Source organism: Chlamydotis macqueenii, chromosome 5, assembly GCF_036417535.1.
Source record: "Chlamydotis macqueenii isolate bChlMac1 chromosome 5, bChlMac1.mat, whole genome shotgun sequence".
NCBI lineage: Eukaryota > Metazoa > Chordata > Aves > Otidiformes > Otididae > Chlamydotis > Chlamydotis macqueenii.
Window position 1 is genome coordinate 48045771 of NC_141560.1, and position 72089 is coordinate 48117859.

Here is a 72089-nt window from a genome sequence, read left to right on the forward strand (position 1 = left end):
TTTATTTTTGATTATAATTTGATGAGGAAAATGTCAACAAAATTAAGTCAAATCAAGATACTTTCCTCAGGAGGAAAAGACACACATCATAGAGTTATTTTTATTACTGTTTTCTGTAGCAAGAAGGTGAATCTTTCTCTTCTGGGAAATCTCACATATAATGTTTTGCTAGCCAAATAACTCCTCTGTGGCATTTAGTAGCAATGATATTTAGGAACATGCAAACTTTGTCCAAAGACAGACTGTAGCTAGCACCTTACGCTACTATAGCTAGCATCTACTCCTAATCAGTTGATGTGCTAATTAGGAGTACTAGCAGAAATTTAGTAGAAAGAAAGACTGCATTAATTCCCACCACTTCTACTGAACAGCCTGCCATCTTTTTATTCCCACAGGCGGTGTTTATAAAAGAAAACACAACAGTGTTAATATTTCTAAAAGTCCTTTAACTGTCAGCGCATCTGAAGGCAGTCTCTCCATCTGCTCCTATTGATTCATCTTTAAGTTTCTGTTGCTCCAGTATTTCTGTGTACATTCTTTTAAGTAACAATAATACATGGGAACATGAGTTAGAGAACAGATGTTATGTTATTTGTTACTTAAATGGCAAAGGTAAAATTCTGCCTCACTTCACCCTGCTTTGTCTTAAGTACCACTGCCATCTTTAACAATGCTATAGAGTAAAGCCATGTAAAATATCCTCATTGAATCTTAAATGTTATATAAGTGATGTGAAATTTAAAAAACAATGTGTAAATTCACAACAGTTCGCAGGCACTGAAGGAGGTTGTACAGATGACAAATTTTCTCCTGCTATTTAACTCACAGACCTGAATTTCAGAATACCTAAATACCAGAATACCCCAACTCTCTCAGCCTGTCCTTGCAGGATAGGTGCTCCAGGCCTCTTATCATCTTTGTGGCCTTCCTCTGGACCGTCTCCAACTGGTCCGTGTCGTTCTTATGTTGGACGCTCCAGAGTTGGACACAGTACTCCAGGTGGGGTCTCACCAGGGCAGAGTAGAGGGGGAGAATCACCTCCCTTGACCTGCTGGCCATGCTTCTTTTTCACGCAGTCTAGAATGCAGTTGGCTTTCTGGGCTGCAAGCGTGCATTGTTGGCTCGTGTTGAGCTTCTCATCCACCAGTACCCCCAAGTCCTTCTCAGAGCTGTAAGATGTCTATCACAATTGAGATGCAGTCATGCCAAATACTCCAAGTCTTATTTTAGGACACTTATCCTAAAACTTTGTGAACTAAAAAAAATCTAATAGTACTGACCAGATCACAGGCAATACCACTTTAGCTGTAGGAGGGAACATAGTTTCTTCCCTAAAGAAACATTTGCTTACTGTCATAAAACATCTGCCTAAGGTCTTAATACTGAGACAACCCTTGAGTGAAAAAAAAAAAAAAATGGAATGAAAGTGGAAAGTCAGTTCTAGGGAGGAAAAAAATGGGTTTCTATGATCCAGCAGAAGACACTGAGATGTGAAATTTATTTGCCTTTTTGGTTCATTTCTGCAAATGAATTGCAGGATTCATTTAATGAAGCCTTTCTGAAACTTGAAGATTTAGCAGAGACTTATACTAATAAAGGAAAAAAACAAAAAACAACCACACAATCCTTTCTCCTACCATAATGGTGTCCTGTTATTAACCTTCTTTCCTAAGATGCCACTTTACTGGATGAAAGTACATACAGGAAAAACGAAGCCTAGCAACGTATAGTGCACAAAGTGACTTTACTGGATTATTCATAGAACTGATGATTCAATTAAGAGAACAGTTTTCTTTCTTAGGTGTGAAAAGCCATTCAAGTCGAAAGGGAACCTTAAAAATAGTAATGGATGCAATTACATTTGGAATATGTCAGATAATCATGTCATTTTTCAATAATGAATTAATTAGTGTAGTAATATTTTTCATACACACAGTGTAATTGCTTTCCTCTGAGGATCTCAGAATGATACAAACGGTACGTAATTAGGCCTCTAAACACCCATTTGAGGCAATCATTGTCTTTCTCTACTCATAGGAAACTGAGGTACCAAGAGATGAAGTGATATTTCTGCTAATACACATTGAGTTAAAGGAAAATAAAAGTATGTTTGTTTGGTTTTTTTTCATGTTAGAACAAAAGATATTTTCATTTGTAATGTTTAATTAAAAAGGGAAAAACATAAGAATTCGATCTCCATCGTAGAATAGACAATCCATCTCTTCTATTAAAAAAGAAAAGAGACTATTGAACTCTCTATAAGAAAGATAACTTTTAGGCTTCAAACAAACTTCATAAGTTGAACTAAATGGAATAATCACAGAAGTCAGCTCTATTCTTAGCAGAAGTCCCTAAGCACTTTCCTGCATCTACAAAATTTATTAATCTAATAATTTCTGATGACCATTTGATTCTTTGCACAGAAAGAGAACTTTTTTTCTTAAGGGGAAAAGGCTATTATTTGTGTGATTTGTTTCTTTCTCCTGTTAACTTGGCATATATCTGAATACTGATGACCTTGTGTCACAGATGGTGTGATGCACTTCACTTTTAAGAAAAGCAACAATATACTTTATTAATAAAACCAATGATTTAACAAAGTTTGATGGCAAATGGTAAAAGTGACACAGGTTTAACAAGATTCGATAGCAGGGTACACTTGATTACTTACTGCATAGAGGACAGGGTCAGACAAAACCATAAGAAAGGCCCTCCGTTGAGTCATAAGATTCAGAAAGGACTCCCTTGCTTTCCAAACTCCTTGTCAGAGGAGTCTAGATGAGGCTGGATCCAATCCTAGCCCCAGGCTTGACCAATGGTTTATGTCTAAAGGATTATATGTGCACAATCAATCCTTTATATCACTTAGCTAAGATTCCAAAGTTTCAGGGCTCTTATTCCCAATTCACTTACAAAGTATCTGTTGCAGCAGGGATTACCTTGGGGAGTAACTTTGAAAGGCATCCCTACTCAAGGGGAGATCCCGATGTGCAACCCGTGCAGGAGACCTTAAAGGGTTCTTGGGCTGCTCACTGTTTGTAGAGCAAGATAATTCACTAATAGTCATATTTGCATATCAACTGCAGTTGTTAGCTTCTCCCAAATTTGGCATCAATTGGACATTGACTAGCACTGGGGTTAGATGGGCACATTACCATAAATTAGGCCTTGGCTATTGTGCTGTTATCAGTCTCTCCCAAATCTACTTTAAGCCAGATGCCACCATAGGGACCAGAGGCATCCATCAGGGCTGCCACCGGCAGTTATCACTTGAGCAGGGTTATGTGAAGAGGTCAGGTTGAGGGCATCTTGCAAATACAGCTTACTAATTTTAATATGATGAAAACCAAAATTTAAAAGTGTCTATCATAGGACTGACGATCAGGTACCTGAGGGGCAAATATCCTTTAGTCATAAAATAGATGCATTTTATGCCAATTATAGGAAGTACATTGTATCTACTTGATATTACTAATAACATCCAATAAGTCAATTTTGAATTACAGTTTCTCACACATCTAGTAAATTTACCCACTCATGAATTAGTAAGGTAATCATGCAGTGGTAGAAAAAAAACCTGAAAGCTGGGAACACAATCAATGTTTTGCAGGATGACTAATTAAGACAACTTATTTCCTAATTAGCAAGGAGATTCTCCTTGGCTAATGTCCCTGCCTAACATATTATTCCAGTTTGATTTTTGTTAGCTCTTCACAGAGATCAGCAATTCTCAAAGGATTTCAGTTCTCCTACTTCAGACTTGTGTTATTCTTTGTATTTTACTTGAGTGTGACCTCCGGGACTGCTATGGTAAATATATCTATACAAAATAGATATCATAGATTTTTAATAGTAATTGGATTCTACTATGTATTTCTTTATAAGAAGAGACCTACAATAACAATGCACACAAAATTCTTAGCTATGCAATCGAAGTAAGTGTAGTAGCATAACAAAGACTACAAATAGATTCCTTTAAGCAAAACACCTATATATAAGTGCTAAATTTTAGGTATATTGATGTGTAACGAATCTGAAAAGGTATGTAGGTTCTCCTGCCTGAGAATTTCAATTATGTTAAATGCTCTAGTGTTTATTAGCTCTATTCTAAGACTTATTTTTGCTTGAGGAAAACATAAATGGTAGGAGAGCTGGGTGTTTTAAAGTACCTTCAACATTTAAGTTTTGCAGAATCTCAAAAAGTAGAGGTTATGGCCTTCTGTGTCAAACATTTCCCCCATCATTCAAAATGGCATTGAAAATGGCAATTAAAATACAAGTAGCACTTACATAGAGGAAATTCATAGCATCTAGGCAGCCCTAGTATTTTTCCAGCTATGCCAATTAATAGTATGTTACACAAACTCATATGACAATAAGTGACACTTTAATGCAATGTTTTATGTATATGGTTAGCAGTTTTATTCATCATAGTTTATAACTAGCTATTTATTTTTTCCACAGAAAATAAATCCAAATGTGTCTTCAGCTATTTTTAAGATTTTCTATTTATCACAAATAATTTTCAGTTTAAATGACCAGGAGAATTGAAGTAGTCCATAATATTGTTAGCCCATTCAACAGCTTATTTACACAACTGTGCTTCCCCTCCTCCAGCAACTTTAGTTTAAAGCCCTCTTTACCTGCTTGCCAAGCCTTTGGGCAAAGACACTCTTCCCTTTCTCTGTCAGATGGACCCCATCAGCCCCCAGTACACCAGGCTTCTCAAAGTGAGTCCCATGGTCTAAGTAGCTGAACCTCTGTCTGTGGCACCACTTCTGTAGCCATTTGTTGATTTGGTGGAATGGTGTTCTCCTGAACTTATAATTTCATTGCTCAATTCTAAATAAATAATAGAAAAAAAGAAACTAAAATATATAGTTTTTATTTTTACTTATCATATTTTAAAAGATCTGTGTTTTCCTCCACAATTTTATTAAACTATCAGTACAACAGAAGATAGCAGAAGGAATTTTAAAATAAGAATTACTATAAATAAAATGTTTGCTATAAAATATTACTGGTTTTATGGGCTTGACTGCTTTCCAGTGATACAAGTCTATGCACCACAGTGAACCATGCTGATGATCAGTAAAGGACAGGAATGTCTAATCACCACAGGGGGAACATCTTATGCAGAACTCTTCCATCTCTGATACTTCCAGTTCTGATTCTCAAGGGAACTTTTATAAAATACTCCCAAAAGACAGAATCATAGAATGGTTTGGGTTGGAAGGAACCTTTAAAGGTCATCTATTCCAAGCCCCCCTGTGAGGACCAGGGACATCTCCAACCAGATCAGGTTGCTTAGAGTCCCGTCCAACCTGGACTTGAACACTTCCAGGGATGGGGCATCTACCATCTCTCTGGGCAACCTATTCCAGTGCTTCACTGCTATCATTGTAAAAAATTTCTTCCTTATATCCAGTCTGAATCTGCCTCCTCCTGTTTTAAAACCATTATCCCTTGTTTGCATGTATCTGAGATTCAGTTGTGTCTTGAAGTATTTTTACTCGAAGTATTAATTTTTATGAAGTATTTTTAGATTTATCTAGATACATGTATTCCTGAGAGATAGCTATTATTATTCAGTCATATTGTTACATTGCATCCATCATCATCTCATGTACAATGTCAGTCTGTAATTCATGGTCTTTAAGATTCGGTAGCTGCATACCTCCTTCTACAGAGCTTTGTTAAATGACTGCTATACAACCTTGTCTAGCAGAGACTGACAATACTTGTTTTTTTCCTAGATGCCCATACCTAAATTACATTGTGCTCTTCTTTTTAGACGACTTGATTATTCCTTAATACAGTATAGATAGAATTCTACTATAATATGTTAGGCTGTATGGAAGGAGAAGGAGAATGAAAGGATATGACTGAAAAAAAAAAAGGAAGTAATAAAATAATGAAAATGTGAATAAAAGTATAAAAAAGGATAATAAAAAGCTGATTAGCCTCTGCTATCAGGAATGAGAGATCATAATCATATTACCACTGATGTTTTCATGAAGCCAGCTACAATTTCCAGACAAATCATTCCATCTTTCATAGATTAAAATAATATTTTAGATTGAATGGTGTTGGCTTATTACAATATCATACAATGTGGAAATACTTAGAGTAGAAAAAGCAGACAGATGGTTCAGTAAATTAATCTATAAGCAGCAGCAGAGCATAAGGTTAGTTGCTGACATTGACTGAATGTTGTGGAAAGTGGTAGAAAGGTGACAGTATTAATTAGTAGCAACCATATGAAGGTGAAAAAGGATAATGTAAAAGGGGATGAGATGGATTAGTAATGTGTCATTTAAAGAGAGGCTGGAATTTCATGTTTGAGATTTATAACTGTACTTAAACTCCCTCACAATTTTGTAATGTTTTGATTGCAAGCTCTGTAAAGTATTTTTGATATCAGCATGAAAATAGAAACACATCTCCAGTGTTGATCTACATTCTTGACTCCACTTTCAAACTCAGCCTCCTTTTGAGACTGCCCTGATTTTTTTCACCAGTTGTAATCATAATGCAGTGAAATACATAATATTGTTTAGAAAATAGGTCATACGACATTACAAGGCACTTTAATTGTTCTGAGACATTACCCTTTTCTTCCAAAGGGGAATTACTAGGCGATTTACAGTGTTTACATTTGCAATGTATTTTTAGGCAATATATTAGTAGAAACTTGGAATTGCGGGTGCTCCAAAAACTGCACTGTTATATTTGTGGAAACTGTATTCTGTATTCCAAGCTAGGCTACATTCTTAACTTTTTACCTCTGGAAGTCAAAACATCATTGCTCTTTAAACTCTGACATTATTACAGCTATAAAAATGACATTAGCTATTTTTCATATATTTCAAACAAGATAATCCAAGTTCACTGACTTTTCTGGAGCTGTATAAATTCATGCTAGCTGAAGACCAGACATAGAATGGTTTTAATTTATTTCACTGTTGTTTCTGTCTTGTTTATTGACGTCGTCTACCTGGACTTTTGCAAAGCATTTGACACTCTCCTGCACAACATCCTCGTCTCTAATCTGGAGAGACGTGGATTGGACAGATGGAATACTTGGTGAATAAGGAATTGTCTGGATGGTCGCACTCAAAGAGTTGTGGTTAATGGCTCAATGTTCAAGTGGAGACCAGTGAAGAGTAGTGTTCCTCAGTGGTCAGTATTGGGACCGACCCTGTTCAACATCTTTGTCAGCCACATGGACAGTGGGATTGAGTGCATTCTCACCAGGTTCATTAAGGACACCAAGCTGTGTGGTGCTGTGGACATGCTGGAGGGAAGGGATGCCATCCAGAGGGACCTTGGCAGGCTTGAGTGGTGGGCCAGTCCAAACCTCATGAAGTTCAACAAAGCCAGGTGTAAGGCCCTGCATATGAGTTGGGGCAATCTCAAGCACAAATACAGGCTGGATGGAGACTGGATTGAGAGAAGTCTTGAGGAGAAGGACTTGAGGGTGCTGGTTGATGAGAAGTTCAACATGAGCCAACAATGCACGCTTAGAGCGCAGAGAGCCAACTGCATCCTGGGTTGCGTCAAAAGAAGCGTGGCCAGCAGGTCAAGGAAGGTGATTTTTCCTTTTACTCTGGTCTTGTGAGACCCCACCTGGAGTACTGCATCCAGCTCTAGAGCCCCCAACATAAGAAGGACGTGGACCTGTTGGAAAGCCTCCAGAGGAGGGCTGCAAAGATGATCAGAGGGCTGGAGCACCCCTCCTGTGAGGACAGGCTGAGAGTTTATGCTGTTCAGCCTGGAGAAGAGCAAGCTCCAGGGAGATCTTATTGCAGCCTTCCAGTACCTAAAGGGGGCTTATAACAAAGACAGGGATAAACTCTTCAGCAGGGCTTGTTGTGACAGGATGAAGGGTAATGGTTTTAAAATAGAGGGAGGTAGATTCAGATTTGATATATAAGGAGAAATTTTTTTACGAGCGTGATGGAACACTGGAACAGAGAGGTGGTAGATGCCCCATCCCCGGAAACATTCAAAGCCAGGCTGGATGGAGCTCAGAGCAACCTGATCTAGTGGAAGGTATTCCTGTTCCTTGCACAGGGGTTGGGCTACATGACCTTTGAAGGTCCCTTCCAACCCAAACTATTCTATGAGTCTATGAACTTACTTAACCTGATTTTGAAAAAATCAGTATCCTGCAGGTACTGAGTATTGCTTTCAGTTGAAGTTCTGCAATTTAAGCTCTTCTGAGCTTAAAAAAAAAAAAAAAACCCGAAACACAGCATGACAATGCAAGGTATTATTTCAATATATAATTTTAAAAAATCTTTCAAATTTGTGATGGTCTTTTGTTCTACAATAACCCCTATATAGAGATCAGAAATACATGATACAGTGGTACATCCATGGTATATTTCCATTATAGAAAGGAACCAGTGTACATATGCATCTGTGTTATTCACTTATTTTTTTATTCCTAACCAATATGTTTTTTTCCAAATGTATTTTGATAATGCAGAAACATAAATCACCCCTTTTACCTGCTTTAGATTTACCTACCCTGTAGGAAAAGTAATCAAGCTTGATACAGCTACACTCGTGACAAATACTTAAACCATTAACTTCATGCTAAATTGGAAACCTGTTATTAATAACTAATCTTGTGTGTTACTCTCCTGCTGAAATATGTATCTTAGATCTAGATTCACAGCTGATGAGATACCTAAGAAGAGTTACTGTAGGAAGACATTCTGGATAAATGGTCTTTTTTTTTCTATTTGGTTGGAGGTTTATTGGTTGTTTTTTAAAATTGAAGTATTACACTGCAAATTTTAGGTTCATTGTTACCGGATATGGTGATCATTGCAGTAATTTCATAATAATTTCTACATGTTTTTCCTAGTTTTGCTCTGAGTTTATAAAAAGAGTTATTCACACAAACCAACTGATAGAGATGGTGTGGTTGTGGAGAAAGCCTTCTATAACATACTTGTGCATTGAATTGAGATATTTGCAATAATACTGGTCTCAGTGAACTTAAAATTAAGAGCCCTTTACTCTATCTCTTTTAAATAGGCTGCCTGACAGCCTGGAATGATTTTTAAATGAATTTTCATATTATTTTGAATGTAAAAAGAAAAGAGAGAGGCTACTTGAAGCAAGAGTATCAATGATTATTTTGTGACTCTTCATAATGGATTCTTCATTGAATTAAGTAAGTTAAACTTTAGAGAAATATTTTTTAACCAGTTACTTGGAGTGCATGAAGAAGGCTAGTGAAACTTTGCTTACTTATAATAATGTATTTCAAAATACCTAGTGGTTAAATTACTATTTAAATGCAGCCTTGAGTCATTCTGTCTCAGTAGAGAATGACTTTGCCTGTGACTTGAGTCTACAGTTGATGAATAAAGCATAGCATGTATGTGAAGGTTTGTAGTGCTACAAGTCAACTGGGAGATTCAATCTTGCTTTGATAAAAACATTTTGCGTTGCAAAAGTGCTGGAATGAGAACCCTGGATGTGGAGCCTTAATTTTATTAATTTAATTTCATTTGAAAGGGGATGTGAATTTTCATCCACTTGTGCTGCCTCTGTCCTAAGCTCCACAAAATAAACTCCTGGGAAGACAGGGTTATAAGAACAAAAGTACAAATTTAATTCTATGGAGATGTTTTGTTGCCTTCAATATATAAGTTCTCTTGCTATTGTTCAGCAAAGATTCTCTGATTAAAACACTATTGGGGCTGAAGTGAAAGTAACAAAAATCCTTAATTTTATGTATTTTCATACACCTGTAAAGATTTAAAACAAACTGAACTCCAACACTCTAGACTTCCTAATAGCTTCGCTAATTCTATAGTATAGTGAAATTTCAGATGTCTTGAATAATCCCAGACAAGGTCACAAAGAAAACCTGGCCCTGTTGCACAAGGACAAAGGCTGTCCATTGGGTACACAATCTATATAGAACTCTGAAGATATATGAAGCATAGATAAAAGTGGAAAGTTTCACTAGTGCAAAATAATATGGTAGTAACTTATGGTCACTGCCAGACTGCGCTTGGAACCACTGAATACTCTTCTAAGTAATTTTTTCCAGTCTAATGGTGACAATTTTGCATTGTTTCCGCTTAGTAGATTAAAAAAGAAAAAAGTCAAATATCTTAGCAAATAATATATTTGACAGAATTCTTTGACTAATGTCAGAAACAGTTTAATCTGAATGGGAAACAAGATCCCTTGAGTTCTCTCTCCTGACAGAGATCTACCTTAAGTGCTCCTCTTTGAAGGTTTAGCTGCATTCAAAGACATCTATTTAAACTAGAAGAAACTATTAAAAGTATTTTCTTACTCATATTTACCGAGTCATTAAAAGTTACATTTGTTAGGAAGTTTAAGAATATAATTCTCTTCTGCTTCAATCGTACTACACCTCACTGTCTTTTATTAGCTTATGAGTTGAGTGTATATATTTACATATAAAGGGTCTAAAGAGACCCTTCAAGATCCCTTCCAACTCAAACCATTCTGATTTGCAAGTTACTCATTGGCCCATTTCTGTTTCCATACCAAGTCTTTCAAGTTAAAAAGATCTTTTCTTTAAAGAATAGAAGCAAGAAAGTAATCTCCCATCCTCTTCTGAGAGCTGTAGAGCCCAAGAATGACCATAAGAAAGCAAATACTTAGATCTTTTTCTGTTTTCTGCTCTTTTATTGGTAAATGATCGTGTCACAAAAAAAAAAGAAAATAAAACTATGTTTAGTTCTGTTTATACGTGATAGAGATTTTAATGTAAAAATAGTGTTTGAAAAGACGAAAGCATTTGACACTAGCTCATCAATGATTTAAAATTTTCAATGTATTTGTTCATTTTTATTAGCTGGCACTTCCCTTTAATTCTGTGCTCTTAAATCCAACTTTAAAGCCTCAGAAGAATTTGGCATGGTCCATGGATCAGACAGACATGAGAGGAATCAATTTGCAGCAGAAGCTAAAGAGTGAGTATTTAGGAGATGAGAAGGGAGGGAGATGATGGACTTTGGCACGTGTTCCACCAAAAAAATGTTTGATGTTGAAACTCAGGTCCTGAAATGGTATATGATAGTGAAAAATGTCATTTATAAAAGAAGGAATCGAAGGCATAGTAATGATTGGATGCTGATAATCAGCCTATAGAATAAATAATACACCATGGCTCTGAAAAAAAAAAATATACTTCCCAATGCTAGCATATTTTTCATCACATAGTGATTGTTAAACCTCTTAAAAGTGAGACTGGTTGCAATAAATAAGTAAATATGTCAAAGCTTATGTTTATCTTTATCTGTTTCCAGCTTTTTTTTTGTTTAGAAAAAAATACTGAATTTAATGTTTTAAAGTGAACTTTAAACTGTTCTACCTTTTTCATAGCTGTTAAATTTCAGGTAGCATAAAGGAGCTGGAAACAAACATCCCTGAGTCTCACAAAGACAGCAGGAAAAATAATGGCATTTTCTGGCCTGAGACACAGCCAAGTTCTGCAGGGCTAGGAGTGGGCATAAAAAGCTATCCCTGGGCCTGTGAATGCCAACACCAACAGCTACCTGTGTATTTCTGTAAAGGAGTCGTGCTGACTTTCAGTGCACTGTGTTTGTAGACATTTCACAACTGTTAGTCCTATTAAACCATTGCCTCTCAATTATGAGAAAGAGTAAAGAGCTGTGTGATGGTTTAGCCCAAATCACCACACAGTTTCTCGCTCACCCTCCCCAGTGGGATGGGGGAGAGAACTGGGAAGGAAGGAAAACTCGTGGGTTGAGATGAAGACAATTTACTAAAATAACAGGGGAAAAATACAATAATAACAGAATATAAGGATATTAAAATATACAAAATGAACAATGTATATTTTCTCACCACCCAATGTCCCAGTGACCAATACAGCCCGTCCTGAGCAGCCATCATGGAAACAAAACCAAGCGGCAAGCAAAGGAGCAAAAGGGAGCCAGCAAGGTAGAGGGAACAATGCCAGCAAATGAGGGAGAAAGATGGATGCCAGGAAGGCAGATACCTGCCCTGGCCAGCCCCTACTTATATACTGAGCATGAGGTTTATGGCATGGAATACTCTCTGTGGCCAGTTTGGGTCAATTATTCTATCCGTCTTTCTCCCAGCTTCCTGCATCTGTAAATTAGCAAGACTTGGAAAGCAGGACGGTGTCCTTGGTCTCATTCACAACAGCTCCTATCATCAGAGTGTTTATCAACATTCTTCACACACTAAATCCAAAACACACCAGCTACTGAGAGGAAAATTAACTCTGTCCCTGCCAAAACCAGGACAAGCTGATTGTGGCCAAGATCTGTAGACCCTAATTTGTGTGTGCTTACATAATTGTCATCTACCTGAGCTACTGATTTATCTGAAAGGAGTTACTGTTGTGCATAATACACACCAACACAGATTAAAATGAGTGAAATAGTTCTCAAGTTAATGTTAGTCTATAATTGAAACTCTGTTTCAAGATTAATGCTATTCTTTCAATGATGTTTTACAACATTTTAAAAGCTTTTTTACATGACCCTCATTGAGAACTAATGCATCTTTTTCCTTCCCCTCCCCCCCCCGCCCAAATCACACCTGTGGAAGGAATTAGATATTGCTTATATTATTGCTGAAAATCTTTTATAAATTCATTCCTTTACATGGTTGTAGTTAGTAATGTTTACCTCATAAAACAAGCACTTTGAATCCTCTGAGGACTAATCTGCCCATAAATATACAAATTCCCCAAGCCTAATGTGCATACAGTTCTCTGTACACTAAGATACTGTGTGGTATAAATATGTCTTAATAAGATCTGTATTTTCTAATTCTAAAAATTGTTTATAACCTCGAGTCTCAAAACTCTATGTGACTTTACAGACATAATCCTTACAGATAAAACTTACCTTTGTTTTTCTCCTTTCATCTTGCTTCAAAATACTCTAGCTTTTAAAAATGGCCTTCAGGTTCTTGTTTAAATGGAAGAAGACACAGTCACACAGATGTACATGCGTGCATGCATACACATACTCACTTTGATTTTTCATGGACTGTCCTCAAGTATCTGATTTGCTGAAGCCCTTAAGGTTATTTCAAAAGTTCATTGAACACATTCCAAAGATCAAAAGATCTCGAATCTGAATATTGTTGTTTTCCACTTACACTTTTTTTCAAGGAAGAGGAAGTGTTCTGTAATAAAATCAGTGTCAGTACAAGTGCTCACAAGCTGTTTCAAGGTCAGCTAGTCATCTCTAGCCTACCTGTTCTTTATCAGTAAACATATTCCTCCTTTTTTTTTTTACCTGGAAAATCTATGAACAAGGTATATATTTTTTTCTTCATTCAGTTTGGCATAAGCATGGTTATATTAAAATAATATATAAAAGAATGTGAGGAATCTAGTTCATTATTTATTAGCATAACTGAATCTGTGGGCTTTGAATACTATATTTTAGAAAAATATCTAATCCATTAGTTGCAGACTACGCATGTTTTTACATTGTCAATATTTTGATAAATTATTATACTTTTAAATAATTATTTTGAATACTTGGTTCAATTTACTAGGTTATTATTCAGTTTTCTCACTAGGTATTCTTTTTCCTATTATTTGGTATGAGGAGGCACATGAAGAATTTACTTGTTCATTGTGCCTTCAGGTGGGGTTCTGTACTATTTGAGTTTTGCTATCTCCGTTTATAATAGAATCAAAAACTCTTGGCTGATTTAGGAGATGGTTATACACATATTCCCAGTTACATTCCATTATCTAAAATGCATTGGTAGTAAAAAGGCCTTCTCCAAAATTACCAGTGTCACTTATTGTAGAACAAATTTCTTGTGATCTTTGATGACATGCAGCAGGTAATGTAGGTGCATTTATAACATAGTCTAAGGAAATAGATTGAATATTTGAAGCAATAAATCTCATTTTGAACTCTGTAAGAAGGATAATGTTGACTCTTTTTCCTCTCTTCTTTTCATCTATCAATGAGAATTTATAAATACAATTATTTCAAAGGTAGTTTAAATTAAAAAAAGGAAATAGAGAAAAATAAGGAGGTGACATGATAATGGCATCAGGATTGGAAAATATAGCAAATATACTACTATTGTAGTAAACATTGATGAAAGCTACCACATAATGAATTTTGAACTGTTCAGGTTTAGCTTTTTCTTTTGAGATTATCCTAGGTCAAACTATTATGTGATTTTTCTAGTAACATTTGCAAAATAATCCAATCAATCTTTTATCTTAGCTAGTAGTGATTGGTTCCTAATGTTTGCACCACAGATTTTCCTCTGGACATATGCTGATGTGTGTTCTAACCGTTGTAGGGAACACTGAAGGAAGATCCAATACCAGAAATCAAAAATATGTGGTTAGCAAACTAGTGGCATTGACAAGCAGCTGGAAGAAGGTTCAGCTTCAGTATCTGGGAGATCTGTATGGTCAGTAGACCAGTTCATTGATATTGGCCTTTAGCAGCAGAGACAGAGTCGCAGTAAACGTATTGTGAGAATGAAAATGCTAATTGACTTACTGGGTTGAATTACCCTCTTGGTTTCCTGATGTAAAACTCTACCGGAGCACTGAAAATACCCTTCACTGCGGACAGCCTGTTGTGCAAAGAGAGGTTGACAGATAATGCAACTGAGGCTACAACCAGATTAAAGGTTTGTTATAAATGTCTCATTGATCATTCTTAATCTAAGTAAATCAAACAACATTAAATAGTTTTGCATCATTTTGTAGCAGACTTTAAGATAAATTTGTGTTGATGATCACTTTTCTATTCAAATTTACACTTCTTCAGATTAAGCTCTGGGAACTAAGAATGGGTAGGTGATAGTGCAGTGTGGTCTAAGTTCCTAATACATTCAACGGTAATCTGGTCAATATAACTGATGTAAATTAGGAAATTACTTTTCTGAGCAAACATACGCATCTACTTTAAGAAGAGATGGATTGCTGTCTCAAGTTTATCTTCTATAATGACTAGATTTTGGCTATAGAAACTTTGGAGTACCAAACATCACCACAGGAGAAAAAAAAAATATTGATGGTCACCTTCTAATAGCAAGGCTCTTCTGCTCCAGATATTACCTTTGTGTATTTTTTTCCTTAGATTTGGATTTTCAGAAAAGAAGGCAAATGACAGAGTTAAATCATGTCCTTGGATCAAAATGGTCTCATGTTGTAGTACATGCTGACTAGGTTAGTGGCCTTGTCTTGAGGTAAAAACTTGCCTCGATAGGCAAAAATCCACAGACAAAACTGCAGTGTTTGGCACATCAAACATAAGGCACTATATGTATTTACTGATTACTTTTACAGTTCAACAACTCATGTTAAAAATGTAAAAGGTCACAGATGACCTAGCTGGAGCACTTCAGACTTCAGGGAGTTTAATTAGGGAGAGCCCTTCTAGTATGCTGTCTTTAGGGTAAACAAGGGAGGCTCCTCAATCTCATATCTTATATTTATGTGATATCTTATCTTCCTATGATTTACAAACATTTCATTCACTCTTTTTATTTTACGGTTAGGTAATTAATAAACACAGAGGATAAACTGTGCCAAAGACTTAAGAATTAGTCAGTGATAGATAGCAATGGCAATTATTTATCTAAATATCTTTGAGGATCTAGGCCTCACCATTTCATTGTTTGTGATTCTCTGCTCTAGCATTACTTTAAAGGTATCTGATTGCTGTTCATTGATGTGACTTCTGAATGTTATTTCCTTAATAGTAAATGTGCCTCATCTTCCCAACCTGTTATTGGATGTAAACAAGGACTACTTTGAGCAATTGCAATTGTTGACTTCTGAAGTGTTTCTATTTGGGTGAGGTACAGATAATTACCTGTTAAATAGGAACCTCTAAAGAGAGGTAACAAACATCTCCAAGTCTCAGAGTGATATGAAGCTACTGTCAGTTATGATATTGGACTTAAAATAGGAGCGAAAAATATGGTGCTGTCTTAAGTTAATGAAATACATTTCATGTATGGCACAGCTTGATACAAAATGAGGAGCAGAACAGTGTGAGACTTGCTGAAAAAGCTGCTAAGAGAGAAGCATGCAATATCAAGTGGGAAAAGCACTACCAAGCCAAGTAAGAAAAGCACTGCAATATATCATAGTATGAAGCAGTTACTTCCTCACATGTACCGCTCTGCTGTTACACCATTACCATCAGTACAGAAGAAGGAAAATGAGATTTGTGGCTTTGTCTTTCATGTTTTTGTGTAACTGGTAAAAGAGATCATGTGTGTACTAGATGAAATAGTTCAAACCACAGATAATAGAATGTAAGAAGAATTTCAAACTGGAATCGTGACAGCTGAAATGGATACAAGTGTGAGATCATAATCATTACTATATTTTATCTCTTGTCAATATTAATATTTGCCATTTTTTTTCTATTTCACTCTTTTAAAATCTACAATATATTTCTAGCTAATAGAATTTAATGCTCACGAGATGTTAAGAGAATTTAAAAATACTATTTTTTTTAAAGTAAATCCCGTAATGACAGAAGTTTGGATTTAACAAAGAATGTTCTGCCAAATTGTAGATACTTTAAAATACCTATTTAATCTTTTTCTTTTGTCTTAACATTTGCAGTAATTGTGTTTCTAATACACAGTCACCTTGTGAATTTAAATTGGTGTCTGAGGTTTAATTATCTCACCAAGTAAGCTCACAAAAATAAACATTAGAAATATCATTGAAGCAGTAGTCCTAGAAATATTTTGCGTTGTGAAAAATGGAAGAACCCCACATACCCAGCAAGATTTGTATTCTTTTCTTTAAAAGTGTTCAGCATCTGGAGACTGAAGGAGGAAAGCTAGATTTGTATAGCTAACTAGAGCTTTTTAAGGAAACTCAATAATAGCATATGTATATTCATAAGGAAAAACAATAATTTAGTTCATCAGGAGTAGGGTAATCACCTCAGTATGCAGATTTTTGCAAAATCTTGTTCAGTCACAAAATAACTTTACCTATATTAAGCTCAGATATGATAAATCTACTGAGCTTACATATTCTCGTTTACATAACATTTGGAAAAAAAATAAACCTGCAATAGGCAGTTACACGAAAGGACTATAATTATCCACACATATTTGTCCAGCAGATGTCAAGTCACTAAGAGTAGTTCTAGTGAGATATATTGCACTTTAGTATTACTTCTGATTGCCAGAGTAATTAATTTTTTAAAAAAATCTGTACACTTTCAATGTAGTTTTCTATGAAAATCTCTAAAACCAGGTAAGTATTTCCTTTTTTAAAAAAAAAAAAATCCCACTGTATTTCAGATTTGAGGGACTATATTTCTGAGAACATTTAGGAAATTTTAAATCTAAATCAAATTTTGAAAAAGGACATTTAATTATATAAGGAAATGTTTTCTTATCATTTAGTACAGTCTCACTTGACCTAGTTATTACGGGTACTGAAAGTAGCTCAGCTGTGCTAAAAAGAAACTAAGAATAAGTCACCTACTCAAATATTTTCTCACTTTCTTGTGTGGATTTTAGTGATATTAGTGACTAATGAAGACACAATCTGTAAGCACTTTTAAAAATCTGCTTACATTTTTCAGATGCCTTTGAAAAATTGATTCTGAACTACTTACAGTAGTTAAATCATTTATGATTTTATGTTAAATCATAAAATTTATGTTAAATCATTTGTTCAGAATTCCAGATACAAATAACAATGCACAGTTGTACATTGCATATATAGTATGTTTTAATTAATAGATTTTAATAATTATGCAGGTGCTTTACTACAATAAATCTCAAAGAAATGTTCTTTAATAGAACAGAATAGAATCATTAAGGTTAGAAAAGACCTCCAAGATCATGAAGTCCAACGGTCAATGCAATATGACCATACCCACTAAACCATGTCCCAAAGTACCACGTCTGCATATTTTTTGAAGGTGTCCAGGGATGATGACTCCACCACTTCCCTGGGCAGCCTGTTCCAATGCTTGACCACTCTTTCAGTAAAGAAATTTTTCCTAATATGCGATCTGACTTCCCCTGATGCAACTTGAGGCCATTTCCTCTTGTCCTATCAGTAGTTACTTGGGAGGAGAGACCAACATCCACCTCACTACAACCTCCTTTCAAGCAGTTGTAGACAGTAATAAGTTGTCCTCTCAGCCTCAAGGGATAGCTTAGAAAAATAGTAACCTTAAGTAACACAGTTATTCCAGTGCCATTCATTTCATTGGTCATTTAAAAAAAAAAAAAAAAAGTATTCAGGTCCAGACCATCAGCTGATAAAACTACCTCCACCAATTCATGCTCTGAGTCAGGATCTGTTAGAGATTGCTCAAAGGCATGGCGTTCACAATGTGCAAAGGCATCAAGAGGCTTTTTTCCCTTCTCCTTTCCCATGCAAACCTTTCATAAGAACACGAGAATTATGTCAATATTACAAATTTTTTTTTTAATCTCCAATGTTTGCAATCACAGTCATTACTTGCTCCTACTTTATTGGTTACTGCACAAAAATCTAATAAAAGGAATAGATCTTGTAGAGCAAACTGATTACGTATGTGTTAACTTTGGTCACATAAGCAAGAATGTCAGCTTTAAAAAAATACTGCTTTTATCCTTAAAATCAAGATGTACTACTGTGCCTGCAATTGTGGACCACAGTGGAGACAATCTGGTAACTCTGAAGGTACTGTACCCTTCAAAATAATGCAAATTTTATTCAGTAAATTTTATTCAGTAAATTTTATTCAGTATTTATTCACGTAACTATTTTCTTTTTTTAAGCAGTAAAGTAAAAGGCACAAAAGTCCTTAGATCTATTTCAGTGTCTTGGAACATGAATTCTAAAAGGTGTACATATTTTTCATGAGGACTTAAATTTCTGAGGAGCAATTACATAAAAATGTATAATGCAATAAAATAACTGTGACTGCTGAAAAGGAGGGTAGATAAAGAATAAACATATTTCATCTAAGTTGCTCATAGGGCTTTTTATGCTATCTGTCAGATATGACTGGTATCATCTGACTGACATAAAATACTGTTGATTTCCACATTCTGAGGAACCTGTTAGGCCCTCAACAAAGATTTTAATCCTTTTTGGTTTTGAAGTAAGATTTTTTTCTTTTGGATTATCCTTTACAGAAGGTTTTATGAAGTCATTAATTTGATTATCTCATAACAATGGCTGTAGTTAAACACTACATTTACAGAAGATGAGAAGGAACTACCTTGTCAGAAAGAATTTTACTTCTAGAGATAAGGCTCAAATCTGTATAATCTATGCAATATACATTGAGATCAGTAGAAGCTCAATTTCTCACAGACTAAATGAATGCATTTGGTAGAATTTGTGTCAATGGAATTAACAGTAGCTCTTTGGAGGAAGGAAAATCCAAATAAGCTAACAGAATTAGGTTCATAGACCTACTAATGGCTTATAAAAATGTGTGATGGAAAGGATCTTGAAAGATCAGCTTGTTCAAAGCCTTTTCCATAAGCAGACTCTGATATTCAGGACTGTAAAGGTATCCTGAAGGGGTGTTCACAACATGATGTAACACTTCTTTTATTTAATCCATAATGGATCACTTCATATCCTGCTCTAGTAGTTAATATTAAGTAAACTGGCAAACATGGAGGCACTAGGCTCTGGATCACTAACATACGTGGACTATTTTCTGTGTTGCTCATTCCTCTTTGAAGCCACATGGGAGGAGAAGCAAGTTGAATCATTGATGCAAGCATTCCTTCACAAGGAGAGTCATGAACACATCTGGTCTGTTACCTTATTGAACTTGGGAGTTAATTGAACAAATATATACAAAAATTTAGCACGTTTGAAGAGATAGGGAAATTAATACATAAAACTGATTTTATTCCTGCTGCAAGAGAACAGTAACTTGAAGGTCATATGTCACTCTTATGACCTGTTAAAATCAATAGGAGTCTTTCCATTGATTTCATTGTATTTTGGATGGGGCCCCAGTTCAACAGTAACTACTTATTATGTGCTGATGTACACAAACTCTTAAATATTGCTGTGAAGCATCACGTTTTGTGTATAAATTCAGTAAGAGTAAAACCACCATTTATAGCAGATCTTAAAGGCAATGGCTGAAATTACTTCTAACATAAGTAAGACAAAAAAACCCTGCAGATCAAAACATGAATTTCAGAAGAAAATCAGTGCTCTAGAAGGAAATTTGGCCATTGCACAATTAAATCTGCAGAGAAAGGGTTAAATACAGTTGATGTTACTATGTGAAACATCAATGAATGACATGTCACAGCAGTTAGTATGCCCAGATGCCCCCAGAGCCCAGCTTATTCCTCCTCCATTCTCCACTGCACTTTGAACAGTAAGACACCACTAACAGGCAGCTAGCCCATGTGCTTTTGAGCCACTTTGCAGTAAAAAAAAAGCAACACTTGAGTTGGACTTGTGTCAAATCCTTTCTGGAAATCTGAACATGTGATGCCCATTGAATCCCATTTTTGTCTCCTATGGTACTCTTCTCTTCAAAGAAACCTAACCAGGTGGTGAAGCCTGCCTTTCCTTTCCTAGAGGCCATCAGTCCTTGCTCACGCTGTGTATTTCTAAGTATTTTTCCTGTTTTGATCTCTGAGAAAGACTTTGTAAGACACTTCCTGCAAGTGAAGTTTAACGAGATTCTCAGGTATGTTCCAACTCTTTTGTTAATCCATGGCTCTGTGATAACTACCTGAACCTGCTGAGTTTCAACTAAGACATCTTGCAAAAGTGATACGTGCAGAAGCTTCCCTACAACTCTGGTCATACACCTCAGCTCACCATGAGTAAATAATAATGACTTCCATTTATATAAGCACCTTTTAACCCTTAAGATCCTGAAAGTTTTGTAAACTATTGTCCTGATTCTGCAGTCATCTACTTCAATAGATAGAGGACAAAGTTCTACTGCCACAGATGGGTAACTTCAAAGATAATGGAAATAATAGGAGGGATAAAATTGTCTTGGTACAAAGTAGAATAAAATAACTGGTTAGGAAGAAATTTATTGTTGCCATCAATTTAGAAAATTCAGTTGCAATTTGTTCAGCAAGTTGAACATTATCACACAAACTACAGTTTGGCTGAAAAATGGAAATCAAGATTCCAACATTTAAAATGAAGCTCGGTAGTTTTTGAATACTCATCTGTTAGTCTTTGAACCTTTTTTTTCCTGTATTTCCTGTTTCACAAATGCATAATCAATATAGACTCAGACTATTCTCTACTACTGGATTACTGTTACTGCCTCAAAGAGCAATTACATATTATTGGGAAATCTCCTATTCAGATGCCATCCAGGCCAAACCCTTTTTAGCCTTTACGAGTGAAAAACAATGCTGCAAGTTATACTCAATTATGTTATAGTAATTCATGACAGCGCAAGAGCAAGAGTAGTCATGAAACTTCCTAACAATTGTCTCCTTACTTCTTTTGGAAGGAATAATTTTTCAGAGCCTCATTTGTATTAATGTCTTTGTTTCTCAGAAAACAACAGTTGTCCATGTAGGCTTAAGGCAAAATCAGAATTTTAACTAAGAGATTGTTGAGGAATATTAATACATTTCCTTCAGATAATATAAACAAGTTTATATTCTATGTCTGTGTTTTACAGTATGCTATAAAAATGTAATCTCTTACAGACATAACTAGAGAAAATTCTGAAGCAAATCTATATTATTTGTTGGTGACACTTACATTGCAACTGAAACAACATTCTGCTGTGAGATAGGAAGCACCCACCAGACATCTGTTACTGATAGAACTCAATGAACTAGTTGCAATGAATAATTTGACAGTTACAGCCCTCTACTGTCTTTGGAATCTATCAATAAATAGAATACAGTATCATTATTTTTACATGCTGTAATTAGTAATTATTAAAAGTAATAATCTTAGTATTAACCTTGTAATGAACAATGTGATTTCTGTTATTGTTTAGGTCACTTAGAGTGCATGATATTGCTTCTGTTCTGTAAATGAACAAATGGGATTTTTTGGTGCAAATACAACTAATGATAATATAGAATAAAAACTGTTTATTCATGCACAAATGTCCTTGTGGGCAAATATAGGGGTTCAGTATAGGAGTACTGAGAAAAAAAAAAATTGTACTATTTCCCAGAAAGACGGTTCGCACAGTTCAACTGTGACAGATGGGGAGCAGCTACTCAGGTGACTGAGGAGATAGTTGTAAAAAAGTTAACTGAATGGCAAGTCAAATTTCAGCTACTACAGGTAGGGAGTTGAGAGGGCTTATTTTTAGGTAACTGGCCTAAATCAGGAGTTCAGCCTTCAGTTCAGATCTCAGCTATAGAAAGTTTGTATCTTGGAATTTAGTTCCATTTAGTGAACAATCTTTGGTTTTTTACCTGTGAATAAACCACAATCAAGAATGTTTGGTTTTTTTTTCCTTCTAATCTTTGCCTTTCTCATTTGAATAGTATCAGACACAGGGATTGTGATAAGTGAAGCCTATCTTGTTCAGTACAATGTTGGTCTTGGTGGAAGAACTTGTATATAGTAATAAAACTAATGTGTGTTATAAAATATATTAGAGATGTATTGGAATTGTATGCGTTTTGCTCTATTAATATGTCTCTCCAATTTTAACTGAAGAGTTTATTTTGTTTAATTTTTATTAACTGAAAACTAAACAGTTTTAGGTAATTTGAGTTCAAAAATTGTAATCTGAGTGTTAAGAATGTATGCAATTTACTGCAGTCAAAAAAAAAAAAATCTACTTTCTTTCCATTAGTTCTTTGTAACCATTTTCTTGTACTGGGACAAAAAGGGAGGAAGAAGGTGAGAGTAAAGAGAGTCTGAACCATGCAGTATGTATTATTGGTTTTGGGTTTTCACTTAGCAAAAGTTTGTGACTTATAATTTCTTTGTGCATCCAGGCCTGGGGAGGATACATGGATAAACTATGTAAAATGCTTAATTTGGATATGTTCTTGATGGATTAATAATTAATATTTTACTAAGAGATTGTTTAGTTTTACTAGAGCATTTTGCGTAAGGATGTGTTCTTCTTTCTCTGCTAAAAATAACCAAGTGAAATGTTTCAGAAAGTAAATTCCAGAGGGAAAGTTGCATGTTACTTTACATAGATACATAAGGCTGTAAAGCCTTATGTTTCTTTTGCTAGATAGAGGTTATTATTTGTTTATCAGGTGTGTCTTACTTCCATGTTGATCAGCTCTTGTTTCTTGACTTCTTACTGTATACTTAGTTGATTTTGCTTGCCACGTATAGGGAAAAGTATTCCTTCTTGTCTCGCAGTGATCAATTTGTCCTGAATTCTGATGTTCTGATTCTTGACATCCTTATGTCCTGAATTTTTATCCCTTTATGTCCCATATTTTCTTCTGCATAACATTGAAAACTGCAGATATTTGATAGAAAATTATAAGTGTATATAACTTTCCAAAGGTGAAATATTTAGACATAGAAAATGAAAATGTAAATGTAAAATTATACTATGCTTTTCAGCATTAGTTTTGAAACAGCCATGCTTATGGTTAAGGAGAACTTTCTCCTTCATCATATCTTCCCTAATTGTGTTTCTCTGAAAGTTTGATAAAGCTGCTACTCATAAATTATTCCCTAACAGGCTCTGATGGGATATTTCTATTTAAATATGATGGTAAATATGAACAGACAAATTGATTGCACTTCTAGCTGACCATCAGGTAAATTGGTACGAGCCATAAGCATAGTAATCTAAAAGTCTGGTTGCTTGTTTTTTGTTTTCTCCTTCATTATCTGTCATCAATTCACAGATGGCTGTAAAATACATGCTTGTTTAAATTCTGTTCACTAGAACAAAAATAGTGGCTAGCAGGTATCTCCAGTCTTTTCTGTCCTGACTTAGATAAGAATATTAGAATGACTGTAGTGGGTCAGTCTGTCTGCCCCTGCAGTGTGTCATACATAGCTGTAAGCAGGTGCTGATCGAATAACAAGAAAAAGGAAAGTATGTATTAATAATACCTTCCAATAATACCCTTCTAACCTCCAAGTATTTTTACCTTAAGACATACTTTAGGGAATTTTTATGTATTTAGTAATCCTCAGCTCAGTTCTCTTCAGTGTCCTCTATCAAAACTTTCAGCAGCTACACCAGCTTTTACTTTGAGTGAAACAAAATACAAGTAATCCAACCCAGAAGACTCATATCAAACTGTTAATTAACATGTATACAACAAAACAGATTTTCCATGAGAAAAAATACTCTATCTTGCACGGCTGTAATTATGACCCAAGGCATATCACAAGACTTAGCAATATTAATTTTTCAGTATCTCTTAAGTGATTGTGCCATTTTCAGGTAGTGGTCCCAAGATTTATATCAGGAGGTCTGGAAAACCATATACAGCGAAAAGGGAACTTTGAGCCTTACAGTATCTAAAAGAGGCCTACAAGAAAGCTGGAGACAGACTTTTTACAAGAGCATGTAGTGAAAGAACAAGGGGCAATGGCTTCAAACTGAAAGAGAGTAGATTTAGATTAGATATAAGGAAGAAATTCTTCACTGTGAGGGTGATGAGGCACTGGAATAGGTTGCCCAGAGAAGTTGTGGATGTCTCCTTCCCGGAAATGCCAGGTTGGATGGGGCTTTGAGCAACCTGGTCTAGTGGAAGGTGTCTCTGCCCATGGCAAGGAGGGTTGAAACTAGATGATGTTTAAGGTCACCTCCAACCCAAACTATTCTATGATTATGCAGTTGTTTTGTTTTTTTTTTTTTTCTTTGACAGAAATGATAGGGCTTTTGGCCACAGAAAACTGATGCTGGCAAGACCTGTCCTTGTGGAGAACTGACCTGTCAGCTTGTTTTCTCTTTGCCTCTATACCAATATGATTGTATTATTGTGGCTTTTGCCTATTTTCAGTTTCATTTAATCCTTTCTTAGAAGATGAATTTTCCATAAACCAAAGCTCTTAAATCAATGTCTTTCCTGGTGTTAGTATGAAATTCAGAAAGACACTATGGAATTGTCATGACCTCCTTCTACATACTTCTTTCAACTGGTGCCTAAATGGCAATATTATTTGGTATCTGTCATCATAGAATAATTGCAATTTGCTATTGAAACTTATCATTCAGTCTATGTAGATCTGCATTTTGAAACCTTGCAGGTACATTCTTTGAATTCACATATTCATGATTTTATTCAAAATACTGTAATGCATCAGGAAGTCATTGTCACTTATTCCTTCACCATGTCACCTTACATATGCATATTTCACATGTACATTAGCACATTGCTTCATCTTTTACCCGGCTTGATTGACATTCAGTATATTAAATTACCTCAGTTCCTGAACATCTTTAACTGATTATAGCCTTGGGACACCCTCTGATAAATGACTATGTTCTAATTTTCAGAAGCAAACACTCTGATAACCAAAGGAATCTTCTGTTTATGCACTTCTCATCTGGCAGTATCACCAAACTGCTTTTAAATTAGTCTGAGAGCTTTAAAATTTATAGGCTTATAAATACTATTATCTAGTTTCATGTCTGAAGATATAAATCCTTTTTCTTCCATATCACTTGTTTTGTTTTAAGTTTATTCAGATTTCTGTATCATCTGATTGGCTTCTATTCCAAGCCAATTCATGGTCTCAAAAAAACCTTTTTAAATATAGTTTCGAGAAAGATTTAATTGTAAGTCAGATCCAGCTAGTAACCAGTTATAAGAAACCATAAATTACCTTTCTCAGGATGATGAGGTGATGAATAGGCTATAAAACATTGTAGAGTGGTGTGTTTTCTAGAAGTCTCTATCTATATCAACAACCTATTTCCAAGATTCAGCATAGATTTTAGGGGACACTCAAAAGTTTAAGATGTAGAAGGCAAAGAAGTTCTAAGAAGCAGCTACCATAGCAATTAGAAAGATGTTGGGTTTTATTTATGAGTTAGGGCACAAATCTTGTCAGTGAATTCTGATCAGAGTTTGGAAGATCTTTGAATACAATTGAATAGCGTGCTCATTCTAATTATAATTGACAATCCTATTACAAATAAGAGTTTTCACTGCTCTTGGAGTAGCTTCTGCAGGTCCAGAAATTGCATCTTGATTAAAAAAAAAAATCATAGCTAAAACTTACATAAAACATGAAAAGCCATAGCTGTGGTGAATTCCCAGTTTCTCACAGGAAAAACATTTTATTAGAAAGAAATTCCTATCAGACTCAAAACCTAGCATCAATACCAGGCCATATGTATATAGGATGACTTTTTTCCCCCTTCTTTTTAGTGCATTCATAAAAGCTGGTAAGAAGTTGACATCTTCAGCCTCACAAATAAAAATGGAGCTGCAAAGAGAAAACTGATTCTCCATTGTCTTCTCTTTTAAGCATCACTAATACGTTGATAAAAAAGAGACAAATGATGTAGAGAAACAAAACACAATTTGTGAATCTAGTAATGCCTAAATTTGACCCGTTCATTCCATTTATTCATTGTCAAGAAATCATACAAATTTGAATTCCAAATTAATTGGACTGAGTAAACAACAGAAAACTACATTGCAACTTTCAATATATGTGTGGTGTGGTCACATTAACCTTTTCCTCTGTCATATAGACTGAAAGCTTAATTTGCAGCTTGGGTAACCTTGTACACTTGTAGCAGGTTTCATCTGTGTATTAGGGAGTAATTTACATATGTTAGAAAAGCCCAATTTCACTATAACTTGGGAAGCTCAGGATCAGACAAGTTCATCCAGTATATTGTGAAGATCCTGGTTTAAATTAAGGTAGCAATTGTCACTTTGTTTATAAACCATGAACAAGGCCTCAATCTTGTGAAAAAAATCTCAACTTGATGATCCTTACTGATCTGTATGCAATCTTGGAATACATTTTCTCTTTTTAACAAAAATGAAGTAGTTTATTGGTCTATTGAGATTATTGTGCAAAGTACTTACAGAACCTTTGTAAATGGAGCTTGAATAGTGCTGTACCAGTTGAATTAACCTTTATGAGCATATAGTTAAAATTAAAAATGAAGTATTTCACTATTTCAGTATTTTATGGTACAGTGGCATTCAGGAATAAACAAATTAGTTTTAAACCAAGGGTATTGTCTAAGACACAGTGTAAAAATGTTACTGTTATCATGTGTGATCTGTTGACATATCGAGACAGATAAATGGTTTCCCTGAGGTCACCTGATCCCTGCCTAAACAAAGCAGAACTAATTCTTGGCTTGTGATAAGAAAAGTGAGTCCTTAACAACAGCATGTGTATTTTTAAAATATCAAAAATATATTACGGGATGAATCAAAACTGTTTCATCTATTTCACTTATCTATGCCCACAAAAATGAAGTCTTCTTATGGCACATAATGCCCAAAAATGTAAAAAAGCTGGACTGGGGCCTGGATATTTAAGAATGTGCTTCCTTCCTTCTCTGCTCAAACCCAAATAGATCTCAAAGTGATTTACGAAGTTGGATATTCTTATTTCCATTTTTTTTTTTACTGAAAATGATAGAGTAACTGAGGCTTAGAAATGTTGAAGTGACTTAAATAAGTTTAAAAAGCTTATAACCTTGCTCTAGTCAGTCATGGAATAAGAATAGAAGCCAGGATCACTGGCACCCAGAAATAGCCATTAGGCTATGTCTTGCAGCATATATTTCAAAGCCCGTGGTATTGCGGAATCACTGAATACAGAATTACCAGTACAGAGAGAAAGCAAAAATATTAGGTCATGTAATTTATCCTCCAACTAGCATGGGATTTTTAAATTTCTCAGCATTTTGTCAAGTTTGACATTAATTGTTGATCTCAAATGGCAAACACACGAAATAATCAGGGCTAAGATACCATGTTTGTGATATAAATGCATTGCACAAATACAAACATTACAATTTGGAAAGAAGTAAGATTAATTTATTGATGTCCTTTGTCAATCACAAAATACTATCAATACTATCCTCTCTAGTTATAGTTAACAGTTGGCAAATAGACTGAAATCCCAGATACGTCACACTAGATACTGGAAGTTGCTATTAAGTTTGCTGAATTCTGTCTTCTTTTTCTTGTTGTTACTGTTCACAGATGATGCTTTCTGTTAGGTCCCCAGAGTCTGGCTTTTATCCCTTCCTGTTGAAAACAACAACAGCAAAACAAAAAAATAAATCATCATTGTCGTGGTTTTGTTTAGTGAGGGGGGGCCTAAGGTGGTAGCTTCTGTAGGAAACTGCTAGAAGTCGCTCCCCTTTGTTCAGGGGACTTGGTTCTGATCTGTGGTTTGGGAAATAATGACTTCTTCCTTCTTAGAATCTTAGAATCATAGAATGGTTAGGGTTGGAAGGGACCTTCAAAGGTCATCTAGTCCAACCCCCCTGCAAGAAGCAGGGACATCCCTGACTAGATCAGGTTGCTCAGAGCCTCATCCAGCCTGGCCTTGAACATTTCCAGGGATGGGGCCTCCACCACCTTTCTGGGCAACCTGTTCCAGTGTTCTATAACTCGCATCGTAAAAAATTTTTTCCTAATTTCTAATCTAAATCTAACCCCCTCTATTTTAAAACCATTACCTCTCGTCCTACTAAACAGGCCCTACTAAACAGCCTTTCCCCATCTTTCTTGTAGGCCCCCTTGAGGTACTGGAAGACCGCTATCAGGTCTCCCCGGAGCCTCCTCTTCTCCAGGCTGAACAGCCCCAGCTCTCTCAGCCTGTCCTCATAAGAGAGGTGCTCCAGCCCTTTTATCATCTTCGTGGCCCTCCTGTGGACCTTCTCCAACTGGTCCATGTCCTTCTTGTGTTGGGGGCTCCAGAACTGGACACAGTACTCCAGGTGGGGTCTCACCAGGGCAGAGTAGAGGGGGAGAATCACCTCCCTCGACCTGCTGGTCATGCTCCTCTTGATGCAGCCCGGGATGCGGTTGGCCTTCTGGGCCACAAGGGCTCATTGCCTGCTCATGTTAAGCTTCTCATCCACCAGCACTCCCAAGTCCTTCTCCTCAGGGCTGCTCTCAATCCATTCCCCTCCCAGCTTGTATTTGTGCCTGGGATTGCCATGACCCAGGTGCAGGACCTTGCACTTGGCCTGGTTGAACTTCATGAGGTTGGCACGGGCCCACCTCTCCAGCCGGTCAAGGTCCCTCTGGATGGCATCCCTCCCTTCCAGCGTGTTGACGGCACCACACAACTTGGTGTCGTCGGCGAACTTGCTGAGGGTGCACTCTATCCCACTGTCCATGTCGCCGACAAAGATGTTGAACAGGGTCGGGCCTAGCACGGACCCCTGAGGGACGCCACTCGTGACCGGTCTCCACATGGACACTGAGCCGTTGACCACCACTCTCTGAGTGCGGCCATCCAGCCAACTCCTTATCCACCGAGTGGTCCCTCCATCAAACCCATGTCTCTCTAGTTTAGAGAGAAGGATGTCATGCGGGACAGTGTCAAAAGCTTTGCACAAGTCCAGGTAGATGATGTCAGTTGCTCGTCCCTTGTCCACAGACGCCGTCACCCCGTCACAGAAGGCCACCAAATTGGTCAGGCACAATCTGCCCTTGTTGAAGCCATGTTGGCTGTCACCAACCACCTCCTTGCTCTCCATGTGCCTTAGCACACTTTTAAATGAATTTGCATCTTCAATGACATCCAAGGTCAGTCTTTCTGCCTTCCATCTCCAGCAATTCTGATAGCCTAGGTGGAGAGAAAGCTCAAATTTCAGCACAGTATTTTCAGGTGGTAATTAAGGAACACTACAGTGACCTTGAAATCCCTGCTTGTCCCACGTTGTGTATTAGGATAGTCACAAAGTAACCCTATGATAGAATAAGGGGTAAAGTGAGTAAAGGGAGAAAATAATCTCCCAGTATACTCATCATTAACCAGAAGCAAGACTCACATTTGCTTAAAGAAACATCAGTAATAACATCAGCCTTCAAAATTGAAGATTTTTGAGTAGGAAGGCTGCAACAGCTAGCATACTTTCCCTGCCTACTTTTGATAAAGTAGTCAAAGTAATTCTCAAGATGTGGATGAGAAGCCAGTAACTCTTCTTCCTTTCCTTCCTCAAATATATTTCTGTGAGACTGAATGTAGACATTTTATTCTGAGAAGCCTTCATGGTTCTGAATCCCAGTGAGAGAATACTTCTCTCAGACTTTCAGATAGGGGAGTGCAGATAGTGACCTCCATAGATCATTAAAGTCATGTGCCTGAAATTACCACCTGTTCTTGTTCAACCACCATTTTGCAATAAAGCTTTCTAAACAACACACAGGGAGTTAAATTTCCAAGACAATTTTAGAGAAGAAGAAGAGAAGTAGAAGAGAAGTAGTAGAAGCAACTCTCAAAATTTAAGCATGGAAATACTGAAGAGCAGGAGTACAGTTAAAGCTGAATTTCCTCAAAGGGCACTTAAAATCTCAGATTAATAAAATAATCAGATCAGAGTCTTCTGGACTATCCATCCAAACAACTCTTGTCTAAATGGCTTGTGAAGTAGCTTCTCAATCACTCCAGTTCAGATCAGTTTGTTAAATTAAACCATAGTTGGCATGATCTGGCCAATCTGTGAATGGCCAAGCCAGGAACTACTTGATAAACCATTCAGTTACTTTCTTGTGTATACCACAGCCTTCAGAAAAGAAACAAGTAGCTCAGGCTGGTAACGGCTTCTGCTATCTCACTCTACTTTACCTGGGTTCATGTTGTCAAACACTACATACTTCTGTGATGTTCTCTATGCAACTCTTCTTTCAGCCCAGTCAAAACACACCACTTAAAATTTGGTAGTAATTCATGTGAATGAATCCCTGGTTAGTGTGCTGGTTGTGTCTGCAGTTCTTAGATTTTTTTTGTCAGTGAGTTACATAGGCAGCCTGGGTATTTAACTTTGGTCTACAATTTTAAACCTTGTATGCACTAGATAACTACTGTTATTCAAGGCTGATAACACTGTCTAGCTTTATAGTGGTAATACAGATGGTATTAGAATTGGACCCAGAGCCAAGAAGTTTGGTTGACTTATAAGTTTCAAAGGGAGCTCCTATACTTCATATGAGAAGAACAGAAACAATGGAAACAAAATAATTCTTGTTGCAGAAGAATTTCTTAAATCGTTGTACCAGGTACATTTTGACTTTGTGTCTTAGCATTTGAAAGACATCCTCAGAGGCATTTTGAATTTAAATAGTGCTTTGCTGTAGAAGTATGCATTTAGGCATTTCTTTCTCTCTTTTGAGCGTTTCACAACAGATGCTGAGGAATAACTTTTATTGTGAGAGTTCTCACACATCTTATTTTAAAGAGTGACAGACTGTGCTTGAAGATATCCATATCTAAGATGCAGATACACAGCCCCGGCTTTAATACAGAACTCTAGAAAGGACCTAGCATGGAAAATACTGGTGGTCATAGTACTTTTTGCTGTCTACCTAAAAATGTTATTGAGATCAGTTTGAAATTAGCGTGAAATCGTTGGTTAACTTTCTTTCTGTGTGGACAAGTTACGATTTTATCAAAGACAGAGGAGATTTCACCTTTACATAAATTTTAATGGACAATGTAATTAGCCGCATTCAAAATTACTGCCTTCTGTTTACATTAACTTTTAACTATTTTAACATAATCTACTCTCAACGTTTAACATCAGTAGGTAAAAACTTTGAGTCAACAAAATTTTAACATGTTTTGGAGATCTGGCTTTTCCCTCAGGTCTGCATTTTTCCGTTGTTTATGGTTTATAAAATGTGGATTACCTTTGTTCAGGATTTATCGCTTAAAACAAAGAAATAAACTGTAGATTTCTAGCCATCTATCAAACAGAAGCAAGTATCTTCTCAAAGTCAATTGAGTTGTGCTAATTTTAGAATAAAATTATCTATTAAAAAGTATGTCTTTTGAAGTACTACAGCTTTTGTCTTAAGAAACCTTCAAAGTATGGACTCTTGAGAAATTTTCAGTTTTGCTACATTAGTGAATAACTGAATGTAACAATGAAAATGGTGATGCATTACTGCAGGAAAACATGGTTTCGCTGAATGGAGCAGAATGAAAATGGAGATGCATCATTGCAGGATGATACACGATGAAATAAGTTTTATTCAATTATCTTGACAATTGAACTAGAGTTTTAACTATTTATTATAATGTCTTTATAATATAGTAGTAAATATTTAATAATGTATTTTATGAAAATAACAAAGCCTTATAAATTCTGCACTGCACACAATAAAACATTGCAGCATGCTGCTGTGAAGCCTTTCCCAAGAAGCAGGGAACATGGAGGCTTTGTGTGTATAAATCATAAAGCTTGCAGATTATTAAAATGCAGGCCTTTCAATGTGATTTTTTTTAAGAAACAGCAGCAGAGTCAGATCACATTTCTATCCTTTCTAAAAGCATAGTTGTTTAAATGAAGACTAAAATGTTTCTGGCTTATAATGGAATGTGATTTTCACCTTCAGCTCTTTTTCAGATTTTCTACATACAGACTGAAATTGTGACAATTGCTTCTGCACAACTCCAGATATATTATTGTCTCTAAATAGTCTCTGCTATACATGTGTAATTAGATAAATGTAATGTACCAGCTTGTCAGAAGAGCTCTAACTTAAGGAGCTTAACTAAAGCAAGATAGTCACTTGATGTACATTTATTCTCAGGTGCAAGAGATTTGCTTGTATTTTCAAAATATTGTCATAATAAATATGAAAACCTGGAGATAGATGAATACTAGTATTCTGTAGCCTAACTCTAGTTATTTTCCTAGAATTGGATATTTATGAATGTAAATATCAGGAATATGTCTAAATACTTCTTACAGACTTGTTAATTTCCTTTATCTAAGTGAATCAAAGTTTTTTTACCAAGTAAAGCACAGCTGAAGTAATGAAAATACCTCACTTCTCCTGTCACTGCAGTGGCAGTTAGAGAAGGCAGACTGCTGGGCAAAGAAAGCTAAACAGGATTTAGGAAACACAATTTTTATAGAAATGAAATGTTTATGTGACTGATTTTTCAAGGGAAAATAAAAAGGAGCAAATATGTAAGCATTTTTTAATGGCTTTTTTTTTTGTTTGAGACATATTATAAACTCTCTGCATGGAAAGAACTTGAAGTAGCATTCTTTACTAGGTACGTTATTTTAATTCCTTTTTTTCATAGTAATTGAAACAGGTGTTTAAAATTAAGATATTGTGTAGTATTTGGATCTAGCCTTACACTGTCAAGAAAATTTGTTGGAACTGTATACAGAGGGAGTATGGTCAATATATACAGAAAAACAACACTAAAATCAACACTAAATGATTTATACAAAAAGTAATTTTAGGAAAGATGAAAATCACTGTTGGCATTCTTTTTAGAAAATCCAGACTACTTTAAAATATCTAAGAAGTGGAATTTTTTAACAAAGGTCGTTACCTTTCTTAATCTCCTGTCATGATTTTTTTCCTCCAGCCTCCCAATTAATTTTATTATACTAGGATGTGCGTATTTCAAAGCCTCTATTTGGAGCTTGTCTATATTCCTCAAAACTGCAAAGTTGGGTAGTGTAGGAGAGTTAAATTTAATCTAAACAATATTCAAATACATCTATTTGTTAGTGTGATTAAGTATTACAATAACTTTTTTGGACATATATGAAACTGTGAATACAGTCCTACTGTAGAAATAATTGATGGTTGGATAATAAGAGAGCAGAACCTCTGAACTTTTTTCTATGAAAGTTTATGTTGGTAAAACAAAGAATGTAGCTACAATCTTTTCTTCACTACCATGCTGTTAAGGCAACTTTTAATATCTGGGTCTTCCAGAGCACAAGTACGTAGGAAACCCTAATAATTATACTTTTGTTTCATTTATAGTAATCTATTTCAGGAAGTCCATTATCTTGAACTTTCTGTAGCAAGCAGTTGCTATAACGTAGAACACCTGGTACCTCTCATATTGAATACTATGGCTTAGGTTAAACACTTCCCTTATTTTTTTTATTCTTTTTTTCCTTCTTTTTTTTTTTTCACTGTGTTAAGGAGGTCAAAATAGGAGTTTATAGAACAAATTAAGTTAATTTCACACATAGAAGAGATTTCCAAGCAACCATAACCATTTATTTCTGACTTTCCATTTAGCAGAAATGAAATTGTGTAGCTTACTTTTTTCATTTTTTAAAGCATGCTGGGAAGCTAAGACCTGGCAGCCTCTGTGAAGGATTCCATCTGCCTTTTTTTTTTTCCCAGCAGAGCCTTTCTTAATACAATTGCATTTTATATTGGGAAATTATTTTACGTTCTATCTTCAGTGCATGCATTTTCCTGGCCTCCTGTTTCTTCAGCACAGAATTGTTGCTCTTTCCATTTCTAACATACAGAATCTTTGCCATTTTCATATTTTTTTCAATTTCATTAGGGATAAATATGCATTAGCCGTTATGAAGCTCTCACCTTTTCTTAATAATATAAATGAACCTAAATATTACACAAAAATTCTCACTAAAATTTCCTATTTGCATCAGTATACATGACTTGGATTAACATTGTATTTCTTGATAGAACTAAGGAAACGATAAGAGCCACTAAATATAAAACCTCCACCAGAAAGGCTGAAGGAAATGGGCTGCCTTAGAAAAACAAAATTGTAGAGTCAAAGGAAGTAACCAATAATGTGCCAAGTTTCTTTCCTTCTTTCAGAATTGTCAAAAAAGATTTAAAAAAAAAATTCAAACAACAATCGTATTTAAACTACTCCCTAAATTATTCACCAAGATAAAATGTCAGACTGATTTCTCAGAAAACAAATATTTGTCCTGCTTTATTCAGGGAATAAGCTGATTTCTCAGCCTAAATAAGTCCTAAACAAAACTGTGGTTCATGGTATACAGGTAAAGGACTGATAGAATCATAGAGTGGTTTTGGCTGGAAGGGACCTTCAAAGGTCATGTAGTCCAAGCCCTCCTGCAAGGAGCAGGGACATTTTCCACTCGATCAGGTTGCTCAGAGCCCTGTCCAACCTGGCCTTGAATGCTTCCAGGGATGGGGCATCCACCACCTCTCTGGGCAACTTGTTCCAGTGTTTCACCACCCTCATGGTAAAAGGTTTTTTTTTCCTTATATCCAGTCTGAATCTACCTCCCTGATAATTTTCCTCTCCAAAGTATCAGCTTGGTCTGAAAAATGAGAGCAATGGGATAGGAGCAGGAAGAAAGAGTGACCTAGCTATGTGTGCAAGGACCTAATATGCTTCCAGAAGCAAATCTGGAAGGATCTTCTTATAAATTCTCAGGTTTTCTGCTCTACGTGTACTTCATCACTGGTGTGCGCATAAAACCAGCATCACCTCTCCATATGTTGAATATTCTAAGCAGCCTAAGGATCTTCATTCAGCAATAGTAGCCTGAGCTGTAATTTCCTCTCTTGAAATGTACTTATTCTTTGTATTGGAAAAGAAAGATGTAAAAACTATCAGAAAAGGCAAGGCAATGCTAGAGAAAGAAAAAAAGTAATCATCATATTCATACCTCCTCCACATATTTGTATTTCCGTCTAATCTTAATTTACTAAAATAAGAAGAGTGAGTATGATCTGTCCTCAGCTGTGTTTTCTTACTGTGCCACAGTTACAGAGAAAATGCACAGAAGAATTTTCTCCTGGCCCTCTGGATGAAATCACAAAGATCAATGAAAACCAGCATTTTTTTATCTTCTTTTTTTTTTCTAACAGCATAGCAACTCACCAGCTACTTATTTGACTAGTAACTCTATTTCTCTCCTTCTCAGTGAAACAAATGACCCTCCCAATTATTTTATGAGTTTCTGATTTAGACCCATTATCACCTAGTAACCAAAAGCCAAGAAAAAACTGTGAGAGCATACTGTCAAAGCCATTAGTTAATGACAAAAGACACTATGGAAAAGTTCCAGGTATACAGTGCAAAGTTCTAGCTGTAACTTTTAAAATCTGTATCTAAAAAATCTAGTTCATATGAGAAATTTCCTACTTTTTTTTTGTAATAAAGTGTGATAACTGCAGTGTTGTGGTCATACTTGGCTTGCTGAGACAGGCCAGAGAAGGTGAGTACAGCATGCCCTCTGCTATGTCCATTCACTTTCCCAAGCTTCCTTTGCATTTCAAAGGGAGGGATTTATTTTTCCTTCTGCTGACAGTAATAAGAATATTTCTTTGATTTCATTAGAGGAAGAACTGCACTACTACCAAGGGAATAACTTGAATTATTCCTATAGTAATGTAGATCTTTTTAAGATTTAAAGGAAGTAATCCAGATCTACTTGAAGGTGGACCATAACTGTAAATGGCAGCATCAGGGAAAGGCCTATTCTTTTAGAACCAGAGCAGCAGGCTTTTTGCAGCAGAAAAAGTGTAAGGTGAAACATGTGACAGCAACAACAGATCTGGTCATATGTTGAACAAAGCCTTGAATTGTGACTTAAATATTTAAACTCAATTCACTCATTGCCACTCTGGTCCTTTAATTTTCTACTAGAAAAGACTCAGACAACCTCGTGTGCTTTCATAAACATGTAATCAGCTGGGTTTTTTTTATTGGAAGACCTCAGATGAAAGACCTACCGGCTGTTAATTTGTGTGTAGCTAAAAGCTTTAGCTGACAAGAATTTGATAAATATGGTAGATATTCATAGTTTGATAATGCTTCAACACTCCCAACAGTCATTATTTGTAAGTGACTGAAGAAAATGTGACAAATAATAGATGCCTAGAGCTTTAATACAGTTGAAAAAATAAGTAGTAGATAGCATCATTGTGTGTCTGCCATATGTGGCAAAGTTTACGAGAAAAGCAGCTGTAAATATATTCTGTACTCAACAGTGTTCCAAGTAACCTGTAGCTCTAAGAGTTACTACTAGCAGAGTCAGGGACCAGTTTCAGGGAACCTGGCTCTATTCCTGGCCATCCTACTAAGTGTCTTGCATAGTTTTTATCACTTCTCACTCTTGTCTACTTTTTTTATTTAATTGAGAAGCTTTTGAAGAAATGACTGGCTATCATTATTTGCATGTATAGGGGGCAGCACAATAACCCCTTGATCTTCTCTGGGATTATTTGGCAACTTCTGCTGGATAAATAATAAATAACAATCTATACACAAAGCAGATGTGTATATGTAGATGCACCTTTTGCATCTAGGAACTCATAGCCCTCCTCCCTAGGGATCTTCTAGAGAAATTAAATAACCTGGAGAGTGGTTTGATTATAATCTTTGTGAGTGGAAGTGAAAATATTGGGTGCAGATTTGACAGCCACAGCTTTGATATTGTTAACAACCTGCTTTCTAAGTGGGTAAACGAGAAAGGAAAAGTACTGGACTTTTTTTTTTTTTTAAAGTTTCTTAATTTTTTTTTGTTTAAGGACAGAAAACATGTTTATTTTCTTAGTACTTCTCAGTATTTATTTGAGAGCGTGAAAAGCACCATGAGTTGATTGTACCATCCTTCACTTTACAATAGCTACATTTCTCTGCCTCAGCAGAGTAAATAATAGAATGTAACCAAAAGGAGCCAGTGCTGAGTATAATAATTCAGAAAGTCTTTTTGACACAATGACCCATAAGGTCATGTCAAAGAAAGCACAGTGGAATATTTTCTTCTTTAGTGTCCACTTTTTCTGTGTTTTTAATTTTTTTTTTTCTGAGGGTATATAGAGTTTAGACCTCATTTTTGGGAGCCTAAGTCATTTTCCAGATTGTCCATTGAACATGTAGTTTTCAGAGGCAAAAATACTGAGTGCTTTTCTTCTGCAATTCACATTATACACACACACACACACACACACAAAAAGAAATCTGTGCAGGATAAAAATGATTTTTTGTATTGCCTTTCCCCTTGCCTTTTTTTCCCAGTAGGACACGTATTGCTATGCTTTGCTGCCTATTGACACTTCCAGTGAAACCATGAATTCCAAGCACAGGAAAGCAAATATTCAGAAATCCCTAGATATCATATTCATACCATGCTGTTTTCCTAGTTGTCTGGAGACTACCAATCACTGCTCCAAAAATAAATACTTCTTCCTCTAATGCTGGTTATGAGATGAAGATTTTGCTTCATTTAGCTGTGCAGTGAAGAGCCTGATCTGCAAATGTACAGATTTATAAGTTGTGGTAGTGCAGACTTGCTGCAATGCTGTTAATTGTTTTTTTTTTTTCAATCATGCCATCACAATTTAAAGGAATTTTAGTGACAAGCTTGTGTATTGTCTTCGTTATTTTTCCTATGGTAATTTATGTGTATTGAACACTAAGTTTACTTTTTCTTTTTGAATGTCCCATTATACAGATTCACAGCCTCGGTAATCAGCTTTTATTGCCATAAAATGGTTGTCTTTCAAAAAAGGGAAAAGGGAGATGGGAAAAGGAGAATGCACTGTTGTCAGCCTCAGAAAAGCTATTTTGGTTCAGCAGAAAGCAATGATTATATATGAATAAACATGATGAGATTTTTTTTTTTTTTTTTTAACGTCTAAAAGTGTGATATATAGAGCCAGGGAACCCTGGACTGTGAAAGTAGGAGATGTCATAGTTTGCCTCTAGTAATTACATTACATAGCCTTTTCCTGACTGACTACATAGTGTTCAAAGGCTTACAGACATGATAACAGAGTGTAAGTAATTTGTTAGAATTATAGAAAAGATGTCATTTGAGACATTAAATAGCAATTACTTAGGAATATTGATGGCGTGCCTTCAATATGATACAAAGCAAAGTGTATCTCATAGTTGCCTTTTTTTAGTGACTGAAGGGGAAAATTAGAAAAAAAAACCATGGTATCTGATTAATTCTACTTTCACAGTTCTCTTCTTCCTGTGAAAAACAGATGTTTAAAGTAACAGATTGCTTTGCTTTTCTGGTGCAGACGGCAAAGATGCAAATTTACAAGTATATGGGCAAAAAGACAAATCAGACTTCATAAATTCAGATAATATCCTTTCAAAGGATCACAAAACATATTGTTGAAAGGGACCCACTCTTAAGATATATATCATCAGGTGGAATTACAGCTGCTACTATCTCAGAGTGTAATTTATAGCCTTGATAGTCTCTTATGTTGTTTGATAAAAGCTGACACCAACATTGCTACAACAGCAATGTTTTCTTTTTGATTGTCCCTCATGTTGCCACACAATGTATTGTCCATTTGCATATTGTCTTTTTCACTGATGACTGTAAGCACTTCCTCTTTCTTTCTATTTTTCTTTTTTTTTCTCTTTCTTTTTTTAATTCTTTCATTATTCTATTTTCATGGCAAATATATCTTTATGTGGAAGTAAGTATTCCCTAAATATTAATATTTCTAGAGAGTGGTATTTTTAAAAAATGTGCATGAACAAAACTCCTTAACAAAACAAGCTGGTAAATCAACTTTTTTGTATGTTCACCACCAGTGCAACTGTTTAGGGAGCTAAAAATAGGAACCTATTAATTTGACCCCTTCGATTTAGTCAAATTGGGTGTTAGGTATTGCTATCATACCTGATGAGGAGCCAAAGTAGAGGTATACAACAGGAAATATAACTATTGTAAATCCTTTAAAAAGGTACAAGCCAGTGGGAGGTATGTCCTACTTCTTATTACCATGCTTTCCGTGGCTTAAAAGTAATTCTAAAATTATACACCCGTATGGTTGTGTAGCTCTGAGTTAAAGGCCAGGAGCATTTGAATAGGAATAAATGAAGAATATGGAATATTCTGGAACTGGTATTGTTATGGTTTTGTTTAGTGAGGGGGAGCGTAAGGTAATATCTTCTGTAGAAAACTGCTAGAAGTCTCTCCCCTTTGTTCAGTGGACTTGGCCGAGCCTAGGGCAGACCCACTGCTGGCCAAGGCCGAGCCAATTGGTAGCAGAATGTTCCGTGATAACGCCTCTGCGATAACGTATTTAAGAAGGGGAAAAAAGAGAGAAGAGAAGATGTGAAGAAGCTGAGCAGGGGCAGAGGTACAGAGGGCCAGGTGCAGGCCTCATAGGCCTTGCAGGCCTCACCCTCTGGCCTCTTGCCAGGTGGCTGGCTGGGCCAGACTCAGCCCAGCCCGGCTGCAAAAAGTGGAGAGGAGATGAAAAGGATGATGTGAAGAGATCCTGAGAGGCGTCTGCCAGCCTGTTGTGAAGAACTTTTCTTGTGAGAGGAACGGCTGCAGACGTCAAGGTCAGTTTAGAAGGAGGGGGAGGAGTAATGCGGCTCCTGGCCAAGATTCCCCTGCAGCCTGTGGTGATGACCATGGTGGAGCAGGTTGTCCCTCTGCAGCCCATGGAGGTCTACGGAGGAGCAGAGATCCACTTGGAGCCCGTGAAGGACCCCACACTGGGGGAGGTGGATGCCTGAAGGAGGCTGTGGTCCGTGGAGGGCCCGCTGGGACAGCCATTCTGGAGAGACTGCACCCTGTGGAAGAGATGACCCACGCCAGAGCAGTTTCACGAAGGACTGTGGCGTATGGGAGGGACCCCACAACAAAGCAGGGGAGGAATGTGAGGAGTTCTTACCCTGACCATGAAGCAGCGGCATAAAACAACGCGAGATGAACTGACCACAACCCCCATTCCCTCTTCCCCACTGTGCCGCTCGGTGGGGGAGAAGGTAGTAGAGATAATGTTAAGCTTGGAAAGAGGGAGGGGTGGAGGGAGGTTATCTTGTTCTCTGTCTCATTATCCTGCTGTTTGTAGTAATAAATGAATAGTTTTCCCCAAGGCGAGTCTGTTTTGCCCATAACGGTAACTTTAAGGATTTTTTCCCTGTCCTTATCTCAAACCTCGAGCCGTTTTTCCTTATATTATCTCTCCCTATTCTCTCAGAGGGTGGGGGGAGTGAGAGAGAGACTGCGTAGTCTGGTCCCAATTGGGGCTGAACTACAACAGGTATTATATAAAAAATTGATGTTAACCTGTACCTGCGGTTCTGTGAAATCTAGCTGTAAATGTAAACCAATAGTTATATCTTCAGGTTATTCTTTGCTACTATCATAACAAAATGGTTTTTTTACATGTAAGAACAGTGACTCTTGTTTTTTATGTCAGTTGATTTTGTGATAAAGAACAGTTGAAAGATATGTCCAATGCTTTCACTTTTCTTTACTGTATGGCTGATAACTAATAGTGACATTTTAATTGAAAATTTATCATAGAATCATAGAATGGTAAGGGTTGGAAGGGACCTTCAAAGGTCATCTAGTCCAACTCCCCTGCAAGGAGCAGGGACATCTCCAACCAGATCAGGTTGCTCAGACCTTCATCCAACCTGGCCTTGAATGTTTCCAAGGATGGGGCATCCACCACCTCTCTGGGTAACCTGTTCCAGTGCTACACCACCCTCATGGTAAAAAAATTTCTTCCTAATATCTAATCTAAATCTACCTCCCTCTATTTTGAAACCATTACCCCTTGTCTTGTCCCAACAGGCCCTTCTCCCTGTCTTTCCCGTAGGCCCCCTTTAGGTGACTTCTTAAATAAATTATGGAGAATTATTACTTCCAATCTAAAGTGTACAGATTACAGAAGGAGAAAGTAAGAAATAGTCTTTAGAAAATGGAAAGGGAAGCTGGAAAGGACAATTACGTAATTTTACTTAGTTTCCTGTATGCTTTCAAAGTTTCTCATCCTTTCTTAAAACTGTGTTGTCCTCAAAGATTGTACGTTTACTTCTCTTTTCTCTATCTTCATTATTTTTATTTTCTGCTTTCATAGTGCTGAAAAACTTTGAAGGCTTGAGTCAGTCAGCAGCAATACGTTATTACTGGTTGCTGAGAAAATGCATAAATATTTATATTAATAACTATATCAGTAATATTAGCTTTTTCAACCTGTTACATGCAGTCATTTAGACATTTTTCTTAATCTTTTGAAAGACTGTAATTGTATTGTAGATTATGTTGAAGTATCCGAATGATATATGTTATTTTTAAAAGTTCCTTACATATTACTAACATTTTTCTGATTCTTAAGCTAAAAGAATTGACTACTCTTACTGTTTGGTAACTTCTAAACGTATTTGCTTTAGAAAATTAAATTTTACTAAGCTGATTCATGTATGTCTCATGGATCCGGTCAGTAATTCTGGATTTGGCTTTTGAACATTTCTATTCAAATATCAGTTTCTAAGGACTATTTACCTGAATCACAGAATCACAGAATCACAGAATTATCAAGATTGGAAAAGACCTAAAAGATCATCCAGTCCAACCATCACCAATACTTCTCAGCTAAATCATATCTCTCAACACAACATCCAAACGTTTCTTGAACACCCCCATGGTCGGTGACTCCACCACCTTCCTGGGCAGTGCATTCCAGTGCCTGACTACCCTTTCCGAGAAGTAATATTTCCTAATGTCCAGCCTGAATCTCACCTGGCGCAGCTTGAAACCATTGCCTCTAGTTCTATCACTGTCTACACGAGAGAAAAGGCCGACCCCTAGCTCACTACAACCTCCCTTCAGGAAGTTATAGAGAGCTATAAGGTCTCCCCTGAGCCTCCTCTTCTCCAGACTGAACAATCCCAGCTCCCTCAGCCACTCCTCATAAGGTCTGTGCTCCAGACCCCCCACCAGCTTCGTAGCCCTCCTCTGAACGCGTTCCAGGGCCTCAATGTCCTTCTTGCAGTGAGGGGCCCAAAACTGAACACAGTACTCGAGGTGCGGCCTCACCAGTGTCGAGTACAGGGGGACAATTACCTCCCTGTTCCTGCTAGTAACACTGTTTTTGATGCAAGCCAGGATGCCGTTGGCCTTCTTGGCCACCCGGGCACACTGTCGGCTCATGCTCAGCCGAGCATCAATCAGTACCCCCAGGTCCGTTTCCTCCACACAGTCCTCCAGCCACTCCGCCCCAAGCCTATAGCGCTGCCTGGGGTTGTTGTGGCCGAAGTGCAGGACTCGGCATTTGGTCTTGTTGAACCTCATCCCATTGGCTTCAGCCCAGCTCTCCAGCCTGTCCAGATCCCTCTGTAGGGCCTCGCTACCCCCAGGCAGATCCACACTCCCAGCCAATTTGGTGTCATCTGCGAACTTACTGAGGGTGCACTCAATGCCCTCAATGCCCAGGTCATCAATAAAGATATTGAAGAGGACAGGCCCCAGCACCGACCCCTGGGGAACACCACTTGTGACCGGTAGCCAGCTGGATTTAACTCCATTCACCACCACTCTCTGAGCCCGGCCCTCCAGCCAGCTCCTTACCCAGCCAAGAGTCTACCCATCCAAGCCATGGGCTGCCAGCTTCTGCAGGAGAATACCGTGGGAGACAGTGTCAAAGGCTTTGCTGAAGTCTAGGTAGACCACATCAACAGCCTTTCCTTCATCCAGAAGATGGGTCACTTGATCATAAAAGGAGATCAAGTTGGTCAAACAGGACCTGCCCTTCATGAACCCATGCTGGCTAGGCCTGATCCCCCGGCCATCCCGCACATGCCGCATGATCTCCCTCAAGACTATCTGTTCCATAACCTTCCCTGTAACCGAGGTCAGGCTAACAGGCCTGTAGTTCCCCGGATCCTCCTTACAACCTTTCTTGTAAATGGGAGTCACATTGGCAATCCTCCAGTCTTCCGGGACCTCACCAGTCAACAAGAAGCACTGATAGATGATGGAAAGCGGCTCGGCTATCACCTCCGCCAGTTCCCTCAGCACTCTTGGGTGGATCTCATCGCACCCCATGGACTTGTGGCAGTCCAGTTGGAGTAGTAAGTCTCTGACCGTTTCTTCCAGAATCACAGGGGGGTTAGCGTGCTCCCCAGCCGAGACTACCAGGTCAGAGAGAGGAGTACCCTGAGGATAACTGGTCTGACCTTTAAAGACAGACGTAAAGAAGGCATTCAGAATCTCCGCCTTTTCCTTATCCTCAGTGGTCACATTCCCAGCCTCATCCAGCAAAGAGTGGATATTCTCCTTTGTCCTCCTCTTACTGTTAATGTATTTATAAAAGAGTTTCTTATTCCTTTTCACCCCAGTGGCCAGGTTAAATTCAAGCTGGGCTTTTGCCTTTCTGATTTCACCTCTACACATCCTAACGACTTCCTTGTATTCATTCTCAGTTGCCCGTCCCTCCTTCCACAGGCGGTAGATTCTCTTTTTCTCCTGGAGCCTCAAGAATAGCTCCCTATTCATCCACGCCGGTCTTCTTCCCCGCCGGCTCATTTTGCGGCTCAGGGGGACTGTCTGCTCCTGCGCCCTTAAGACTCCCTTCTTGAAGAGCAACCAGCTCTCTTGGACCCCTTTGTTCGAACAGTTAGACTTAACTGAGGTCAGGCTGGTTTACAATTGCTGTAATTTAAATTTATGTCCTATCAAAATTTTAGTTTTGTCAGGATAGATTTAACTCAAGTTTTGCATTAAACATCTTGTCCACTTAAGGGCTGTATTTTTAAATAAGACTATGTTTTATAGTTCTTTATGTGGTTGAACCTAACACTAAGGAAAAACGTAGAATTTAATCTAATCCTCAGAGATCCATTTTAGCCATTAGGGTTAGATGAGAGTTTTATAATCCTCTATATCTTATCCTTTTTTCTCCAGTTAATAGTATTGGTAAAAGACCGTTTCTCACTTTGTGACCTTTTGGTAAATGGTCACAAACGATTTTGGCATTTTAAACCTTCCCAAAACACCACCAAATGTTTGAGCATGTAGGAGCTGTTCAGGATGCCACAGCGGGCAACCTTGTGATTTCAGAGTAGAAAATGATTTGTTAGGTCATAGAAAGCCCCTCCTCCAGCAAGTCTAGCCTTGCCAAGTTCCAATACAATGAAGTGCAAAGAAGAAATACAATCCCTAGCAGGGCTGCAAAATATATTCCTTCTTACCTCTGTTGCATAAATCTCCATTTCCATGGCTCAGGCACTAAATTCTCTGGTTCTTATTCTGTCATATTTCACTCATTATAATATTTATCTTCCTCGTAATATTATTTATGCTTTGTGGATGGTTCTGTACACTAATTTCCTGTCAGCTCATCTTTCCTTTTTCTTGTTTGTAGTAGTCTTGTTTGCATCTATGCTCTTTTTGTGGGTAACATTTATCAAATCTTAATCCTGTTTATCTTCTCATTGCTGGTTTGAAACAACAACAAAAAAAAAAGGATAAATTTGCCTCTGGCACTCTTCTACCCATATGACAAAAACTGTAAACTTTACCTGTTAATGGTGCTGAACTACTTAGCCAATTCATATGCAAAGACTGTATGAAAAATATGACAGTTTAAAATGCACTCCTTTGATACTTCCTGTGTGTATAAGCATGTTATTTAGTGTCACAAAAGAAGCCTTTCTTTTTACTAGATTTCAATCACAGATATTTTGGAAGGCACTAAACAATGTGCTAGGATTGTTTGGATCTAAGCTCGGAAGATTAGAAAGCATTGTGTGATAGGGAAGCTGTCCCAGTTTCAGAAATGTTATTTAGAAAACCCAGGGATACATTGAATTCAAACCTAGGTACATATAAGAAGCACTGGCAAATCTCCATCTCTCTGGAACACCACCTGTGAGTGAAAGAAAAAGGAGTTCAATCAGAAACTGAATCTCATAAGCAATGTCTAGCTTAACCGACTCAAATCCCATTTAGAAATGCATGTGCATACTTAAAGGTCAAGAGAACAATCAGAGGATTAGACCCATAGAATGTGGGGAGACACTTGTTCAGACAGAGTTAAACAGAAGAATCTGTTGTTAGGCAGCACGTGTTGGTACCTATGATACTAAAAAAGACAGAGGAAATCATGGCTTCATTGAATCTAATAGATTTTTTTCATTGACTTCATGAAGCCAAAATTACGCCTAGAGTTTTATAATATGGGGTTTCCTTTCAGAAAGGCAATAAATTTCCAAACTCTATTTCAATAGTTTATTCTCACTTGTATTTTTATTAGACTTTAAAGAAGAAATATTAGGTACTTTTGTTCTTCTTCAGGCATACGTATTTTCTTTGTCAGCAGAGCTACATCCACTGTACAGTTGTTTTCAATATAAGGTAATACTGATCTCTGCAAAGAGCTGCAAGAAGTTTCTCCTTCCCTTCCCCAGCACCTCAGCTTAACCTTAGAATAAGGATTAGCAAGAGGTAAGCCTTGGTGCTTCTGAGGATTAACCATAGATAGTTTACATTTCTGCCCATCAGCTGAAGGTCAGAGCCCTGTCTAAAGAAACTGCTGAAATCCCGTAGTAGCATCAAGATTCCTAGGAGGCAATTAGCATCATATACATAACAATGAAGTTTGTCCTTTGTGCGATGCTCCCAACATATTCTTTTTCAAATCTTAATTTATAGATCTTAGTTTTGCAAATATTTCTGTATGCAGTGAGTTTTATTAATGTAAGTAATGCGAGGCACGTTGGTATCTTATTCACAGGACTGGGTCATATCCATTAACAAAGGGTGAAAATTACTAATGTCAGGGAGGCTATGAAATGGAGTTTTTATTCTTCCAATAAATTTGTATGTTCATAACATACATAACATAACAATCTCTCTAAAAGACAGTAAGAGTATTTTCTGAGCAGATAATAATGGCAAAAATCTTTATTGTATATATCTAAAAACACTAGGAAGAAAAAGAAATAGTGTCAGTTTCAGATACTATTTTATTTGTATTTATATACAAAATATTAAATGCATGCAAGAGGCCATCAGTGTGAAAGGCTTCAGTATTCCACACTGAAAGGGTTGAGAGGAAAAGATAAAAAGAAAATCAAATAAATTAAGAAACAGTGGTCAGTTAAAAATAACTTAATGACAACCACAAGATATTTCTGAAAGATGGATAACCTCTCCAGTCTTTGATGGCATTATTTTTATATGCCTTCTAGTCACAACTGAAAAAGTCTTTTCTCCTAAATACATGCATCTCTTGAAATATATATTACACAGGAGGACAAAATTGAAGTCACTGTGGTACAAAGCAGCTGGAAGCAAGTAAAGCCTTTTAACAAAGTTAACCTAAGACTCACTTTAAAAAAAAATTTTGGCTAATGTCACCTTCAAAATTTTTCCTACAGGAAATATCTACCTGACAAGGGACGGATAGCAGCCTAATATTTCTTCTAGTCTACTAACAGATTCAAACTGCATATGCAATTGCTTAATGTAAAATCATTCTTCTTCCTTCATTCTTTTTTTCTCAGGCCCTATTGCTACTTATCCATTTACATAGTATATCTTCTCTTTGAGCTTATAGAATTCTGTACCTAAGAATTTTTTTTAACTTTCTCTCTCCCAAAATGGGTCCTGATCTAGATAATGCTTCTGGTCACTGCAGAAAAATAAAAGAGAAATAATTGTTATATTTGTATGGATAGTTGCAGGACAGCAAATTGAAAGTCTTCACAGAGTCTGAACTACCCTCATAACTATAAGGTGGATGTCTAAAATATCTGAATACTAATTCTTCCCGAAATGACAGAAAAATGTGAAGACAAGAAATAGACAAATGAGTGGTAAATCAGGTGGAGGGATAAGAGGCAAGATGCAACCTCAAATTAACTATTCTAAATTCTACTTGTATTTGATTTAGCATTACCTTTAACACTTAATAAAATGATAGCATCTCTGAAAGAGCTGATGTTAGTTTAATATCCCTTATGACAGTAAAAGCTGAACTGAGGATATGGGCTATGTCGTTTGCTGGTGAATTAGATAAATCTTAAAGTTTATTTTCTGACTGTATACTTAGCTTTTGCAGTTACCCTTAAGACATCAATCTATTGAAAAGAAGAAGATATCATCTTTCAGGAAAAACATGTCATAAATATTTTGTTAAAGTATTTATAATCCTCAAAAACAGATGGCTGTTCCATAAAGATTGTCAGCTGAGAAGGTTTGCTGACAGAAACATGTTAAACAACTACAAATTTTTTGAGGAAAGGACTTGCACCACAAAATCAGATACATTCTTCTATTAATCAATCACAACTGGATGATTTTTTGACAGCAGGAGCATGCTGGACCTAATTTGATTGTCTTCCACTTTTTATGATTAATAAATGCTCAGTAAGGTGAAACTTGATGGAGAGAGTATAAAAGCAGATCATATGGACAAAGGATAGGCAGGATGAAGGGAGAAGAAAATAATTGGACGTGTGCAGATAAAGGAAAATCCATGGAATTGTATTCATACAAACAAAAATTAGGTTTTTTTTTGCCTGAGATACTAATAGGCAACATTTAAACTCTCAGAAGTATTGTATAAATCCCATCAAAGAATGAAGAGTATAGTATTTGAGATTTCATATATCCTTTCAGTCTTTTCTGTATATATTAAATGCCTTTTTGACGGAAAGAGAGACAAACACATGGCAAGGCAGGGCTCAGTAAGAAGACATATCACTGCATTCATTCCCAGATGAAGAGGCCAACGGGATCATATAGTCTAGGGAGCAGGAAAATATTGAGAGACAGAGAAAAAATCAGAACACTTACTGACAGATATTCTCCTTCTTAATATGCGATTTTGTGATACTTGGTAGTGAAAGACTTGCCATTCCAAGAATGTTGATGTCTCTGACCTCTTCTCACCAATTCTTCCCCAGCTCAGCAGTCTCTCAGATGTCACCTTAGCAGATCTCTGATTTCATGTTTGCCATTCATGTTTCTAAGGTGTATATGGTCTTCTTTGAGTGAGTTGGAGACCTTTCTATCACCATATATTGATTAAATGAATGAAGAAATACTTAGTCACATTGGTAACTTCCAAAATATGTTGCATAGTTGTTGTTAATTTTGGACAAATTAAGTTTTAATTGTAAAACTAATGCTGTTTTAATTATGATGTCACTGAAGAGAAACAGGTCTATAACGCAGCAAAAGCAGTCAAACAACAAAGACATTCAGAACTGTAGTAAGATGCTTTGGTATCTAAATTCCTCCCCCTCAAGTTTCTCTGACGCATTTCCACTGTTTTTTTTGTTCGTGGTCTGCTGATACCACCAGGAGAAGAGGGAGGAACTGCTGTAAATGTGGTGAACCGACTTCTCTTGATTTTGTCTTGATATAGTCGTGATCATGCCTGAGACTGTCAATTATGTCTGGATTTATTATGGACATTAATCCTAGTTTATTTGAATAAGACTGGTAAATTAAATTGTACTGTGATCTAATTAGATTTTCTCTGGGCCTTGGTGGGACTACATTGTGCATAACTGTAGAGCTCTGTACTTCTAGAAAATAAATTTTATGAAGAGTTGCCTAACAATAAAATGCTTTTACTTTCCAGATCAGAAATTAATGCAACTAACAAAGGCTAGTCAATGCTTAAGAGAGGGTTCTTTGCCAAGCAGTTGCTGAATCCACAAAAGATAATACTTTTGGGTTTTGTTTTGGAAAAGAAAAAAAAGTGATCCCACAAAACTGCTTTTGGCTGAGAAATCACAATACGATTTTTCTTTTTCTCTATTTTTTTTTTACTAAAGTAAAACGTATGACTAAAATTTTAGGTATTGCAAATTACTTTCTTGGTCTGAAAATAAAAATGCATTTTAGAGATGAGTAGTAAAAGCATAAACTGAAAAATGGCAAAAACCATGATTGGTTAGACCCTAATCTAACCAGAGGTCTGTAAGAGAGCAGTGAAAAAACCCAGGAGTATCACTGAATCAGAATGGAGTAAATACTAAAGACATCGTAGCGATGGCTCACAAAATATTTACATATTTTGCATTTGCTGTTGAAAGAGATGATGGAAGAATTTTATATTAAAGAACAATGAGAAATAAGAGACATTCCACACTGACTTAAGGATGTTCGGTTAGGAAGTGTGCTCAAGGCAGGTTAGCACTGATGCACAGCTTTATTTTTTCCATTTTGCAGTCTGGAGGATATCTGTAGCAGAGCTGCACTTGTCCCCCTAATTCAGAGCGCGTATTGTCTTTCTTCTATTAGCTGACTCCATGACTGTTCTAGAAATGTTCTGACAGTGACATCACTTTTGTTGTGTGATCAACAATTAAAATTCGGGAAAACACTTGATGCAGTTCTAGTTTGTGTACTTAGCCTCTGCTCACACACAAAATAAGAGATATTTTATTTATGAGTCTAGATTACGGTCTCTGAGGTAGGCAAAACACACTCATTTTGTTCTCACTGCAAATACAGACATACTTAAACATATGATAAGGAGTATTGCTAACCTGAGTAAGCTGTAAAACTACACTAGATCACAGTTTCTCAAAGCATGTAGTGGCAATTAAACTCAGGTTGAACCCGGCATTGATAAAATGCAATTTGATAGACAGGATTCTACCAGAAAAAAAAGATATAATTTTGGAGACTGGAATAACCAAATGTAGTATAAAGACATACTTTCACAGACTTGTAACAACAGCTTCTAGTACTTATTGGCTGTTTATCAGTTTAAGAAGAGCTGACTATAATTCTCAGCCACAGGATAGAGTTTATTATGGAAGACGATTGGGGAACTATTGATATAATAATGACGGTGTTCAAAGCGGTTTGTGGAACCATGTGCAGAATTTCTACAGGCACAATCTTGTTCAAGAGACCCTAACTGACATGAGAAATGAAACAAACTCTTTTAAAGCTGATGATGACAACAGCAGTTATTCTCTTCAGTACATTAAGGCTTCTTGCATATCTGTCACCCCATAAATAACTAATAGTCTATCAGATGTGTAACACCTTAGCATGACTAAATGTTGCTTTGAAATGGGCTGATAATTTAGATACTCTTTTTGGGGGGTTAGGGTTGGGGTTTTTTTTTATGATTATCTTTCTTCAGAAAGGTTTGAGTATTTTTTTTTTTGTTTGTTTTCAGCAGATGTAAAGAGTGCCATTGATAAGCTGTAGATATATTTTGGGAATCTGCCAGGAACAAGATCAAAGATAGGTAGACGAAAAAGCATTTTTATGTCTGGCCTACCTTTCTTGCTTCTTGCAAGGTATCTTCTAGCTGCAGCAAGATAAATATTTGAAGTTCCTGATTATAATAAAGTGAAATTATTTTAAGAAATTATTTTAATTAATACTATCTCACAAAAAATGGACTTAAAAGTCATTACATGACTCCTCAGTAGTGTTATAGAAGCAGACATTCCTCAGTTCTGATTCTTAATTTCCACTTATCTCTGTAAGTGAAGTTGAAAATTTTCCCATTGTCATGGGGGTTGTCTTTCTTTCTGATTTTTACACACCAGAAAGTTCAAAGATTACCAAGTTGGATGTCAAGTGTTACTGCATCATGGTATTTCTACATTTAGAAACAAATCTGAAAAACATTAGATATTTTTACATGTACAAATGAAATAGAGCTCTACAAATCCTGAAGCATCTGAAGCCAGAGCTCAGTTTGCTCCATTGCTGTATTAGACTAAAGTGCAAATATCCAAGAAAAAATGTATTGACCATATATATTTGTAATGTTTTATATTTCTTCCATCGTTTAAGATAAACCCTCAGAGGAATCAATTACTTGAACATGTTAGCAACCTAATGCTGTAGGCAAGGATTACAGTATTACCCATGGAACTTATTTTGCTCTCAGTTAAGTTAATTTGAATTTTGGCATGATCTTCCATAGAAGCAGCAGTCATTACAATATTTCATTTCTACAAATGTAGCAGATAGAACTTAAGAGCTGCTTTATGTACTGAAATATTTACACAATGTCACTCTGTTGTTTCTGATATTGATATAAGCATATTGAAAGAAATTATTTGAGGCACAAGAAAGAACTCCAGTCCTCTAAAGAAAGAAACCCATTGTTTTCTGCATTATAGTATGAGTTCATGGAACTGATACAAATGCACTTCTGTCAGCATGAGAACCCTGTATGAGTACCTGTCAAATACTTGTGTGTCAAGACCTAGATGAACTCATTGTCAGGAAGTGTTTGTGTATTTTTTTACATTTATGCCATGGATTTATGGAACTGTGTTTCCTATTAATTCCATATTTACTTTATTTTGAAACCTTTTTTAGAGCTATGCAATGTCTTTGAGGCTTTGGAAGGATGTTCTAAGTAAGGAAGAAAGGGATATAATATCTATGACGTGAGAGTTTTGGTTTTCATTCACTTGTGTTTTCCGATGATAAATGTCTTTCCTATCATCACAGTACCACATTACCTTGCTTTAAGTATTCGTAACTTAGACCATCACTATTGTCACCTCTCAGTTTTACTCATAGCACGTATACACTGCCTATTCAACACTACATTATACATGTTTTAACAATTAAGACCATGGCAATTGCAATATGTTACAACTGTAACAAATTTACTGTGCAGGAGACATGAAAATAAGATAGCAGATTACCTACCTGCACATCAGTATTCAGCAAAGAAATGGGAAATTGTGTTATTATCTTGGATTTTATTTTCTTGTGTCTTCTTAGGCCAAGGAAGTTTAGCACTATTTGTTGGAAGTCACTGCTCTTAATACATTGTTTGTTCTTAATTATGTTTTTCTTTTCTGCTTGTCCTGTGATCTCCAAATATAGAAGATATTTCTTCTTTTTTATCTCTGAAAATATATGATGACTCATTGAGAGAGTAATGCTTCTCCTATGATGTCTATGGTCTATTTTCTGAATCATGTGCTTAATGTAAGATAGGCCTTAGAAGAAATTAATTATGTGAAGAGATTACTGCTGCCTTAGGTAAGGATTATGGACACAAATCTGACCTTGTTATAATCAAAGACAGTCTGGGCCTGAATTCAGAGTTAACATAGTATTATAAGAGAAAACACAAATAGGAATTAGTAATCTCTGTGTATTGAATCATAGAACATCTCATTGGAAGAGACCCATAAGAATCATCAAGTCCAACTCCCTGCTTCTCACAGGTCTACCTAAAACTAAATCATATGACTAAGAGCGTTGTCCAGCCACTCCTTGACCTCTGACAGGCTTGGTGCCATGGCCACTTCCCTGGGGAGCCTCTTCCAGTGAATAACCACCCTCTCAGTGAAGAACCTTTTCCTAGTGTCCAATCTGATCTTCCCCTGATGCAGCTTCATTCCATTTCCTCATGTCCTGTCACTGGTCACCAGAGAGAGATCAGCACCTACACCTCCGCTACTCCCCTTGAGGAAGTTGTAGACTGCAATGAGGTCCCCCCTCAGCTTTCTCTTCTCTAAGCTGAACAAGCCAAGTGACCTCAGCTGCTCCTTGAAAGTCTTGCCTTCGAGATGTTTCAAATCTTAGTTGCCCTGCTCTGGACACACTCTAACAGCTTAATATCCTTCTTACATTGAGGCACTCAAAACTGCACACAGTATTCAAGATGGAGTCACATCAGTGGCACATCAATACAGAGCAGGACAATCACCTCCCTCAACTATGGCTAGCTATGCTGTGCTTGATGCACCCCAGGACACAGTTGTCCCTTTTGGCTTCCAGAGTACACTGTTGACTCATGTTCAACTTGCCATCAACCCAGACCCCCGGATCTCTTCCCATGGGGCTGCACTCTAGTTTGTCATCCCTCAATTTGTATGTATAACCAGGATTACCGCACCCCAGGTGGAGAATCTGGCACTTGCTCTTGTTAAATTTTGTATGGTTGGTGATTTCCCAGCTCTCTAGTCTATCCAGATCTCACTGCAAGGCCTCTCTGCTCCCAAGGGAGTTCACAGCTCCTGCTAGTTTAGTATCATTGGTAAACTTGCTTAATATATACGCGATTCCCGTTGTTCAGATCACTTATAATAACATTAAAGAGCACTGGCTCTAAAATTGAGCCCTGGGGAACACCACTGGTGACTGCATGTAACTGATGTAACTCCATTTGGTACAATTCTTTGAACTTGACCCTTCAGCCAGCTGTTCACCCAGTTTATTATGGACTTGTCTAGCTGTATGCTGGATATTTAGTCCGGAAGACTACTATGAGAGACAGTATCAAAAGCTTTGCTAAAATTCAAAACCACCACATCTACTAGCTTCCTTTGGTCAGCTAGATAGATGACCTTGTCATAAATGGAAATTACGTTAATTAAGCAAGACTTTCCCTTTGTGAAGCTGTGCTGGCTATGACCAACGACTGCATTGTCTCTCAAGTGTCTTTCAACAACTCCCAGAATAACCTTCTCAATAATTTTCAAAATTGGGGTAACAGTATTGTAAATATTGTATTCCAAAGAGCAATGAGAATACTACTTAGAATCATAGAATCTTTAAGGTTGGGAAAGACCTCCAAGATCATCAAGTCCAACCGTCAACCCAACACCACCATGCCTACTAAACCAACAATATTTCTTAGCTTCACAAATAGTACTTTGATATTGTGTGGGTACCTGAAGAAAAAGAGGTACAGGAAGGAAAAATGTGATAGGCCAATTTCTCAACTGAAACTCACTCTCTACTGGTTACGTTCTGATACTTATTACAATAATTAACTAAATAAATTGTCACACAAGAGAAAATGTTAGTTTCCAGGTAAGGTGAGGTCATTGGTATCATGTTAGCCTGCAGCAGATCTGTCTTTAACATCGGGTTCAATCAGTGAGGAAGATGACATTTCTCCAATGAGAAGCATCATGATTTTTGCAGCAAGCTGTTTGCACAGAAGTATAGGAAATTAAAGAGAAAAATTATTATTATGTAGTCATACCACTAATTATGGATATTCAGTTATAACACTGAAGAGTTCCACTAGGATTATGTGGGACTCCAGACAAGATTATGCGTAGACTGTGATTTGCAATGATGACCCTTGATCTATATTCAGGTTACATTTAGTTGAGTGGAGACAGTAGTAGGTAAAGATGGTAGACCATTTTCTCTGACTGAGAAAGAACTGAAAGACAGACTTGTTTCCATGTAGAAACACACACTTTTTGAGAACTACAGAAGTTAAGAGGTAGCAAATTACATCTTTGAATGTAAATTCATCACACTATCAGTGGAGGACTGCTGTATAACACTTACTCGATTCTTCTGTCCAGACAAAACTGTACCACTCCAAGCAACAGATCTCCTTCTGCTTCTGGAGAGAAAAGTTCTTCTATCCAAACAGGAAGCCTACTGTAGGACAACCTCTCTTGATATTCAAATATTCTCTCTCTTAAACAAATCCTGTTATTTCTACAAATAACCCAGCTCACTTTATATAATGCATATGTTTTATAATTGTCCTTTGGTTCTCATAAACTTTAACTGTCTCTCCTGTGCTAGATGATACTTAGCTGTCACCTTTCCTTCCCCAAGTTTTGAGGTATGTTCTGGTAGAGTTAAAAACAAAAACCAAAGCACATACATAGAGCATGTCCAGAGGAGGGCAAGAAAGCTGATGAAGGGCCTGGAGAACAAGTGTTATGAGGAGCAGCTGAGGGAACTGGGATTGTTTTAATCTAGAGAAGAGGAGGCTGAGGGGAGACCTCGTTGCTCTCTACAACTACCTGAAAGGAGGTTGTAAGGAGGCAGGTGCTGGTCTCTTCTCCCAAATAACTTGTGATAGGACAAGAGGAAATGGCCTCAAGTTGTGTCAGGGGAGGTTTAGGTTGGGTATTAGGAAACACTTTTTCACTGAAAGAGTGGTCAGGCACTGGAACAGGCTCCAAAGAACGTGTAGATGTGGCACTTCAGGACATGGTTTAGTAGGCATGGTGGTGTTAGATTTACAGTTGGACTTGATTATCTTGGAAGTCTTTTCCAACCTTAAAGATTCTATGATTCTACAAAACTCCATCATCTGAATCAATTGACAATGCACTGGAAGAGTACTAAGTGATGTACAGAATGGCTTCAATGACAGAGGAAGATAGACTAAATAACACAAGAAGTAGGCCATTCAGGTCTCTTATTTATGCAGTGCACTGCCTTAAAATGAATAATTGTCTCTCAGCAAAAGACTTCTAATCCATATATCATGTCTCTGTCTTAAATAACAATGATTTAGCAAAATGCTTCTTAAGTAAAAATTTATCTCTTCATCTTAGTGATTAAAATGTAATCAAAATTATAATGTAAACATAATTTAGCTACTATAATAAAGAAAAAAAAAACCTAAATCTGGAATTGTAAGTAAATCCTATGAAACGAGGATGCATTTGCCTTGGATTTAAATGGGATAAAATATTACTGTAACAATGCTGGGAGAGGATGCATCGTTTCAGAAAAATGACAGCAAATTATGATATGATCTTATGGTTGCATATGACATCTATCAGATTATATGACAAATTATAACATTACTCTTTACAGAAACCTGCTACCAGTGATGGGATAAAATGTTTCCTGTAGCCAAGTGACATCTGAAAAAAAGCCGTATGAGTACATACTTTTACTGTTCTTTTAAAGGATAAGAGATTATTATAGCGTACAGGCACTAACTGAGAACTCATTTAGACCTTACATTTTTCTCTGTGACCCAGGTGCCCTCTTTAGGAAAAAAAATATTCAAAAAGAAACAATAATTTCAAATATGTGAAAAAAATGACCCACATTCAGACAACTTCTTGCACAAGTACGTGCATGTCTGAGAGTTACAATAGAAAATACCTCAATTAGGACAGTTTTACATTGTCAGGGGAGTATGTTGTATTAACAATGAAATATTTTTTTTTGTCATGAGAGAAATATGTTTTTGCTTTGATAAGAAGGGAGAGGAGTAATCCATGTATAAGTAACCAGATAATGCAAGAAAGTTTTTTAATCTTTTCTTTACAAAATGAAGTTTATCACTTCAAAACTGAAATATTAGCTACACACTTAGGTTTAAGGAAATTCACACAATTTTGGAAACAAAAATCAAGAATATCAAGGCTGAAGCCCGATGAGTGAAGAATGTTGTCGTAGTTCAGCCCCGATCGGGACCAGACTACGCAGTCTCTCTCTCACTCCCCCCACCTTCCGAGAAAACAGGGAGAGAAAATATAAGGAAAAACGGCTCAAGGTTTGAGATAAGGACAGGGAAAAAATCCTTAAAGTTACCGTTACGGGCAAAACAAACTCGACTTGGGGAAAACTATTCATTTATTACTACAAACAGCAGGATAATGAGACAGAGAACAAGATAACCTCCCTCCACCCCTCCTTCTTCCCAAGCTTAACATTATCTCTACTACCTTCCTCTTCCTGAGCAGCACAGGGGGGAAGAGGGAATGGGGGTTGCGGTCAGTTCATCACATGTTGTTTCACGCCGCTGCTTCATGGTTGGGGGAAGAACTCCTCACATTCCTACCCTGCTCCATCATGGGGTCCCTCCCACGGGCCACAGTCCTTCGTGGAACTGCTCCGGCGTGGGTCATCTCTTCCACGGGTGCAGTCCCTCCAGAACAGCTGCCCCAGCGGGCCCTCCACAGGCCACAGCTGCCTTCAGGCATCCACCTGCCCCGGTATGGGGTCCTTCACGGGCTCCAAGTGGATCTCTGCTCCTCCGTAGACCTCCATGGGCTGCAGGGGGACAACCTGCTCCACCATGGTCGTCACCACAGGCTGCAGGGGAATCTTGGCCAGGAGCCGCATTACTCCTCCCCCTCCTTCTAAACTGACCTTGACGTCTGCAGCTGTTCCTCACAACAGACTGGTAGATGTCTCTCAGGATCTTTTTTACATCTTATTCACTTCTCATCTCCTCTCCACTTCTTGAAGCCAGGCCGGACCGAGTCGGGCCCAGTTGGCTGCCTGGCGAGAGGCCAGAGGGTGAGGCCTGCAAGGCCCATGAGGCCTGCACCTCTGCCTCTGCACCTCTGCCCCCACTCAGCTTCTGCACATCTTCTCTCCTCTCTCTTTTTTTTTGCTTTCCCCTTCTTAAATACGTTATCGCGGAGGCGTTATCACGGAACATTCTGCTACCAATCGGCTCGGCCTTGGCCAGCAGCAGGTCTGCCCTAGGCCCGGCCGAGTCCACTGAACAAAGGGGAGCGACTTCTAGCAGTTTCCTACAGAAGCTACCACCTTAGGCCCCCCCTCACTAACAAAACCACGACAAATGTCCAAAGAATTGGCTGCATGTGTAAAATATGATCATGGTATTTCGCTAACCGCAGATGAAAAAGATGCTGAAAACTGGTTGTCACGCTCCAATTTCGGATGAGAGGAAGGCCCCCTTGCATTCTAGCCGACCTCAGACGAGACTGGGAGGCTAGGGGCAGCTATACCAACCTCTCACACACCGGAGCGTGGTTTTGCTTGTATTCTCAGGAACAGAATTAGGACTCAAAATGGAGTCAAGCGCCAGGTAACTTTATTAACCAGACAAGAAGTTTGTAAATACAAGAGAAAAGAGAGAAAGAAAGAAAAGAGGAAAAAGAATTTTAGTTGCAATAGCTACCACCACGGAGCTGCGGTGTCCCAACAGTCCAGTTCACTCGATGGGGGAACGATCCGTCAATGTTTGTTCCAATGCTGATTCCATGGATGTTGGTTCCGTTGATGTGGATTCCATCGATGTTTATTCCCCTTTTATGTTCGTGTACTTATTGTATTCCAAGAGCTGGTTTTCCTAGCTGCACTCCTCACCTGGCGGTGATATGTATGCCCATTACCGGGTGATATGCATGCCCATTACTGTCTCTGGGCACATGCCGCGGGGTAGGGCTAAATTTCTCAGAATCAGCTCTGCATTCAGGTTCTTGCAAGATAACGGGAAGACTCTAGTCCTATGGTTTAACTGATGTTCCATTGTTCGGGTGGAGGTTTGACGTTTCTACAATGTTGAGACAAATTTTCGACACAGTCTTTTACACTGGTCAGTGAAGCAAGCAAAAGTGTCAACATCTTGTCTACAACTCTCAGTACGAGTGATTTCCCATTGGCCTTTACCATTCAGCATATAGGTAGCATGGAAAAGTTTACCTTTTTAAGACAAACTTATCCAAAAATCTTTTGTTGGTCATTGTTGTGTATGTGGGAACTAAAATTTTCTCAAATTCTGTTTGGCAGACAGCAGTCTGCAGTGCTCTCAAGAGTTGTAATGTTGTGTGATGTCTGTAAGAAATGAGTCAATACCATTAACCTTTTCTAAATTCCCTTGGCACATGCAGGTGCATTGTGTTTCACAAGAATAACTTTTCTCATGTCCAACAAATATTTGTCTTATATTAAACTAGGCAAGTCTGAAGATTGTCCCTCGCCCCTTGTTACTTTGCCTGTGCAGTCTATTTTCCTCAGACACACTGCCCAAGAAATTACCTATAGTGATAAAGACACAATTGAATCCTAAAGATTCTTCATTCACTTTATTTCCTCATGCTGTTTCCAGTCATGGCAGCTCACAAAGCAATAGGTTCACAGAAGCTGCAGTGAAGTCCCCAGTCCACTTAAAGAAGAATGGCAGTCTGTCCAAGGGGTTAATTCATGCCTTTCTGTGCCTCTCCCCAGTGATCATTTTCCTTTACAATTTTTGTTACTATTTAAACCACATATTGCTTTTAAGAAGCTAAAGTTCCTAGGAAAAGGTAATATTTAACTACATTTCCAGAGGTATTTGAGGAAGGAAGGGGGGAAAAAAAAAAGGCAAATACGCTCTTTTTCAGGTTTAGAACAATTATGTCTCTCATAGCCTTTTTCAAGAAGGAGCACATAAGCACTTAGAACAACAGAAGAAAAATTGTGATAGATACTACCCTGTGCAAGACTTTCCCAAACTGCGAAAATCCAACCAGCCTCTGTCCCTGACAGATACTCTCAGGGATAAGTTTGGAGTCCATGTCCCAGGTGAGACAATGCAAAGCCCTGAGCAAAAGTTCAGCAATACTCTAGCATTTCACTGTTCAATGGGTGAGCCTGTTGTTCTTGAAATACTTCCAGTGACAATATCAGTTGATGCTTCTTCCACTGTGAGCTGAGTCAGGTGTGGTAAATCATCCCCAGAGCCTGATCTCTTGGGACATAATCAGTTTATTTTATATTACTGATTTTGTTTCAGAAAAGTCAAAATATGGTTTTTTTCTACACCATCAGGGACTTTGTAAGCCTCTTTGTGCTTTACTGATTTTCCCAGTAAGGTCTTTAAATCTAGCTGATTTGATTAAAATTAAATAAACTCATTTTACAGACACTATATGTGATAATGTTGCATATAAATAAGCTATCTTAACCCCTAACACTCCTTTATGTGACACTATCTTTCCAAACCTTTGAGTAATAATAGTTTGTGTGATACTAATGGAATATACACTTGAACAACTGAAATGGAAGATAAATTAAATACGTCTGTCCTCTTTCCTTGCTAATTTTAACTCCCTAATTGAGGCTACTCATTGTTTTATCTTGAATATGCTCTGTAAATTCATTATATGCATGTATAATATCCTAGGAAAATGGTTTCATTATTTCAATATTTACTGTCTTTCAACTCTGAAAAAGTTCTTCTCTTCCAGTACCTAAAGGGGGCTTACAGGAAAGATGAGGGGAAACTCTTTAGCAGGGCCTGTTATGATAGGATGAGGGATAATGGTTTTAAAACAGAGGCAGGTAGATTCAGAGTAGATAGCAGGAAAAATAAATTTACAATGAGGGTGGTGGAACACTGGAACAGGTTGCCCAGAGAGGTGGTGGATGCCCCATCCCTGGAAACATTCAAGGGCAGGTTGGACAGGGCTCTGAGCAACCTGATCTGGTTGAAGATGACTCTGCTCCTTGCAGGGGAGTTGGACTAGATGACCTTTAAAGGTCCCTTCCAACCAAAACTATTCTATGATTCCTTTCCTTGGAAAATAGGTATAAGATGTTAGTCTATCTGCAATGATTTTCTATCTTAATTTTAAGCTGGAATGGAAAATGGCTTGCTATGCAGCCACTCACTCCCTTTCCTTCTGAGGGAATGGGAGAGATACAAAAAAAAAAGCTCGAGGTTTGAGATAAGGACAGGGAGACATCATTCAAGTTACTGTAACGCACAAAAGAGACTCAACTTAGAGAAGACTATTTCAATTTATTATTATTAATAAAACCAAAGCAAGATAATGACAGAGAACAAAACCAACTTCCCCTCACTCCTCCCCTCTTCCCGGGCTTAACTTCATTCTAGATTATCTCCACCTCCTTCCCCCTCTGTGAGTGGCACAGGGGGGAATAGGGAATGGGAGTTGCAGTCAGTTCCACAGATGTTTTTTGCTTCTCCTTCCGCTTCAGGGGAAGAACTCACATTCCTCTTGTGCTTCAGTGTGAGGTCCTTCCCATAGGCTACAGTCCTTCACAAACTGTTCCAGTGTGGGTCATTTTCCACAAGGTGCAGACCCTCAGAAATAGGCTGTCCCCAGCATGGGCCTTCCACGGGCCACAGCCTTCTTCAGGCATCCACCTGCCCTGGCCTGGGGTCCTCCATGGGCTGCAGGTGGATCTCTGCTCCTCTGTGGGCCTCCATGGGCTGCAGGGGGACACCCGGCCTCACTACGGGCTGCACCATGGGCTGCAGGGGAATCTCTGCCGGGAGCAACTTAATTCCTCCCCCTCCTTCTTCACTGACCTTGGCATCCATAGCTGTTCCTCTCACAAGAAATTCTTCACCGTCGGGCTCAGGCAGACACCTCTCGTGTTCTCTTCACATCTTCTCTTCACTTGGCTGGGCTCGGACGAATTGGGCCCAGACAGCCTCCCAGCAGGAGGCCAGAGGGTGAGGGCAGCAAGGCCCACAAGGCTCGCGCCTCCCCCTCTCTGCCCACACTTCTGCTTCTTCACTTTCTTTTTTTTTCAGTTTTCCCAGTATTAAATACGTTTTCACAGAGTTGTTACCTCCGTCACTCATTGGCTCAGCCCTCCACAGCAGCAGCCCTAGACCCAGTCAAGCCCACCAGACAAAGGAGAAACTGCCACAGTAACCCGCCCACATCCGCCCCCGCCACACAAAACTAGCACACTTATGAGAATAGACTAATTTCATATGAGTTTATTGTGAATGCAAGCCACACAGAATAAAAGAAAAAGATTGTATAATCAACATTTGAAATGTTGTTGAGGTTCTTATCGACACATGATCTTTCCTACCCTCAGGCATTCACGATACTCTCATGGATGTTAACAGGACGCTTTGTTCATTCATTAAGGAAAAATAAATCCATTGAGCATTAACAGTCATTATCCCATGTTAGTCCAAAATGAATAGTAACAGAAAATAAAAATGCCTTATTCTTTTCTTTCCCCTGCAATGATGTACAATCTTTGGTAGTAAACACAAGTAACATAGCAGCAACCATGCATAACCTAATTCAGAATACTAGATTGTATATGAGTGTACTTTTTTTCTTATGAGATGTACTTTTTTCTAATGATCCTATTCTACGATCCCATACTTGTTGAGATATCTGCAAAAATGATCTGTTAGTCTTCATATCAAATATGCATTGTTTAATTTTGGGAAAGTCCCTTTTGTTATAGCTATGTTGTAGTATATAAAAGTCAGCTTCAGTCTGTTGTAAGAAGTATTTGCTACCTTTGTTAATGTGCAAGAAATTTATATCCACAGAAAGAAAACACATGATTTTGAGTACCTGCAGGTGAAAGCTAGAACTGATTTCATTACCTGTAGATGAGATTCAGAGATCTTCTTAAACACATGTATATAGTTTAGATTAATATTGGTGGTGATTAAACAAGGCTATAAAGAAAAAAATTCTCACATAAGAAAATACATCAGTATTAAAATCACCATGGAAGCAGAAATTATACTTACTCAAAGCTTTAGAAATTATGAACATTTCAGCTTTTTCAGCCTTGGCCTTGCCTCTAACTGAATCTTTATGCTGTCATGATTTTAAGATCCACACTGTTCACAGGTGAGTGAAATTTCTCACCCAGGAATCTGGCTCAGGAGGTCCATCTTTTTCGCTTCCTTTATAATATACCATGGCAGGCAGGTGACATAAGTGCTAGATAGAAAGTGGTCCCACCCAGAATTCTCAATGGTTTTACTCTTGGCCCAACTGCTCTATTCTGTGAATGTATATCAGAAGCCAAGTTCAGAGCAGCCTACCTTGTCCAGGGGCAGACATCATGATTGTACCTTCAAAAATGGAGCAAAAAGGCTTTATTAATTTATTAACTCTGTATCTCTAAAAGCCAGCTTGTGTGACTCCATCTTGTATCCTACTGTGCTTAGTAGAGTCAAAATTGTCTTGGGTGAGTTGAAATCCTAGCAAAGGATTGACTGGGGACATTTGAGGTTTGCTTATTGGATGAGCCATCACCAGAATGGATGTGGTGAATCACAGAATCATAGAACAGTTTAGGTTGGAAGGGATCTTTAAAGGTCCTCTAGTCCAACCTCCCTGCAAGGAGCAGGGACATCTTCTACTAGATCAGGTCGGTCAGTGTATCATCCAACCTGGCCTTGAATGTTTCCAGGGACGGGGCATCTACTACCTCTGTGAGCAACTGATTCCAGTGTTCCATCACTCTCATTGTAAAAAAAATTTTCCTTGTATCGAGTCTGAATCTACCTCCTTCTATTTTAAAACCATTACCTCTCATCCTTTCACAATGGGCCCCGCTGAAGGGTTTCTCCCAGTCTTTCTTATAAGCCCCCTTTAGGTACTGGAAGGCCACTATAAGGTCTCCCTGGAGCCTTCTCTTTTCCAGGTGGAATAGCCCCAGCTCTATTAGCCTGTCCTCATAAGAGAGGTGCTCCAGGCCTCTGATCATCTTTGTGGCCCTCCTATAGACTCCCTGCAACAGGTCCACATCCTTCTTATGTTGGGGGCTCCAGAACTGGACACAGTACTCCAGGTGAGGTCTCACAAGAGCAGAGTAGAGGGGCAGAATCACCTCCCTCACCTACTGGCCACACTTCTTTTGATGCAGTCCAAGATGCAGTTAGCTTTCAGGGCTGCAAGAGCACATTGCCAGCTCATGTGCTTCTCATCCACCATCACACCCAAGTCCTTCTCCTGAGGGCTACTCTCAATCCTTTCTCTACCCAGCCTGTATTTGTGCTTGGGATAGCCTCAACCCATATGCAGAACCTTGTACTTGACCCTGTTGAACTTCATTAAGTTTGCACTCATTCCCACCTCTCCAGCCTGTAAAGGTCCCTCTGAAGGGCATCCCTTCCTTCCAGCATGTCAACTGCACCATACAGCTTGGTGTCATCGGTGAACTTACTGAGGGTGCTCTCAATCCCACTTTTTATGTGGCTGACAAGGATATTGAACTGGTCTGGGCCCAATACAGACCCCTGAAGAATACCACTCGTCACCAGTCTTCACCTGGACATTGAACTGTTGACCGCTACTCTGAGTGCAGCCATCCAAACAATTTGTTATCCCCTGGGTAGTCCATCCATCAAATTCTTGTCTCTCCAGTTTACAGAGAAGGATGTCGTGTGGGATGGTGTCAAATGCTTTGCACATGCCTGAAGAAGCCATCCCATTCCTGCTAATGCTCATTTTCTCCTGGGAAGGATAGAGATTCATGCAGCAATATTTCCAGCCTTACCCTGCAGTTCTGGGTAAGTGGAATATTGTTGTGCACACCGACTGAATCTAGGCTCAGGTGTGGTTTAAGTAACTAAATTTGATTCTATTATTATGCATAGTTCTTATGTGCCTTTTAAGATAGAGGCTGGGGCTCAGGGCTGATCATGAAGGGCAGTAACAATGGTTTGAACATCATGTAGCCTCTCCCTGATTACCATAATAAGTATGAATACCACCTGCTATTAATAGGCTCAGTGTGGGAACTCTGAGTGAATAGAGTGACAGCTGAGAAATATTTGTCTTATTTGTCTGCTTGAGGAACTGTTATATTAAGCATTTAAATTACTTCACTTTGTTAAATTACTCACCTGGTCAGTCATAACTTCCTTGAAAATTGAGTATTTTACTGTTTATAGATTTTTTTTCCTAGTTAATTTATCAGATTGATACTCAAAAAAAATATAATTTAATTAACTTTCTGTAATAAACCCCAAACCTGTTAAGACTTTTTCTTGGATCAAGTTTGTCAAATATCATTCTTTATTACAGTCTAGTATTAGAATTCATTTTTTTCACCCATCTAAAATAAGGCTTTTTATCTCAGTTAATCAAGTCTACTCCAACTACAGTCAGTATGATAGAAGAGGATTTCCCCAGAGTGACTTGTCCCATCCTACAAAAGATTCAGTAAAGTGTCTCTGGTGTGCTTGTTCCCTCCATTGACTAGAAGGGATCGAGATGGTTAGTCTGTATGCTTTTCTACCTTCAAATTCCTTGTATTAAGTATAACTAATGCCAACTAAAGTGCTCAGCTTTCTGTACAGTTAAGTATCTTTTCACTCCTTTTCTATTTTCTTTATTAAAGATGTTGTACACTGCTGCTTGATGCTCTGCATCTGACTAGAAAGGTCCAGGCAAAAGAAGAGTGTAATTTAGCTAGAAAACTAGTTTTCATGTTTTAGAACCCCAGTCCTGAAAAGTTACTCTAATAGAGAGCAAGTGAGCATTGCCGTTGCACCTATACTATAGGTAGAACTTGCATACAGTCTTCTAAAATTTGTCTAAAGCTTTTCCTGTACCAGATGAAAAGTCTTCTCCGTCTCTTTTTGCTGTGAATAGTTAGAAGAAATTGTCTTTCAAAATGGATATAAATTTAAGCACTGTAGGAACAGAAAGGAAAACTTGCAGAATCCTGTGGACATTACATAAGATGTTAGTAAAATATTGATTTTACCGTGGCAAAACTGTGCAAAATAGTCTTAATCTCTAGACAAATCAAAGTGAATGTCAGGTATCAGGATTAATGATTTTTGTGAGCATCATTCTGTGCTCATTAACACAAAATCAGATCATTAGTAAGAGTTTCTGTACTCCTTGCCTAGCCTCCTTCTCTTCCGTGAATGGCACTTGTCTTTCTCAGCAATCCAAATGACACTTAAAGAGGTGTCTTGTAGGGGAATTAATAGAGCTAAATTAGGAAGCTGTCCTGGGAAATACTCTGTGGAGCATTGCACTCTGAATCCTTTCCAGCCAAAATGATAATATTGTAACTTTATGATGACAAAGAAAGTGTAAGCCACAAGAAGTTTGGAAAAGTCTTCAACTGAACTGTTTAACCTTGCAGAGAAAGATAAGAAATGCACTCTTGTTATGTGTATCACCCTGTTAAAAATTATGTTTGTGCTTTAAAGGATGATACCAGGTACACTGCCCCTCCCCCCCACCCCCAAATATTTTCACTAAGCAAACAGAAAGAAACAAGCCAACTCTCTGCTAAGTACAAGATTCAAAATGTATTGATCTTGATTTTTGAAAAATAGAACTCCATCATAAAATAGTAATGGTCAACAGAAATCGTGAAAATTAACTTGACATTTTACTCCTATTCATAAAAAAAAAATTAAGTACTACCTTGATAGAGGATTTTTAATAATTCTTAGAGACTAGGGATTCATCCTTTTTATGACCATTAAATACTGAACAGCCTCTTTAAATTAAAAAAGAACCGCTGTTTCTTTTTCTTCTGTGTTTTCTGTTTCAGCTACTCTTCCAGATCAAGTTTATAAGGTTTGTTACTAGCTAGTTCATGAGAATTTTTGTCTCAGTGTTTAAAAACATGAGAAATGTCAATCAGGAGAATTTTCAGTGCCTGCTTTTTCACAGCTGATATCCTCTGGTTCCATAACTTTGTTTCCCTGAAATTCCCTGTTGACCAGGTTTCGTGCTGTGGTTTGCGTGAAAATTATGGAATATTCACACTCTGAGTGGGCTTCTGGGAACTTGTATTTTTGTGCATGCGCTCATATCCTCTGCAAAGAAAAACCTCCATTGACTCTAGTAATAAACCATCATATTACAACTATCAGGGCATTTAATTTACAGTTCAAATCAATTGGAACTTGCTGATGCTAGACAGTAATATACTGTCAGTTTAAAAAAAACTGAATATTGCCGCTCCGTGTGGGATGGTCTGTCAGTCAACAGAGTGACAAAGCGACAATTTATGGTTTGTAAAAATCCAGCAGATAAATTGCAAGAAAAATGCGCTTTGACTTAGGCAGCATGCTGTGTGGAATATATTTTCATTGAAAAGACTAGGTAAGGTGGAAGAAAATTACCTCTATTAAATTGAAATACCTTGCTCTCTATTACGTGTTGGTTTAAAGGACCTGTTTAATGCTTGAGATATTTAAAGAAATGTAGTAAAACAAGTTGTATATACTGAACATCATTCTTTAGTGATGAAGGGACTTCTCAGATAGTCATGTAATGTAGATATGTAAAGCTTCACTAAAGCTCATCTGAGACTTATTAGACACCCAATGCAGTGGGTGTGAGGTGGAGGGAAACCATGCTGCAGGCTGCTGCTATGGCACTGAAATAACCATGAATTTGTAAGAAATAGGGTGCTTCTTAGTGTTAAAGAAACATGAAGAATACAGGGGAGAGAGGTTCTTACCTAGATAAAGGTCTATTATCTCAAATGTCGTAAGGCCAAAAAGGTGGACAGTCTCTCTGCAGTATCTTCACAGCCTGTACAAGCCAAGCAAAAAGTGAATTGAGATCTCATTGGGGTCCATCTGAAAAAGGTTAGATTGAAGGAAAAATACTCTTATACACATGGCTTCTATTTCCACTGTAGCCTAGCTTTTGCCAAGAATCATAAATAATTTTTTATTTTCTGATAGGGGTGGAGGGAGGTTGTAATAGTTTTGGTCTTCCTTTCGTGGAGGTTTTTTTTTTGTTTGTTTGTTTGATTTTATTTAGTCCATGTGGAAGTGTAAAAATAGCTCTTTAAAAGTTGCAAGTTTTGTCCACATCAAAATTGGCCAATCCTGAACAAATAGCTTCAGCCTTTACATTAGCATGTGAGTTTGTTTTTATGAGGTTTGCTACCTTTTTCCTCTTCATGAACAATTTTGAAATAGAAGAATTGATTGGCAAGTACATTCATGAGAAAGTAAAATGTTGAAAATATTAATGTGTATGGCATGAAAATTATGAATTATCATGTATATACTATACTATGAATGATTCTTTAACATAATTTGCAGAAAAGTGAATTGCTGTAAGTGACCTACAAATAGTAAAAAGAGGCAAATTTGTCAAATTCCACCTAATTTGTGTATTTTTAAAGAAAGAGAGATAGAGTTGACTTGGAAAATCAGCAATTACAGATATACAGAGAAATTTTACCTTACCTCTTGGAATATGCATGGTTTGTATCCTAAACTCATGTTCTTCTCTGCTGTACGCATTTAGTGTTGTTCTGGTCTATTGCATAGTGTAATTACAAGCATTATTTTTTTTAGATTGAATTCTTCTGCCTCCAAGACCTATTTGAATATGAAGTCCCTTACTACACTATCCAAACAGAAGAGTATTAAAAAGCATATAAAAAAATTATTGCCTTATGTCCCTTCACTGAAACTCAGTCCTGACCTAGAATTTAGAAACTAAGTACCTAGGGGTATTTAGTTTCTAAATTTGAATAGGAAGGTCGTCAATTTGTCTTCATATCCTCTCAAGATTTGACTGTTCTGAAATTCTCAAGGCTGATGACAACAAGCATAAAGGTTTTTTTAATTAATTATTTCTGATATGACTAATGGTCATGAAAAGTCACCATATAGAAGTTATAAGTGGCATAGGAATTAAATTAATTCCTTCAACCCAAGAATATTACCATTATTTATACTCTAGGACATGGCAAACTATCTAGATGCTAGTCATTCATAATCTGTGCAATTTTTTCCCCACAGAGGTCATAAATCCTTGAGGATTATTAGATTGTTTTCCTAACTGCATGTATAGGTACCCAAGGCTGAAGAGATCAAGTAAATTCTTACTAGTCTCACAGTGACTCAAAGCAGAGTAAAAAAAGGTGTAATCTCACTATTTCTCAGTTCAACAGACATCCTTCTATCCTGAAATGGATTGTAAGTGATGGTATTCTTCAGCAACTGAGAAAAAGATCCTTATTCTTCAAAGAGCTACTTACATAGAAGTCATGATACAGATGTAATCCTGAATCTCCTGAGGTCCAGTAATTCTATGATAAATCTTATAACCCTTTTTTTATGCATTTAGCATTCTCTGAATTCAGAATTAAATTCTAATAGGTGTTTTACCCAGGGGACAGTCTTGTAGTTGTACTGAAGACAATTCTTGCTGGAAAAAATACCCTGCTGATGCCAGAGTTTATATTTTTGTATGTCTGCATTAATTTTAATTTTTAAAATGTGTATTCAGTGTTCTATTGCAGAGAAAAGAAAACTCCAAAGACATTCAACAAATTGAAATTAATCAGCAATACCTGAGATCCTGATTACATTGTTTGGCTCTTCTATTTTCCCTCTTTCCCCCCCCCCACCTTGCCCCGCCTCCAGCTTTTTCTTTTCCTTCTTCATTTAAGTGACAATTTCTATCAGATGTCATGGAATTTTCTATCAGATGTAGTGGAATATAATAATTATGAGTTAAGGTTTTAAAAAATCCATCTTCACATCAATACTGGTACTTTCTATTGTGAAATTACTTTTTCCACCTCATTTAATGATAGAAAGTTGGCAACCATGATGTACTTCTATTTTATTTTTAACTTCACTTCTGATAGATGCATGTGTGAGACACTTCTTGAAAATCACAAAGTTTTTACTACATACTGTGCGGTAGTCTGCTGCTATGTAGCATGCAGTAGGATGCTACTATAATACAGTATAAAACTTTCGATAATTCATAGGTGAATTCTCAGAAATGGACTCACAGCTGTTTCTGTGCGGGAGGTATGTTTACACTGTAGTACATTTGTGTGTGTAGTCAGCAGTGATCCTTTAAGAATGAAGATTCCAAATTGGGACCTTAAACCCTTCCTAGGACTTATAAGTATTTTTCCAAGCCTATACAGATCTTTTTGCACACAGCTGGGCCTTTTCAAAATCAGACAACTGGGGAAAGGTAGCCTAGGCTGACAGTAATGAGCTGAAGGGGTGTTATAAAGGGAGCATGAGGAGAGGATGGGGGTAAGAGAGAGGGAGTACAGGTTGGCTTGTTTGAAAGGTGAGTTATTTGGCTTTGTAGGAAGCTGTTTCACAGTCCTCTCAATTCTGTCACTGTTGGGTCGTTTTGTTTTGCAAAAATATACCCAGGAATATGTTCTTTTCTATAGAAGCCATACCGTATGAGAGCAGACAGATTTTTTGCTTGTAAAACCTTTGGGAAATATATCAGTTTCTGCAGTCTCTGCTATTAGGCATGTTGATAATCTGCTGTGAACTTATTTTACTGAGAACCTGTGATGTGATGGAAATGGCCTAGGTGATGGTGTTTGGTTACTCCAAGCACAGATTCACAGTTGGGAGGGTAACGTACACTGTTCTAAACTGGTGTGACCTTTGAAGTCTCATAGACTGAATTGATGCAAGTTCTTGAAAATGATAAAGTAAAACTGTCTGTGACAGAATATAACGAAAGATGAAAAGGTCATTCCTTTGATAAAGTAAAGGCATTTCTCATGTCAATCAGTTGGCTTTTCTCCTGTTCATTTTGTTTACAGCAGCTATACTGTAACTTCCTGGACCCTGAATATATTACTGTTTAGCAGTAATTATAGTTTTGCTGAAATTGTTTCAACAGAAATAAATCTTCCCTGCCTTGCTTTTCCCCCTCACCTGGTTTTAGTGTATTTAACAAGATTATGGCTTTCTCTTTAAGGAAAAATAGCTGTCAGAAAATGAATCAAAACAAGCAGTTGTGTATCACCTCACTTATAAAGTAGATCTCTTATGTTTTGTCTATAAGCAATCAATGTGTAGTGCTTCCCAAAGGATGACGGTGTGGACTCCAGTCACTTACTTAGCTCTGTGTCCAGGCAAACATTAACTGTGCAAAGCAAGTAAAAATTACCTGAACATCTTTGAAGACTATTCTTCCAAGTATTAAAGCATTTACATCTCTAACTTATGAGATGGAGGGCATTAGTAAGTCATGTTGTTGAATTATTAGCTATCCCTGGAAACAAAAATCTTTCCAGTCTCTGTGCATAATGATGAATTTTAAAACAGAAAAGTGCACTGCTAATTTGTATCACACTATCCTCTAGTTAGATTCTATAATTTAAAAATTTAGATTGTAGAGGCATAGTCTTTCTCTTTAGTGGATACAACATTCACTATGTTTTAAATTGTAAACAATTAAACTCTTAATAAAGCTATAATGATACAGATGAGACAATCTCTGCCATAAGCTTTCATCTCTTCAACCTTCTACTGCTCAAAACCGGTGTTTCATAAGGCTTATTTGAACTTTTAAGCTGAAGACTTAATTGACCTGCATTTTTCTCTGCATTTCCTGCATTGCCTTACTTAAGATGACAAGTATCTCAGTGAGCTGGGTGGAGCAGCATCTCTACAGTTTCTATTTACGTCTGTTTAGAAAGGTGGGGTTTTTTTCTCTTATGGAAGAAGCAGTATTAAAACCTGTTAGGATCAGTTTGTAGAAAGGAAAAATACATATTTACTAGAAGACTTTATATAACACAATTAAAACCAGAATTAAATACTTTAGCACCACTTATCTACCCAGTTATCAGTAATGGATTACTTGAATCAGCCACTAAATAAGCTACAAATTCTTGTTTAGAGCATTTCACCAGTCTTTTCTAGAGGATATAGCAGTACCTTCAGCTTATAAGAAAATTTTCTACTACAGTTAGAATAAGAAAACAGTAGGTTTTTTTCTCTGCTTCCAGTTAGCAAACTGTGCTAAGTATCTTTATTGCCTGAAAATTGCTTTTCAATGAAACTAGGAACATAATTTGAACTGAAAAAGAATACTGGTATAACTTACTCATTACTGAAATGTTTCGTCTTACCACCTTTATCGTGACTTTAGCAAGAAAATAGATTTCCCTTCCTTTCTCCTCTTGTTAGGAATGAGGTTGATTAACACTTAGAAACAAGAAAAATAGTATTTAAGTCAGCTTGTTTGTCCTGTTCAGTGATTTGAATTTGAGAGGAGAGGTTAAGGTGGGAAGAAAACCTTGGCAACACATCTAGAACCTTTTTTATTTCAAAGTTGATTGATACTACTACTGCATAGAGTCATATAATAGTTTGGGTTGGAAGTGACCTTTAAATTGTAGGGTTGAAAGGATGAAGATGAATGCCACAAGACATTTCAATAAAATGGTGGTGTAGCTAGTGAATGAGTAACAAAGGAGCTGCAAGTGTGC